This window comes from Lithobates pipiens, unplaced genomic scaffold, assembly GCF_037356315.1.
Source record: "Lithobates pipiens isolate NorthernLeopardFrog02 unplaced genomic scaffold, aLitPip1_a1.2 Scaffold_19, whole genome shotgun sequence".
NCBI lineage: Eukaryota > Metazoa > Chordata > Amphibia > Anura > Ranidae > Lithobates > Lithobates pipiens.
The window spans coordinates 62,855,851-62,912,211 of record NW_027507764.1 but is presented as its reverse complement, the minus strand read 5'-3'; the positions used below and the strand labels follow the sequence as shown (position 1 = coordinate 62,912,211).

The 56,361-nt window shown below is 47.5% G+C and overlaps 1 protein-coding gene and 1 pseudogene across 1 annotated transcript; both read left to right on the top strand.

Annotated features, from left to right (window-relative positions):
* The first annotated feature begins 12,297 nt into the window (after nucleotides 1–12,297).
* LOC143996016 (E3 ubiquitin-protein ligase UHRF1-like) lies at nucleotides 12,298–20,095 on the top strand. Its single transcript, XM_077490806.1, has one exon. The coding sequence runs from the start codon at nucleotides 12,476–12,478 to the stop codon at nucleotides 14,720–14,722; it is 2,247 nt and encodes a 748-aa protein (XP_077346932.1). The 5' UTR covers nucleotides 12,298–12,475; the 3' UTR covers nucleotides 14,723–20,095.
* Nucleotides 20,096–30,167: 10,072 nt separating this feature from the next.
* LOC143998013 (zinc finger BED domain-containing protein 4-like) lies at nucleotides 30,168–32,136 on the top strand (annotated as a pseudogene).
* The last annotated feature ends 24,225 nt before the right edge of the window (nucleotides 32,137–56,361 follow it).

The window sequence follows — 56,361 nt, the reverse complement described above, 5'->3', positions numbered from 1 at the left end:
CCACCTCACTACCTGCTCCCTGGACCCTGTCCCCTCACAATTACTGCTACCACCTTCCCACTCTATCCTTAACTCCCTAACCCACATCTTCAACCTCTCCCTCTCCTCCGGCACCTTTCCTTCCCTGCTCAAACATGCACTGGTTACCCCCATACTCAAAAAACTCTCACTAGACCCCACCTGTTTGAACAACTTAAGACCCATCTCCCTGCTCCCGTTTGCCCCCAAGCTCATCTAACGCCATGTCCATGACCAAATGAGTCGCTACCTCATGGACAACAACCTTCTTGACCCCTTACACTCTGGCTTCCGCCCACAACATTCTACTGAAACTGCCCTACTAAAACTCACCAATGACCTACTAACTGCTAAAACCAACGGTCACTACTCCATACTCATACTTTTAGACCTCTCTGCTGCCTTTGACACAGTTGACCACCTGCTCCTCCTCAGCAAATTACGCTCCCTTGGCCTCCGTGATTCTGCTTTATCCTGGTTTCCTTCCTACCTATCTCAGCGCACTTTCAGTGTCGCTTACAACTCCATCTCCTCTGCTCCCCTTCCTCTTTCTGTTGGGGTACCCCAAGGTTCTGTCCTTGGGCCCCTCCTATTCTCACTCTATACCTCTTCCCTGGGCCAGTTGATAAGCTCCCATGGTTTCCAATACCACCTCTACGCCGACGAAACCCAGATCTACCTCTCCATTCCTCAACTCACCCCCCTCAAACTCCTCACACATCTCCAACTTACTGAATGACATATCAGTATGGATGTCACACCACTTCCTTAAACTCAATCTTTCTAAAACAGATTGGGTTACTTGTCTGAACGTGGCCAAAGGTAATGCATTCACATTCAACACCTGCTCTATTTTTGAAAGCAATGATTTTTCATTTGAGACTGTGACCGACCAATTTACTCATTTATTTCATCTCTTTATTTAGCGATTTTTGATGCATCCCACTCCTGATGATTGGCTGAAATCGCCATGAAACGCGTAGAGTCCATACTCAGGGATGCCAAGTCAAGTTTGCTACAATCATGAATTTCTTTTATTCATTTATAGTTATATTTATTAGGATAACCATGTTCACCTGCTCTGTATGTCCATTAAATTTTTTAATTGTGATTGCTTGTACCAATTATGTCTATCCATTATATACATTAAATATGTCAATATGATTATTACTACAATTAATTATGCTTCTTGTTGCATGACCCATGTATTATATATTATGATACATTATATATACCTACTATTCAGTATCTGTATTTAATTTATTGGATTGATTAGCAACTCTTTATGGGTATACAGATTTTCCCCGCAGGGACAGTGACAATGAATAACATTTTAGGTATCCTAGACCATTTCAAACACATATCCATGCCTCATTTAAAGTCCCACAATCCACTTTCATTTTCTTTTATCAATATAGGGATGGAGGCATGCTTATGTTGCATTGGGGTCCAAACAGGTCACGTGCTTTTTATTATAAATGGACAACTTGTGTAAAAAAAATGCATATTAATTTTTTCCACATTTTCCAAAAATTTCTGGAAAAAAATTAACCATTTAAAAGACTCATTATGCCTCATAGATTATATGTTGGGGTGTTGGCTTTCCAAAATAGGGTCATTTTGTGGGCGTTTCCATTGTCCTGGTGCTCCAGGGCCTTCAAAAGTGTAATAGGTGGTTGAAAAATGAGATGTGTAATTGATGCTCCTAAAACCCTTGAAAATGCTATTTCAATGTTGAGTCTCTGTATGTGGCCAGGCTGTATAAAAGTCTCACACATGTAGTATTGCCGTACTCAGGAGGAGTAGCAGAATGTATTTTGGGGTGTCATTTTTGCTATGTACATGCTATGTGCTGGAAATATCTTATAAATGGACAACTTTGTGTAAAAAAAAAAAAAATGCGTTTTCATTTTTTTCCACATTTTCCAAAAACTTCTGAAAAAAAATGAACCATTCAAAAGACTCATTATGCCTCATAGATTATAAATTGGGGTGTTAGCTTTCCGAAATTGGGTCATTTTGTGGGCGTTTCCATTGTCCTGGTACTCCAGGGCCTTCAAAATTATAATAGTTAGTCAACAAGTTAGATGTGTCATATATGCTCCTAGAACACCTGTTGGTGCTCCCTGCATATTGGGCCTCTCTATGTGGCCAGGCTGTGAAAAAGTCCCACACATGTGGTATAGCCATACTTAGGAGCAGTAGCATAATGTATTTTGGGGCGTCATTTGTGGTATACACATGCCATGTGAGAGAAATAACCTATTACAATGACAATTTTGTGGAAAACAAAAATATCTTAATTTTGCAAAGAAGTGTGGGAAAAAAATTACAACATTAAGCGCCTCACCATGCATCTTACTAAATACCTTGGAATGTCTACTTTCTTGATCATACATCACGGGACACAGGAGCTTCATTACATAGTGGGTTATATAGGCACCTCTGGTGATTGGACACTGGTTAACCCCAATTAAGGAGAATTCCTCCCCTATATAACCACTCCCATATGGGAGGCACCTCAGTTTTTTCGCCAGTGTCTACAGTGGTTGGTCACGCAAAACTTTAGCTCTGTGCAGGTCCCTGCGGGGGCCTAAGGGCTACAACAAACTGGATCCATACCTCGGGCAAATATTTGACTCCCAAGATGGTATGGTACCCGGGCCTCGTCAGCCCAAGAAACGAGGTTTGGCCTGTAAGTCCTCTCCTATTGGAAGACTGGGCTCTGGGAAAACCAGACTTGGTGTACTGTTTATACAGAGCGCACGAAAGTTTCTGACAGAGTCTTTTACATGGTCCAGGTAGGAGGCTCTTCCGAGAAAGAGCCCCAGATAAACCTGAAGGTTGGCTAACACTGCCCGCCATGATGGGTGAAGGCTGGAATTTGTCTGTTTCAGCAATTCCTGCGGCGAGGACAGGTAAGGGAAGTTAATCCTATATATATATAATTATATGATGGATTTCTTCATTTTGAGTAGTTGTATGTCTTACCTGGTTTCCACCACTAGATGGAGTAAGAGCAGCCTGATGCATACTTACATTCCTTTCAGTACACACGCTCAGTGAAGCCTGGTTCTCCAGCTGTCTCACGTCTCCACTGCAGTCCCTGCCACATCAAGGTAAAACAGGGGTCCCATGTAGTCTGGGGGTCCCACGCAGCTCCAGTGGAGTTCTCCTTTCCCCCCCTGGATCCCACTGTCCTCGTGCACGTGCACGCGCGCGCCGGGCGCGTTCCCGGCCTAATGGAGGAGGGAGGAGTGTGGTTTTGAGCCGTGCACGTCAGTGTGCATGGCGCTGTACTGCGCAGGCGCCAGGCGGCAGATTTAAAAAGCCCAGAGCGTCAGGGGACTGTAAGTGAGAGACACAGGAGCTGTGGGCAGTAAGCATCCGAGGGGATTGGATCCAGGCAAACCTTAGACACCTACTCAGCATCAGGTTGGGCAGTTTAAGCATATATATTTATTGTGAGACTTTAAGCACAACAGTGATTGCACTTGTACTAGTACCTCTGCTTTGTAGCTTAGGACTATGTCTCCTCGTAAGAGGGTCTCAGGGGGAGGTAGCAAGGGCACTGGTAAATCACCGCCTAGGTCCAGGGGTTCTAAAAGTGCCTGTAAGTTACCATCCCCCCCTGCAAGACTGGAGCCAGCCTCTCAAGACGAGTCAGTGCCCCTGTCAGGTTTTGCAGCCTCTCCTAATATTCCAGCCCCGGTTTATGTCACTGAGGACTCCCTTAGGGCTACATTGGAGGGTTTTGAAGGGAGAATAATGAATTTTATTTCTGCTTCCCTGAAAGATAGCAGGAAAAGGGGTAGATCCCCTCCCTCTGCTGAAATTCCTCTCTTAGATGATTCTTCTGAAAATGAGGAGAGATCCCTGTCTTGGGACAGGGATAAGGAGCAGTCGGATGATTCAGAGGAAGAGGAGAGAGTCCCCTCCTCCCAGGCGCTCAGAAAACAGGTGCAGTATTATACTGAATTGGTGCGTACCACATTCAGAATACCTGCTGCTGAAGTCGCTACGTCCTCTGTTTCTTCCCTGGGAGTCAGGAAAGCCCCTTCCTCTGCTGTGTTGTCACCCGCTTGGTGGCGTCTCTTACACAGCCATGGAGCGGACTCTCCAGGTGACATTATCGGATGGCCACAGAAGACCGCCACAGAAGAGCATTTTTTTTTTTATTAGTGGGTAACCAGCTGCGCGGAAGAACACATCAGCGGGAGACGATGGCGGTGGCATCAACATCAAACTCTAGTAAATGTAATTTCGATGTGTGATTGTGCTACGTCCGATAGGCTAGTGGTCAGCACTTCTAACTTGAACAACTCAGGCTTTGAAGGACTCATGGGTTCAAATCCCACAGAGAGATACTAAAAGATTGAATTGGTAAAAGAAAGGCAAATGACTATTAGCCAGTTAGCCAAAGCAGCATATGCTGAAAATAGGTGAATGCCAATTAGCCAATGCACTTTAATTTGGTTGATTGTTTTATATTAACTCTTCAAATGCATGCAATGATATATAAGTATTCAATAATATTATGCTGTGAAATTCCAAACACCACACACTAGTTAACAAACAGATTACATATCTTTGTTTGCTTATTTTAATTTGCTTGTTCACTGAAAAGATAAACACAGCTGGTGGATGGTAGGTTGGCTGGTATTTGAACTTGTACCATGAGTGCTGTGGAGACATCTGAGTAGACCACTAAGCGATTGTGCTAATTACAAGACCTGCATAATAGTGTAATATGATTAGAGAATGAATATAAATAATTACAGCTTTATAGTCACCTAAATCAAAAAATAAAAAATAAAATACAACAAATAGGTAACCTAAATGTTTAATACATGTAACTTTACAGAATAGCAGACATTACTATGTAATAATCATTTATAAATGCATTTGTAAGCAAAAGAAGGAAAAAATATAGGAATACTAATTGCAACATCAATAGATGCACACAAAGTAGAACACACCTCACATAAAAATGTTTCTTTCACATACATGCATCATGGTTACAGTGCAGTGCTATATAATAACTTGGGAAAAAAATATGCATACGCGGAGGCGCTAATTAGCGCAGATTTTTGAACTTACTAATGCTTGTTCACAGCTACTAGCGCTCATATTCATGCGCACATTCGCCTTTTAAACTTTTACGTGGCTAAAATGCGCGCTATTATTTTCAATAGTGCCCAGTACTTCATGGTAGTAAATGACCCCCTATGTGTGGGGCACAGCTGTGTAGGGATGCAGGGTACTATGGGTTGGGGGCACGGTTCTGTGGAGGGGTGCAGGGTACTATGGGTTGGGGGCACGGTTCTGTGGAGGGGTGCAGGGTGCTATGGGTTGGGGGCACGGTTCTGCGGAGGGGTGCAGGGTGCTATGGGTTGGGGGCACCATTCTGCGGAGGGTTGCAGGGTGCTATGGGTTGGGGGCACGGTTCTGTGGAGGGGTGCAGGGTACTATGGGTAGGGGGCACGGTTCTGCGGAGGGGTGCAGGGTGCTATGGGTTTGGGGGCACGGTTCTGTGGAGGGGTGCAGGGTGCTATGGGTTGGGGGCACGGTTCTGCGGAGGGGTGCAAGCAGGGCAGTCTTTCATTTTGATTGGGCCCTGGGCAAACATTTTCTTGGACCCCCTCCCATTGCTATGGTTTAGGAGAGCGGTTCTGCGGAGGGGTGCAGGGTGATATGGGTTGGGGGCACGGTTCTGCGGAGGGGTGCAGGGTACTATGGGTTGGGGGTATGGTTCTGCGGAGGGGTGCAGGGTACTATGGGTTGGGGGTACGGTTCTGCGGAGGGGTGCAGGGTACTATGGGTTGGGGGCACGGTTCTGAGGAGGGGTGCAGGGTACTATGGGTTGGGGGCACGTTTCTGCGGAGGGGTGCAGGGTGATATGGGTTGGGGGCACGGTTTTGCGGAGGGGTGCAGGGTACTATGGGTTAGGGGCACGTTTCTGCGGAGGGGAGCAGGGTACTATGGGTTGGGGGCACAGTTCTGCGGAGGGGTGCAGTTTACTGTGGGTTTTGGGCACGGTTTTGCGGAGGGGTGCAGGGTACTATGGGTTGGGGGCATGGTTCTGCGGAGGGGTGCAGGGTACTATGGGTTGGGGGCACATTTCTGTGGAGGGGTGCAGGGTGATATGGGTTGGGGGCACGGTTTTGCGGAGAGGTGCAGGGTACTATGGGTTGGGGGGCACGTTTCTGCGAAGGGGTGCAGGGTACTATGGGTTGGGGGCACGGTTCTGCGGAGGGGTGCAGTTTACTGTGGGTTTGGGGCACGGTTCTGCGGAGGGGTGCAGGGTACTATGTGTTGGGGGCACGGTTCTGCGGAGGGATGCAGGGTACTATGGGTTGGGGGCCACGGTTCTGCGGAGGGGTACAGTTTACTGTGGGTTTTGGGCACGGTTCTGCGGAGGGGTGCAGGATACTATGGGTTAGGGGCATGGTTCTGCGGAGGGGTGCAGGGTATTATGGGTTGGGGGCACGTTTCTGCGGAGGGGTGCAGGGTGATATGGGTTGGGGGCACGGTTTTGCGGAGGGGTGCAGGATACTATGGGTTGGGGGCACGTTTCTGCGGAGGGGTGCAGGGTACTATGGGTTGGGGGCACGGTTCTGCGGAGGGGTGCAGTTTACTGTGGGTTTGGGGCATGGTTCTGCAGAGGGGTGCAGGGTACTATGGGTTGGGGGCACGGTTCTGCGGAGGGGTGCAGTTTACTGTGGGTTTGGGGCATGGTTCTGCAGAGGGGTGCAGGGTACTATGGGTTGGGGGCATGGTTCTGCGGAGGGGTGCAGGGTACTATGTGTTGGGGGCACGGTTCTGCAGAGGGGTGCAGGGTACTATGGGTTGGGGGCACGGCTCTGCGGAGGGGTGCAAGCAGGGCAGTCTTTCATTTTGTTTGGGCCCTGGGCAAACATTTTCTTGCCACCCTCCTCCCTCCATTCTGAGACATAGAAAAAAAATAACAGATAGACTCAAAATCAGTTTACTGCAGCAGATCACGCAGCGATTGCTGTGCTAGAGGTTACAGTTTATCCTTACCGCTCACTGGCTGGTTGCTAGAGGTTACAACACATAATTTCTGCTTGCCGTTTGGTTGCTAGAAGTTACTGCACATTATTAGCGCTCACTGATTGGTTGCTATAGGTTAATGCACAACATTACCACTCACTGAGCAGTGGAGCAATCCCAAATAATTGAGCAAGTAAAGCGGCACATTATTACACATACTACAGGAGAGGGTCAAAGAGTGTAAACATACTGCAGGAGCTTACCAGAGACTGCGGACATACTGCAGGAGCTTACCAGAGACTGCGGACATACTGCAGGAGATTACCAGAGACTGGGGACATACTGCACGAGATTACCAGAGACCGCGGACATACTGCATGAGACTACCAGACTGCGGACATACTGCACGAGATTACCAGAGACCGCGGACATACTGCACGAGACTACCAGACTGCGGACATACTGCACAGGATTAACAGGCTGCGGACCTACTGCACGGGATTACCAGGCTGCGGACATACTGCACGGGATTACCGGGTGACAGTTTTGCAGATTGCACAGAGGACAGAGGCTGTATTCGCACGCTAGCCAGCAGAGGGGGGGGCGGGGCCGGGAGCTCCACTGACGCTCTGACCCGGCCCATGTAGCCTGTATGCTTGGAACAGAGCAGCTGTAGTTAGAGCAGTGATCGGAGTGGGCGCGTCAGTGGAGCTCCCGGCCCCGCCCCTGAAACCTCTGTATTCCCCAGCCAGTATAGAGGGGCGGAGCCGGGAGCTCCACTGACACATCCACTCCAATCACTGCTCTAACTGACATGGGGCAGGGTCAGCGCGTCAGTGGAGCTCCCGGCCCCGCCCCCTCTCTGCTGTCTAGAAAACGGGAATACAGCCTCCAGTGTTGTCTATGTACTCTGCAAAGCCATCATTGGGGGCCCCAGTTCAAGGGTGGTGTGGGCTCCCCTACAAAGACTGAGCCCAGGGCAAGTGCCCCGTTTGCCCTGCGCTAAAGACGGCCCTGGGTGCAGGGTGCTATGGGTTGGTGGCACGGTTCTGCAGAAGGGTGCAGGGTACTATGGGTTGGGGGCACAGTTCTGCGGAGGGGTGCAGGGTGCTATGGGTTGGGGGCACGGTTCTGCGGAGGGGCGCAGGGGAGCTTTGGGTTGGGGGCATGGTTCTGCGGAGGGATGCAGGGTGCTATGGGTTGGGGGCACGGTTCTGCGGAGGGGTGCTGGGTGCTATGGGTTGGGGGCACAGTTCTGCGGAGGGGCGCGGGGTACTATGGGTTAGGGGCACGATTCTGTGGAGGGCGCAGGGTACTATGGGTTGGGGCACGGTTCTGTGGAGGGGCGCAGGGTACTATGGGTTGGGGGCACGGTTCTGCGGAGGGGTGCAGGGTACTATGGGTTGGGGGCACGGTTCTGCGGAGGGGTGCAGGGTGCTATGGGTTGGGGGCACGGTTCTGCGGAGGGGCGCAGGGTACTATGGGTTGGAGGCACGGTTCTGTGGAGGGGCGCAGGGTGCTATGGGTTGGGGGCACGGTTCTGCGGAGGGGTGCAGGGTACTATGGGTTGGGGGCACGGTTCTGCGGAGGGGTGCAGGGTGCTATGGGTTGGGGGCACGGTTCTGCGGAGGGGCGCAGGGTACAATGGGTTGGGGGCACAGTTCTGCGGAGGGGCGCAGGGTGCTATGGGTTGGGGGCACGGTTCTGCGGAGGGGTGCAGGGTGCTATGGGTTGGGGGCACGGTTCTACGGAGGGGCGCAGGGTGCTATGGGTTGGGGGCACGGTTCTGCAGAAGGGTGCAGGGTACTATGGGTTGGGGGCACGGTTCTGCGGAGGGGTGCAGGGTGCTATGGGTTGGGGGCACGGTTCTGCGGAGGGGCGCAGGGGAGCTTTGGGTTGGGGGCACGGTTCTGCGGAGGTGTGCAGGGTGCTATGGGTTGGGGCACGGTTCTGCGGAGGGGTGCTGGGTGCTATGGGTTGGGGGCACGGTTCTGCGGAGGGGCGCAGGGTACTATGGGTTAGGGGCACGGTTCTGCAGAGGGGCGCAGGGTACTATGGGTTGGGGGGACGGTTCTGCGGAGGGGCGCAGGGTACTACTGGTTAGGGGCACGGTTCTGCGGAGGGGCGCAGGGTACTATGGGTTGGAGGCACGGTTCTGTGGAGGGGTGCAGGGTACTATGGGTTGGGGGCACGGTTCTGCGGAGGGGTGCAGGGTACTATGGGTTGGGGGCACAGTTCTGCGGAGGGGTGCAGGGTGCTATGGGTTGGGGGCACGGTTCTGCGGAGGGGCGCAGGGTACTATGGGTTGGAGGCACGGTTCTGTGGAGGGGCGCAGGGTACTATGGGTTGGGGGCACGGTTCTGCGGAGGGGTGCAGGGTACTATGGGTTGGGGGCACGGTTCTGCGGAGGGGTGCAGGGTGCTATGGGTTGGGGGCACGGTTCTGCGGAGGGGCGCAGGGTACAATGGGTTGGGGGCATGGTTCTGCGGAGGGGCGCAGGGTGCTATGGGTTGGGGGCACGGTTCTGTGGAGGGGCGCAGGGTGCTATGGGTTGGGGGCACGGTTCTACGGAGGGGCGCAGGGTGCTATGGGTTGGGGGCACGGTTCTGCGGAGGGGCGCAGGGTACTCTGGGTTGGAGGCACGGTTCTGCGGAGGGGCGCAGGGTACTATGGGTTGGGGGCACGGTTCTGCGGAGGGGTGCAGGGTACTATGGGTTGTGGGGCACGGTTCTGCGGAGGGGTGCAGGGTGCTATGGGTTGGGGGCACGGTTCTGCGGAGGGGAGAAGGGTACAATGGGTTGGGGGCACGGTTCTGCGGAGGGACGCAGGGTGCTATGGGTTGGGGGCACGGTTCTGCGGAGGGGTGCAGGGTGCTAGGGTGCTATGGGTTGGGGGCACGGTTCTGCGGAGGGGTGCAGGGTGCTATGGGTTGGGGGCACGGTTCTGCGGAGGGGCGCAGGGTACTATGGGTTGGAGGCACGGTTCTGTGGAGGGGCGCAGGGTACTATGGGTTGGGGGCACGGTTCTGCGGAGGGGTGCAGGGTACTATGGGTTGGGGGCACGGTTCTGCGGAGGGGTGCAGGGTGCTATGGGTTGGGGGCACGGTTCTGCGGAGGGGCGCAGGGTACAATGGGTTGGGGGCATGGTTCTGCGGAGGGGCGCAGGGTGCTATGGGTTGGGGGCACGGTTCTGTGGAGGGGCGCAGGGTGCTATGGGTTGGGGGCACGGTTCTACGGAGGGGCGCAGGGTGCTATGGGTTGGGGGCACGGTTCTGCGGAGGGGCGCAGGGTACTCTGGGTTGGAGGCACGGTTCTGCGGAGGGGCGCAGGGTACTATGGGTTGGGGGCACGGTTCTGCGGAGGGGTGCAGGGTACTATGGGTTGTGGGGCACGGTTCTGCGGAGGGGTGCAGGGTGCTATGGGTTGGGGGCACGGTTCTGCGGAGGGGAGAAGGGTACAATGGGTTGGGGGCACGGTTCTGCGGAGGGACGCAGGGTGCTATGGGTTGGGGGCACGGTTCTGCGGAGGGGTGCAGGGTGCTAGGGTGCTATGGGTTGGGGGCACGGTTCTGCGGAGGGGTGCAGGGTGCTATGGGTTGGGGGCACGGTTCTGTGGAGCGGTGCAGGGTACTATGGGTTGGGGGCACGGTTCTGCGGAGGGGTGCAGGGTGCTATGGGTTGGGGGCACAGTTCTGCGGAGGGGCGCAGGGTACAATGGGTTGGGGGCACGGTTCTGCGGAGGGGCGCAGGGTGCTATGGGTTGGAGGCACGGTTCTGCGGAGGGTCGCAGGGTACTATGGGTTGGGGACACGGTTCTGCGGAGGGGCGCAGGGTACTATGGGTTGGGGGCACAGTTCTGCGGAGGGGTGCAGGGTACTATGGGTTGGGGGCACGGTTCTGCGGAGGGGCGCAGGGTACTATGGGTTGGGGACACGGTTCTGCGGAGGGATGCAGGGTACTATGGGTTGGGGGCACAGTTCTGCGGAGGGGTGCAGGGTACTATGGGTTGGGGGCACGGTTCTGCGGAGGGGTGCAGGGTACTATGGGTTGGGGACACGGTTCTGCGGAGGGGTGCAGGGTACTATGGGTTGGGGACACGGTTCTGCGGAGGGGCGCAGGGTACTATGGGTTGGGGGCACGGTTCTGCAGAGGGGTGCAGGGTGCTATGGGTTGGGGGCACGGTTCTGCGGAGGGGTGCAGGGTACAATGGGTTGGGGGCACGGTTCTGCGGAGGGGCGCAGGGTACTCTGGGATCGGGATTCTGGACAGACCTCCAAGATGCTGGACTTTCTTGAGCAGGACGTGCGGTCACCCCAGTGTGAATTGGGTGTACGCAGTACCATTATTTATGGGTATATGAGTGGTATTTGTGTGTGTTGTACATTCGTTTTTTTGCTCATTCTTTTTGTTGCTGGTAGGTCATGAACAGACTTGTATTTATACCATGTATTACCTCCTGATTCCTTTTATATTATTCACTAGAGCCCAGCCTCACATTCCACCCCCTCACATCCCATCCTGTGAGGGAACATATGGCGGGAAAATGATTCCGGCATAACATGACATCACCCAGTCAGGAAATCATGTATTATAATAGGTGGGTTTGGCTAGTGAGTGAGACTGCACGGGATTCCAGAAGATGAGAGGACTCCACAGCAGGCCATTGGTGATGTTGTATTATATATATCGGGAAATATTTACTGTGGAGCTTCTTATTTACATTCATTATATGAAACTATAGCGACAGATGTGAGATGCGAGGGAAGAGCTTTCAACTCCGCCTCTCTCCCTCCCAAGCCAATGGTTGTCCCGCCCCCTTCCAACCGAGCCTCGTGCTTCTCCGCCCCTTCGCCTCTTGAACTTTAGCCTGCAACGCCCCCTTCCTTCCTGAGTCACAAGTCCTCTCCGCCCCCTTCCTGGCTCTAAGTCCGAGCCTTCCCCGCCTCCCCCAATAGTCTATCCGCCCCCTTACTAGCTCTTCAACCTTAGCCTTCTCCACCCCCCTTCGCCAGCGTTATCCTTCTCCGCCCCCTCACAAGCCTGTTCCGCCCCCTTCCTGGCTCTGAAGCCTGGGCCTTCCCCGCCCCTCTTGGGTCTACTCCAACCCCTTTCCCACCTCCTCACGAGCCCGCCCCGCCCCCTTTCTCGCTCCTTTACTATAGTTCAGCCTTTCTCCGCCCCCCACCCCTCTCGCGAGCCTGTTCCGCCCTCTCCTCCCCTCCCCTCTCCCCAGCCTCCTCCAATCCGGGACGCGCTGAGGAAATTCCCGCCGAACTATAAACCGCGCGCTAAGCCCCAGCGCGGGAGATTCTTAACACGCCTCCGTGAGAGAGAAGAGAGAGACGCAGTGACTGTACCGCTCCCGGAACCGAGCAGCCGGGGGACACCGAAAGCGATAAGCCTTTAACTTACTTCCGTTACCGATCGCATCCCCCCTCCCCGATCATGTGGATCCAGGTGCGCACCATGGACGGCCGGCAGACCGAGCGGCTGGACGACCTCTCCAAGCTGACCAAGGTGGAGGAGCTGCGGCTGCGGATCCAGGAGGTGTTCGGGGTGGAGATGGAGCGGCAGCGGCTCTTCTACCGAGGGAAGCAGATGGAGGACGGCCATACACTCTTCGATTACAGCGTGAACCTGAACGACATCGTGCAGCTGATGGTGAGGCAGATCCCGGTGTGTGTCCCTGAGGAGGAGGGGAAGAATGAGGAGGAGGAGGAGAAGGATGATGTGGATGAGAAGGCTGAGGAGAAGATGGAGGAGATAGACCCGGAGGAAGATCCTCTGCCCTCCCCGGAGTTGGCCCCGTACAAGGTGGAGCAGCTGGTGGACGCCCGGGACCTGAGCATGGGCGCCTGGTTCGAGGCTGTGGTGGTGAAAGTGACCCGCAAGCCCGACTCCGAGGACTTCCTCTACCACATCCGGTACGAGGACTACCCCGAGAACGGGGTGGTGCAGATGGCGGAGAAGGACGTCCGCCCCCGGGCCAGGACCAAGCTGCCCTGGGAGGACCTGGCGGTGGGCCAGCTGGTCATGGTCAACTACAACCCGGACGAGCCGAAGGAGAAGGGCTACTGGTACGACGCCGAGATCCAGAGGAAGCGGGAGACCCGCACCGTCAGGGAGGTCTACGCCAAGGTCCAGCTGGGGGCGTTCAGCGACGTGCTGGACGACTGCCGCATCCGCTTCGTCAACGAGATCTTTAAAATTGAGGCGCCTGGTGCCGAGGAACTGACGGAGAGCCCCCCCAAGCGCCAGAACGGGCCGGAGTGCAAGCATTGCCGGGACAATCCCCGGGCCAAGTGCCGCATGTGCGCCTGCCACATCTGCGGGGGCAAGCAGGACCCGGGCAAGCAGCTGCTGTGCGACGAATGCGACATGGCCTTCCACATGTACTGCCTCGATCCCCCGCTCTCCGCTCTGCCCGACGAGGACTGGTATTGCCCCGAGTGCCGGATCGACACCAGCGAGGTGGTGCTGGCTGGAGAAAAGCTCAAAGAGAGCAAAAGGAAGTCCAAAATGCCATCCGCCTCTAGTTCGTGCAACAGAGACTGGGGCAAGGGCATGGCGTGCGTCGGCCGCTCCAAAGAATGTACCATCGTCCCGTCCAATCACTACGGCCCGATACCCGGCGTGCCCGTCGGCACCATGTGGAAGTTCAGAGTTCAGGTCAGCGAGGCCGGTGTGCACAGGCCGCACGTCGCCGGCATCCACGGCCGCAGCAACGACGGATCATATTCTCTGGTGTTGGCGGGAGGTTACGAGGACGACCTAGACAACGGGCACGAGTTCACCTACACCGGCAGCGGAGGCCGCGACCTCTCCGGTAACAAGCGCACCGCTGAGCAGTCGTGTGACCAGAAACTTACCAACATGAACCGAGCTCTCGCTTTAAACTGCAACGCCCCCATTAATGACAAACAGGGGTCTGTGGCCAAGGACTGGCGAGCCGGGAAGCCCGTTCGCGTTGTGCGCAACTCCAAAGGGAGGAAGCACAGCAAATACGCCCCGGAGGACGGCAACCGGTATGATGGGATTTACAAAGTGGTGAAGTACTGGCCTCAGAAGGGGAAGTCCGGGTTCCTCGTGTGGCGTTACCTGCTCAGGAGAGACGACGAGGAACCCGCCCCCTGGAGCAAGGAGGGAAAAGACCGTATTAAAAAGCTCGGCCTTACGCTGCAGTTTCCCCCGGGGTACCTGGAATCTGTTGCTAATAAAGAGAGGGAAAAGGAGAACGAGGCTGGAGCCAGCGAGTTCGAAACTCCCAAAGGCAAGAGGAAAAGGCAGTCTGAGAATGCTAAAGCTCTGGCGCCATCTGCTGGCAAGCCGAAGAAAACCAAAGTAGAATTATACAAACTGACAGCTGAGCAAAAAGCTCTGATTCAGAAGGATGATCTCAATGGCAAGTTGTGGAGTGAAGTCATGAGCTTTCTTAAAGAAGGACCGAAATTCATTAACAAAGTGGAAGAGTCTTTCCTGTGCATCTGCTGCCAAGAAGTTGTGTATGAGCCAGTTACCACTGAGTGCCTGCACAATATCTGCAAGACCTGCCTTGACCGTTCCTTTAAAGCCTCTGTGCATACTTGCCCTGCTTGCAGATATGATCTTGGCAAGAACTACAACCTGAGTGTCAACAAGGCCCTGCAAGCTGTTCTCAGCCAGCTATTCCCTGGCTATGAGAGGGGGAGATGAGAGAATTTTTTTTTATTGTTTTTTTTTTTTTTTACCCTTTGACTTGAACACAATGTGTTTTATCCAGACATTTTGTCTTGTTCATTCTGTACTATAGTTCTTTGGGATATTCTCTGTTCACAGCCTTATTACAGTAGAGCTCCTGGCCAAACTCCAAGTGGAGGGTTACAACCTCTGTCAGGTTTTTATTCCTGTCTCTGCTTATTGCGCAATTCCACGCTTTGGTAAAAGTGATCACCTGGTCTGAACTAGGGTAGATTTGCCCATCCAGGAGAGATGTAAAACCTGACAGCCTGCTTTAATTGTTTGGTCTAAGGCTGGTTTCATATGGTTGGCCCATAGCACAGTCGGCCAACTTGCGGTTTCCCATAGACTTTCTACTAGACTGTGTTTTCTGAAAGTGCACCAAAAGTCCTACATGCTGCATCTTTGTGCTTTCAGAAAACGCAAAACCTAATTGTCTGTCTATGGGGAAACTGCGGGTACACCGCGCTGCCATCAAATCGCAGGAGTGTGAAACTTGTCTAATTTATACTGAATGTAAACCCTAAATCGTCTTTTTGTTTGCCATCGTGCATCGTTGATTTACTAAAGGTAAATAGTCTGTGCACTGCATGTACACCCACACGTGCTGTTGCTCTAGATCGGGGGGGGGGGGGGTGGTGGACATGCAAGGAATAAACTGCATTTTTACTTGCACATGAGTAGATGATAGGAAACAGCAGAACGTCCCCTCATTTCAGAGCCCCCCCCCCAAATTTGGAGCAACTTCTAGTGAACTGTATTTGCCTTTAGTAAATCAACATCTGTAAGCAAATTTCTTAAGCAAATCATTTTATGCTGTGTGGGGCTGTTTGTTTGTTTTTTTCTTTCCTAGAAATCCTGCCGATAATGCCCCTTGCCGCAGACCAACAACGTTGGACCACTGTCCTTGCTTAGGCGCAGCATTGCAAGCCTGCCAATGAGTGATCCTTTAATACACCCTTTGTGGCTACTAGCCCTAAGGATAACTAAAGGCAGGCTGACAATGCTGCTGCTATTGTAAGTGGGAGGGAACCGCTTAACATGTCGGTCTGCAACTGGTAGTACCGTTGCTGGTAGTATGTCCAGGCGAGAAAGATAAAATGACTTTCCTGATATGACAAAGCTTCCAAAAACATTTAGGGTTTAAATTCACCTATTAGTAGGTTTGGCATGTACCATTGTATAAAGTTTTCTTCAGCAAATTCTTTTTAAGATTCTTGCCTGGAGATCCTGCCAGTAACGGTGCTTCCTGTTGCAGATCAAGCTGCTGCCTCTCAAGTGGCATCCTGCCATGAGTGTTCCTTATGTTGACTGTTGCGTTTGTCTATGGGGTCTCTGCAGCCCATATAGTAGCCACAACAGTCAATTAAAGGGGCAATTTTGGTTTACAATGCTAAAAGCTTGGCTCTGTTGGCCTGCAACAGGAAGTGTTGTTATTGGCAGGATCTCCAGGTAAGTGGGGGAAAAAATGAGTACAGCGAGGTATATCATCAGGTATATTCAGAATAGATTAGGGAGTACATATGCTTTTGTTCTTAGGAAACGTAGACTGTTGCCTAACCGTGTTTTTGTATATGCTGGTTGCTTGGCTGCTATACTGATTCATAGGGGGTTGATTTACTTAAACTAGAGTGCAAAATCTGGTGCAGCTCTGCATAGAAAACGACTCGGCTTCCAGGATTTTTGTCAAAGCTCCAGTTAAAATAAATTGCGCTAGAAGCTGATTGATTTCTATGCAGAGCTGCACTAGATGTTGCACACTCCAGTGTTAGTAAATCAATCCCATATTGTGTGTGGTCACTGAATTGGAACAAGAGTGACTTCTCCAGCCTAATGATTGTTCTAAATATGTGACCCCCTCCATTGAGGAAACAGTTGGGTAACCAGCAGGAATTTAGCAATATCCCTGTATTTCTTTATTGTAACCGTTTAGTCTTCCAGTTTGCCCTTAGCTTTGCAGTTTGCTCTGTTAGACTGTCTCAGTTCATTTTGCCAACACTTTGCTGCTCAGTCTCCTCTACCTCTGCATATATAGTGCCTCTAGTACTTCTCAACTGTAGATTGAGAGAAGTTTCGTTATAGAATTTCTAATTCATTAAATCTTGTGGTTGCATACTGTTAATGCGTTGATGGACAACCTGTCGCTCCCCAGCTTTTGTGGAACAAAGTCCCAACATGCAGTGGTCAGCCTAGTAGAGGTTTAGTCTTTGGCTGCTAGGGCATGCTGGGATGTTTAGTCCCACAGCTGCTGAAGAGCTACTGCTTGCTGGTCATTGCTGTAAATGCTTCCCCCGTGGGACACTGGTGTTCTCTCTTGAATTTGCACTGATGACCTTGTCACTAAAGGGTTCAGATTGCTCATAAATTTGTCATTTTGCATCCAGTAGTAGGTAAGGCTGTGCTAGACTTGTACAAGCAGGGATGAAATGCTCTACCTCAACATACAGGGAATGTCTTTATAAGGCTTAATGTTTTTTTTTTAGATTGGGATTTGATCATTCTGACTGCATAAGTGGTGTACTTTGTATGCTCGGTTGGAGATCTCTACTCTGGAGACTGCTGAAAACCAGAGTTGAGTAAATGTTTATAGAGAAAATTGAGTACTGTCCGTGATACTTTTTTTATTATTTGCACTAACATACAATTTTTCAGGACAAGTTTTCGGGGTATGTCCCCTTCTTCAAGGACCTTGAAGAAGGGGACATACCCTGAAAGCTTGTCCTGAAAAGTTGTATGTTAGTGCAAATAAAAAAAGTATCACGGACAGCACTCAATTTTCTCTGTCACAATTGCACTAATACGGCTACAATCACATTAATTGTAAATGTTTATCCAACCGAAATTTCCTCTTAGGCCTTGTTCATGCTGGAGTTTTACCAAAACTAGAGATTGCAAAATCTGGTGCAGCTGTACATGGTAGCCAATCCTCTTCTAACTCCAGCTTGTTCACTTAAGATGGCCATACACCTATAGATTATCTGCTGATTTTCTATGGTTAGATGGAAAAAGTGCAACAGATTTCTCCATGTTCACTAAACTGTGGGAATGGAGGAATCTCCCCACTTTTTCCATCTAACCATAAAAAATCTGCAGCTAATCTATGGGTGTATGGTCAGCTTTAGACTGGCCATACACCTATAGATTATCTGCAGATTTTCTATGGTCAGATGGAATAAGTGGAACAGACTCCTCCATCTAAGCTGAGCTGAAGAATCTCCCACTGTCCCAAGCTTCCATATCTTGCTAGTCTTTTTCGTTGGCTCTCACAATACCTGAACATTTTGATTTGGTGCAGGCATTGTTTAGGTTGAGAGCCAGCGGGGCCGACTAGCCAGATACTGAAGCTTGGCCCAGTGGGAGATTCCTCCATCCACACAATTTACCATACATGGAGAAATCTGTTGCAGTTTTTCCATCGAACCATAGAAAATCTGCGGATAATCTATAGGTGTATGGCCAGTTTTAGGCTTTTGCCAGAAAACCTGGAAGCAGATTTTCTTCTTTCTGGCGCTCCATTAGAATGATTCACCTTCACTTCCTGTCCTGACCTTTTTATACCAAGATCGCTGTTCAGCAATAACCAATTTCTTTGGCTACATCCCCTGCCAACTGTTGCCTCTGTTGCAGACAGCCGCTTAAGGGAAATTATTGGGAGGATAGGGAGTGAGGGTGAAACCATCTAATGGTGCTCCAGCAGGCAATAAAAAACCAACAGAGGTTCTTATTCCTCCCAAAGATAGCCAAAACTAGGAAAAAAACATGTTTGGCTTGGCATACAGCTTAATTTGCAAATTTGACCAATCTAATCAGTAAGTCCCAAATTTTTACTTTGCCTGAATATGTACATGCAGGCTTGTCTGAACTTTAAAAAATGTCTGAAGGCGTTCTTGAATAATTCTTCATGTTCCAAATAAATCTGCATGTGATATTCAGGTGCATAGAAGAGTTGTGGCTGCTGGAGGTGGGGTAGGATCTAGGCATGTTCTCTTCATACAGCCAGTTAAAGCTGTCGGGTTCCCCCCTCCCATTTTGGGGCCAAGGTGTCCTGTTCAGGATATTGTTCAAGAGGACCTGTTAATGTGCCCCAAATGTGCACTTGATTCCCTATCTCAAACTTTTTATGCTTAGTGGGTGTCATTCGGTTTCTTAAGTTCTTTTTGTGACCTAAAGCATAATTCCTTTAAAATGTCCGTTCCTCCCTCTTAATGCCTTTGCTGACCAACCCGTGTAGGAAAGGTGAATTAAGCCCGCTCCAGTCATGTAATCCGTGTCGGGCAGCTGCGGGGGAGAGCGTTCAACAGCCGGGAGTTATGGGGCGGTGACATCAGCCATTGGCTCCCATGTTCTAGTCTGTTGGTGCTCCCCTTCTCCCCTGCAGCTGCTGTTCCCTAACAGGAAGGCTAGATCACAGGACTGGCCTGACAATAGGTAAATGGATACATCTTTTTTTTGCATAGGTGTCGTTTAGGCTGAAATTCTGCTTTAAAGGTTATCTAAAACCAAAACGTTTCATTTTTAGATGGTGGTAAGGAGTTGGTACCCCTGTCAAGTTTTTATTGTGGTCTGTATCCCCATTCAAAAGATTCTATTTCGTCCTGGTGACCACCATTGCTGAGAACAAGTGGCAAAATAAACCAAAATTTTTTGTTGCCACCAGAGCAGAGTAAGAGGAGAATTCTTCCAGTGGGGGGGGACACCTGTCCCTGTCACCATTATCTAAAGGGGGTTTGCCCTCCTCTTCGCATGCAATAAAGAGACAGGGGTTTTTAACATTTCCTGCTTTACCCAAAATGGAAAGTTTTGGCGTTATACTTCAGCTGAACCTACTAAAGAGAAATGTCCCCTTGACTGTTCGCACACTATGGGGACGATTTACTAAAACTGGAGAGTGGAAAACCTGGTGCAGCTGTGCAGGCTAGCCAATCGGCTTCCAGGTTTTATTGTCTGTTTTAATTGAACAAGTTGAAGTTAGATGCTGATTGGCTACCCTGCACAACTGTACCAGATTTTACACACTCTGGGTTTAGTGAACCCCCCTCGGTTTTTGGACATTAGTGGGCACTTCTGCTCTGTATTCGTTGCGTGGCTCTAAAGTCAGCATTTCCTGTCAGTCGTTCCTAAATATGGGTTTTATTCAGATTTTTGCATTGTTTCCAAAATATTCTGTATGCTTTTTTTATTGGCATTTATTTTAGTTTGTGATCTTATCAAATGTTTATTGAAGTGTTGCTCGTGCCATGCATTGTAGTTAATTCATATGTATGTTTTGTCCAATTATTGGGTCGATTGGAATGTTTAGTTTTATACATCCAATCCTATAAAATAAATGGTTGCTGGTTTAGACTTTTACCCATTTCTGTTTTGTCATCTTTGTAGTTGAAGCAAAAAAAGGGGTTTCTGCCTTGGAGTTCATGAATGCACTAAAGTCAATATTTAAGGGGGAGATCCATATCCACTCCCTGCTGTACGCTGCAGTGTTTACTTCACATGACAGCCTGTATTTTACATCCCATTTATAAAATGTAGACCAATGTGGAGCCTGCAATGTCCCAGAGTTCTCATAACTTGAAGTATTTACCTTAAAACAATAAACTTAATATTGCAACCTGCTGATCAGATGTGGTAGCTACATTCGTTTTTTAGGGATGCACCGAAATTTCGGCCGCCGAAACATATCGGCCGAAAATGCCCTTTTCGGCAATTTGCCAAAAGGAGAAAATGGGGCGGGCGAGGAGCCCCCCCCCTGGTGCCGCCCATCATGGGAGATCTATAACGCAGGAGAGCTGCCTCCGCCGTCTGGTTCAGTAGAGCGCCGGGAACATCACAGCTTTAATTTCAATAGCTGTGTGTTCCCCCGTCGCATACAGCCCCTCCCCCTTGTCCGGGGAACTGTGATAGACAGATTACCCTTCCAGATTGGACGGGTGATCTGTCTATAACAGTTCCTCGGACAAGGGGGAGGGGCTGTATGCGACGGGGGAACACACAGCTATTGAAATTAAAGCTGTGATGTTCCCGGCGCTCTATTGAACCAGACGGTGGCGGCAGCTCTCCTCTCCCTCCGCTGCATCACTGGCTGCAAAGGGGACAACACACTTATCTCTTTTACCATGTCGCCAGTCTCTGACCATCTCCTGTATAAAAATATTTTTTAAAAACGGTCATTTTCGGTTTCTGTGCTGTTTCGGTTTTCGGCCTAGTGTATTTTTCATTTTCGGTTTCGGCACCAAAAAACCCATTCGGTGCATCCCTATTGTTTTTGTTTTGTCCCTTTACCGTTCTATTTTCACCTGATCTGGCCAGTAACCACCTGGATTAGAGCGCTCCCCACTCTGGATGAAGGGGCATTGGGGTAAATTTGAACAGCAGGATTTTCAGTCTGGTGGGAGGGGAATGTTAGATGTATTGGCAGATCTAGATACTCTAGTGCATTTAAAGCCAAACTCCAGCTCACACTGCAGCTATTTGTTCTTTTTTCCATTTTGGTATAGTTTTTACATAAATAAAAGCTGATTATTGTAAGCACCCCCACCAACAACTGCTATATTAGCAGGAGAGCTTGTTCTGCTGAAAAAACACTCGGTAGCTGGTTCACCAGGTGAAAATAAAGGGAAGAGGGCCTTAAAAATAAAACAAATGCATCCGCCACATCTAAAGATTGGTAAGCTGCCAAATGTGTTTTTTTTTTTTTTTTTTTGGGTTTAATATTGCTTTAAGGCTCGGTTCACATAGATGTGGTACAGCGACTCGCATTGCTGTGCACATCACATGTGATGTCATGATTTGCACTATTCGTTTGGCTCAAATTGCACAGCACCCGCACAAAAAGGTGCAGGACCCTTCCTTTCTCTAGCATCAGATTGGTGCAATTAGATTCTGTCAATCGCACTGTATTTTACAAACCGGTTTGGGGCGTCATTTAACTTCACATTGACACCTGCTGCGATTCACATGTATGCCATGCAATTTCAATGCGGTACAGGAAACGCACAGGACTTGCTTCATTTCCTGCACCGCATAAGTGAGCTGAACCTAATGCTTGAAATTTTAAGTTCACGTTTTTACAGAGAATCTGTAAGGTGACCTTTACACTGGACCTCCTCCCCACCCCCCACCAGGTCCAGCTGTACTGTAGTCCTGCTCTCAGGGACTCGAACAAATCTTCACTGGTCTGGGTATTTGAAATCCTCCTGGCTTTCTCTCCTCAGGGCTGACAGGCCGGGTTAGATGGATTCTGTTTGGTCAGTGCTGTCCATGTGAGGGGGCTGCCCAATTGGAATTCCTCTTGTCTGTACAGCCTGAGCTTAAGCCTTGGGGATTTCAAATCCCCGGACCAGTAAAGCAGCATTGGGGGGGGGGGGGGGGGGATCACGCAGGATCACGGGACCGTGGGACGAAGGCGTCCAGTGTAAGGTGAACTTGACTATGATGTAAGAATGCACAACACCCCAAAATGCACAGTCTATTCAGTTGCCTGCGCTAAGGAATAGATTGCTCCATGATGCAAATAACTTGCGCTTGGGGGTGATCATCTCTCCCCAACTTCAGGTAATTGCTCAATATGTGATTATACAGACAGCTGTGACTGCTTCTCATTGCTTTGTATGGGTTCTGCATCTGCAACTCCAGGCATACATGCCGTGATTTATTTTCCAGTGCTATATATGTTCAAACATGGCTCTCGGACTAGAGTCGTCTGCCAATGCTGTGCAACTAAAATCTGTTTTGGCGCAATCTGTTTTGGCGCAATTTGTTAGTGAGCTGGTAAGTGTGCTAGGAAAACTTCTCATATCACACATGCAGCTTTACAGAAGAAAAGAAAACCTACACGGTACCAAAAAATAAATAAATTTAGGTTAAATAACTTTACCTTGCCTCCGTTCTGCCCCTTTCTAAGGATGAGTACACCTAGGAAATACTGAGTATCCCAATCTTTACAAGTACACAATGCACTGTACTGGGATGGTATACTTGGCATTTTCAGTACGATATGTACCCCTGAAGGGCTCTTATCTATTAAGCAGGCCTTGCATTTTACTGCCAGTTTTGGTACATACTGAATACTGACTATCACTTTGTTAAAGGAAAGCTGCTACTAGATTTATTTCACTTCGGTGGGTTTCCAGCCATGTACAGCGTGTTAACCCTTTCACTGACATTCCCTGTGCTCCACTGTGTACACTCAGGTGGCCAGACCGTTTTTGCTATTTTTTTCCTTTGCTCTTTTATTTTTCACTTGGAGCCCTTTCACATTGACAGCGCAGCTGCATTAGTGATAAAGTGCCACATTCTTTAGCGGCCCTTTACCATCTTTGAGGTGCTTTTAACCATGTAAATTGCACACTCACATCAGTCCCTACCCTCAAGGAGCCCACAATCAAAGGTCCCCATTCATATACTAGGGTCAATTTTGGACAGAAGCCAACTAACCTACCTGCGTGTCTTTGTAGTGTGGGAGGAAACCGGAGTACCCGGAGGAAACCCACGCAGGCACGGGGAGAACATGCAAACTCCAGGCAGGTAGTGTCGTGGTTGGGAGTATGAATCCACTGACCCTTCTTACTGCTAGGTGAGAGTGCTAACCACTACACCACTGTGCCACCCTCTCTAGCAGCCGAATAGTGTTAAAAGCGCCACTGCCAAAGTGCTTTGCAGGTGCTTCAGTGACACTGCCCATTGATTACAATGGGCAGGGGTGCTTAAGGAGCGGTGTATACACCGCTCCTTAAGCTCCCTGAAGATGCTGCTTGCAGGACTTTAAGCAGCGCCCTGTTCCAGTATGAAAGCCCTTTGTAACTTTTTTTAAATTGCCACTTTTTGCAACATGGTGAGAACCTGAATAGATGCAAAAGAGTAAATATCCAAATTTCTCAATCCTGGTTTTCATTTTTTTTTTTTTATTTATTTTTTTTCCTTACAGCTTTCAGAATTTGTGAAAGACCCCCAAAACCATATATCATTTCAGAAAATATTACCTCTAGAATAAAAAGGTGCTACTGATTTTATTATTTATTTAGACCCTGCGGTATTTGCGCAAATGTTTATCAAACCAATATATTTGCAAAAATGCACTAAAACCATTAGCAGATAAAATGCAGCTAATTTTTCAAAATCCCCACCAATTCCTTACTAAATATAAAAGTTTAACCTGTATGAAGTTAATAAATACATATTTGTAAATTTTAAATTGTGCCTTTTTTGAAAATGGTGAAAATCAAACATACCTAAAATCTGGAGGTTTTCATTTCTCACTTACAGCTTTCAAAGTTTGTAAAAGACCCCCCAACTGTATTTTCGGAAAGTACCGCATTTATCAGCGTATAACACACCCCCCCCCCCCCCCCCCCTTAAAATCAGGGGAAAATGGTTAAAATTTAACGTACACAAAAATGTAAATGTACAAGTTTCTCTAAAAATCTGAAGTTTTTTAAATTATTTTTTTTCCCTTTTTACAGTATTCAGAATTGCGCTAAAATCATGGCCCACAAAAACACAACATAACTTACAAAATTCCTGCTAAATTGCTACTAAAACATCGTTCACATATTGCATACAAGTGTACGCCCATGGAGGCCCATGTTTACCCACACAGAGATGCACCGGTTTTCTGTGCATCCCTGTACAGGAAGTCCCATTTATGTCAATTGGGATGCAATGGCTGCACAGGCAAAGCTGTGGTTCCCAATCTGACATCCGTGTGGGTACATGACCCTGAACACAGTGTGAGCGCAGGGACATACATGGATGTAAAATTGGGAGCAACGGCTCCGTTCATGCAGTTGATGCATTCCTAATGATATCAATGGGAAGGCCTGCGCCTGCACGGAGATGCATGGGACACCTGTGCATCCCTGTAAAGGAACGCTGTATGTGTATGCCCTGTGTGAACATGGACTTGGGTCCCTTTCACACAAGCACACCAATTGGGTCTGCCTGTCCGTTTTTTTTATTTTTTTTTTTTTTTTTTTTTTTTTTACAGGCGAGCCCAATCGGACCACCTGTTCTTTATGGAGAGGCTGATGTAAATGGACATGCCCATTTACACCCGTCTGCATCCAGTGCAGTCTGCTGTAAACAGATGGACATGCATTCCATTCCACATCCATCTGGCAGATTGGATGGCATCCGATTGAACAGGACAGACGGTCCCTTTCCATCTGACCACCCCATAGAGCACAGCGGGCTGTGTCCATGTCCTCTGCATCAACGGAGTGGACAAGGACCTGCCGCCCGCCTGCTCAGCAGTGATCAGCAGGTGGATCTGCTTGACGCAGTCCTCCATGTGAAATGGGTCTTGGCAGGAGAGTGACAGTCCATTGGGGGCGCTGGCCCGCTGCAGTTTGAATGAGATTTATTTATTTTTTCAAGCCACATGATTAGAGCCTGAGGCTCTAATTGGCTTGAAAAAGGTTTAGCTTGGACTGATGCAAAGGGTACACCACACCCTCATGGATATCATGCAAGTCTTGAAACGTAAGTGGGCTAATTGGTTGCTTAATCAGATATAACCTGTGTTTCGAGGGCTTCGGTTTTGGTTTCACCATTTGAGTTCATTAGACGATTGGGTAACTCCGGAAGACCCAGTATTCAATTATTTTGGAAGATTCCTGTCTAGCGCATACCTTCTATGTAATCATTCAACTTATTTTGCAACAATGTTGCTTTACTCGGTTTCTTTTCATTCCAAATTGCGGAATTTTATTTCTTAATGATCTTTGGAGAGCTGTTTACCTGTACAATCATATGTTGGTTTTTGAATGTACACTCTTCTCTCCATGCATTTATATTTTTGTACTTGCTCAAATACATTAATAAAAACATTTGTAAAAGAGAGGTTGGGCTCGGGGTGCAGAGCATTGCACCCCGAACCCACCCACTTGTGACAATAGCGAATTAATATTTGCTATTGTCTTCTGGCTTCTCCACCTGGCCAATCAGGACTGATCAGGTTGAGGTCCAGAGCTGAGGAAGCTGTGTAGGGGGTCAGTGTGTGTGTGGGGGGGGGGGGGGGGGGGGGCGGCGGCTGTCATCGGCTGAGTGTAGGCGGACCTGGGTTGTCACCCCACCCCCCCAAAAAAATTGGCACCAGCTACCACTGGGTCTTACTATGTTTGTTTTTGCGGGGGGTGGCGGTGGTGTCTTTGACATATCAGAGGTTTAAACAGACCCTCCTATATCTTTTTCTGTCAAAAAAAGGGACTGAAGATGGTCCCCTTCACTGTAGCCATTTACTAGATTGAATAAGGTATCTGTACTGTATAGAGATTCCTAATTCGTTCATAAAATGACAGTCTTGACACTTGCGGTTACTCTATATCAGTGGGGGCATATAGTAGCGATCACTGCATATGCCCTCTAGTATGAGGGGCTTGGTAAACACGAGTTTATCAAGCCCCAACTTCACCCGCTCTGCCCTGCCACCTGCCCCCCTTCCATGATCCCCAACCTGGCAGCTCGACGGGAGGGGAAGGAGGGATGTGCTCTGAGCAGGGATGGATTGGGGGTGCGGGGGCAGTTGGTGATCTGGTGAGGGGGTTGCATCTGGGCTCCCCTCCCCCCCAAAGTCCCATGCAGCACCAGAAGCCAGTGGGAGTGGAAGAGGAGGGATGCCAACTAATGATGGCTGCAGGGGGTCTGGTTTGGGGGGGGGGGGGATAATCATTGCTGGGGGTGGAGATAGGGGAGGAGTGGGGAGGTTTAGTTGAATCTTGGAGGCGGAGAGACGGGTCATAGGAATGTGGCGGTGGGATCATTATTTAGGTTAACACTGATCAGCCGGATGTAATTCACTGATCAGAGTTATAGAATTGTTCAGCAGAGTCTGCTTAACAGTTCTGCTATAAGTTTATGATCATTGAAGTGTCCATGAGCTTATAGAAGAGGGGGTCATGAGGTCCATACACTGTACAGACTTGGCCTGTAGGTCTGTATGGCATACCGACCTGGCAGTGAAAGGGTTAAAGTATCATTTTTACATTGTCCCTTCTATTTCTATATGTGAATGATGTAATTTTATTAACCTCTTCCCGTCCGACCTATAGCCGAATGACGGCTATAGAGCAGGTGCTTTCGTCCGGGAGGCCGTCCCTGGGCGTCCTGGTGTTTACTTCCGCAATGCGCACCGCCGTGGGCGCGCATCGGGGAAGTTCTGTTTGCCGTGTCCCCCGGAGACAGGCAAATACAGATCGCTGTAAACGGCCAATCACAGCGGCCGTTTACAGCGCGATCGGCGTGTCCAATGTGAGATGATCTCATATGTAAACATATAAGATCATCTCTCAGGGCCGCTCTCCCTCCTCACACAGACAGCGTGTGAGAGGGGAGAAATGAACAGCTGCAGCGGCCGTAAGTGGGGGAAAATAAATAAAAGAAAAAAGTGCCATCCTACCCCAGTGCCATCTGTCATCAGTGCCACATAGTGCCATCTGTCAGTGCCATGTATCAGTGCCATTTGTCGTCAGTGTCACGTGCCATCTGTTGTCAGTGATGCCACTTATCAGTGCCATCTGTCATCAGTGCCATCTGTCATCAGTGTCACGTGTCATTGGTGCCACGTATTAGTGCCATGTGTCATCGGTGCCACGTGTCATCAGTGCCACATATTAGTGCCATCTGTCACCAGTGCCACGTATAAGTGTCGTCATTGACACGTATCAATGCCATCTGTCACGTGTCATTGTCCTGGTGCTCCAGGGCCTTCAAAAGTGCAATAGGTAGTCAACAAGTTAGATGTGTAATTTATGCTCCTAGAACACCTGATGGCGCTCCCTGCATGTTGGGCCTCTCTATGTGGCCAGGCTGTGAAAAAGTCCCACACGTGGTATTGTAATACTCAGGAGGAGTAGCAGGATTTCTTTGGGGGTGTCACTTGTGGTATACACATGCCATGTGAGAGAAATTACAGAAATTACAATGACAATTTTGTGGAAAAAAAAATGAAAAATCTTAATTTTTAAAAAAATGACAACATCAAAAAGCTCACCATGCCACTTACCAAATACCTTGGAATGTCTACTTTCCAAAAATGGGTCATTTGTGGGGTATTTGTACTTTCCTGACTTGTTTGGGTCACAAGAAGCGAGATAGGCCACCAGTACATCAAATGTGATCAATTTTGTGCGATTCGCACCACAGTTTGTAGACTCTCTAACTTTCACAAAGACCAAATAATATCCACTAATTTGGGTTATTTTTACCAAAGATATGTAGCAGTATAAATTGTGGCCAAAATTTATGAAGAAAAATTAATAATTTGCATAATTTTGTCACAGAAACAAAGAAATATGCATTTTTTTTCAAAATTTTCAGTCTTTTTTCATTTATAGCGCAAAAAATAAAAACCCCAGAGGTGATCAAATACCACCAAAAGAAAGCTCTATTTGTGGGAAAAAAAGGACAAAAAATTCATTTGGGTACAGTGTTGCATGACTGAGTAATTGTCATTCAAAGTGTGAGAGCACCGAAAGCTGAAAATTGGTCTGGGCAGGAAGGGTGTTTAAGTGCCCAGTAAGCAAGTGGTTAATGAAACTCCTTGATATACAGCTGTCACATGACAGCTGTATAGGGTTGTACACGTATAATATACTTTCTTTCAAATATAGAAAGCATATTATAGTGCACTGCTGTGCTGCTGACCGATTCTGCAGCTGTCGTTTCTCAGTGTAGGGAGGGACAGTTTGGTGTTTGGAGCAGGGACAGCCTGCAATTCACTAGCTACTAGCTAGCTACTATTAGGTCCAAAAAGGTCCTTTTTAAGGACTGGTATAGGTGTACTATTTGGGGTGTTCTCTATTAGAGGTTGACCGATATATCGGCCGATATTTGGCCGTTTTTATGAAATCGGCATCGGCCGATTATTGTGCATACCATGCCGATTTGCGGGTAACACTATACCCGGCCGCCTGCAGTACAGACCTGTGTCCCCGCTGCAGCAGCATGTAAAATTAATCCTCGATCCTTCACCCGTGCGGCTGGCCACTATAGAGTGGAAGGAGAAAGTTTCACTGGCACCGCACTACCCCGCCCCTCCCTTCCCCAGGCAGTAGCAGAGGAACGTCATTAGCATATCACAAGCCTCCGCAGGAGATCGTAGCCAGCACTAGCTAAGATCCTCTTCCTTCCCTGCGGAGGCGGAGCCTGCTTCTATCTCACTATGTGATTGGCTGGTCAGCTCATCAGGGCTAGGTGCATGCTATCGGGTCACGTGCGTGCAGATAGATGCCAGCGTGTATGCACGGTAAGTCACAAAAATGGAGTATGCTACTGTGCCTCCTTGCAGACTTTATTTAATATCCTTTTAAAGTGAAACCTGGCATTTAGAAAATGGATGATCCTCCTCCACAGCCACCTCTCTGTACCCCCCCCCCCCCCACAGCCGCCTCTCTGTACCTCCCTCCACAGCCGCCTCTCTGTACCCCCCCTCCTCCACAGTCACCTCTCTGTATCACCCCCTCCTCCACAGTCACCTCTCTGTATCACCCCCTCCTCCACAGTCACCTCTCTGTATCACCCCCTCCTCCACAGCCACCTCTCTGTACCACCCCCTCCTCCACAGCCACCTCTCTGTACCACCCCCTCCTCCACAGCCGCCTCTCTGTACCCCCCCCTCCTCCACAGCCTCCTCTCTGTACCCCCCCTCCTCCACAGCCGCCTCTCTGTACCCCCCCTCCTCCACAGTCGCCTCTCTGTACCCCCCCTCCTCCAAAGTCGCCTCTCTGTACCCCCCCTCCTCCACAGTCGCCTCTCTGTACCCCCCCTCCTCCACAGTCGCCTCTCTGTACCCCCCCTCCTCCACAGTCGCCTCTCTGTACCCCCCCTCCTCCACAGCCGCCTCTCTGTACCCCCACCTCCACAGCCGCCTCTCTGTACCCCAGTGGAGGTGCATCCATAAGGGGCACACAGGCGCTGGCGCCTCTCTCCTGTCACATCTCTATCACAATAAGTTCATGCATGGCATTTTTTTTTTGAAGCACCCGATTAGAGCCATAGGCTCTAATAGGCATCCAAAAAAAGGTGCTGAGCGCTCGCTGTTCACTCAGCGCTGTATTAGGAAACCGAATCATTCACTTTCCTAACCCTGAACCGCCTCTCAGCCAATCAGATGCTCGGGTCTGTTACCTGTCACCTAATTGGCTGAAACGACAGTCACTTTGATTGGACGCCTATACAGAGGACAGGAGAAGACATTGAGGATTGTGGAGCACACCGCCGCTGTGACCCACTGCCTTACCGAGACAAGGTAAGTGCAGGGCGGTTGGGGGATGCACACTGGCAGCATTTGATGGGGCACAGTGGCTGCGTTTGGGGTTTTTTTTTTCAGTTTGCGCCCCCAAAAAATGTTTGAGCACCAGCCGCCACTGCTGTGCCCTCCTTTAAAATGACTAAGATTGTAATTTTAAATTTTTTAATAATTAGTTTGATGATGGCTGAAAAGAAATCAAACCCAGTATGGCAGTATTTCAGTGAGCCAACATCAGGGAAGGGCAAGTGCAATATCTGCCAGAAATTGCTGAGCATGGGAGCAGAAAAAGGAAAGGCTAAAAATACCACAAATATGTGGAATCATCTGAAAGTCCACCACCTCCAAGCTTATAAAGACGCACAGAGGGAGAAAGAAGATGCAGCTTCTTCTTCTGCCAACTTTCAGCCCACTGTAGTACAGATGTTTGATTCTAAAAGAAAATGGCAAAATACTGATCCCCGGTCCAAGAAAATTGATACCCTAATCACAGAAATGATTGCCACAGACAACCAGCCCTTTACAGTTGTTGCAGATATTGGCTTCCAGTGCTTGCTGGCAACCATAGAACCAAGATATTCAATCAAAAGTGAAAAATACTACCGCACAGACATGCTGGACAGTGTGTACAAGAAGGTTACACAGCAGATTAAGACACTAATTACAACAGAAAATGCTGGACCCTATTTGTGCTTCACAACAGACTGTTGGTCTGGTGAAGCAGAATCACTTATGAGCCTAACATGTCATTTTATAGACAGTAACTGGGAAAGGAAACAGGTAATTCTAAATGTCAAGGCCATGTCTGGCTCCCATACTGGGGACTATATCAGGGAGATGTTCCTTAGCATGCTTAATGATTGGGGCATCAACCAAGACAGAGTGGTGCTTGTGCTGCGAGACAGTGGTGCCAACATGATTAAAGGCCTCAGACTGGCAGATATACCAGACTTAAGCTGCAGTGCACACACATTACAGCTTGTGGTGAAAGAGGGCATCAGCAGTCAGCGAGTAGTGGGGGACATCATTGCCAAATTAAAGACTTGTGCTACACACTTTAGCCACTCTGTGCTTGCAAAGCAGCGTCTTGGAGCCATCCAAAAAGATCTTGGCCTCCCCCAGCACAGCATCATTCAGGATGTTCCCACCCGCTGGAACTCCACATTACATATTTTGCAGAGGATGCTGGAGCAGAAGCGTGCCCTGAATCTCTATGTAGCAGAGCATGGCAAGTTTACCACACCTCCAGCAGAACAATGGGATATCATCTCAAATTTGATAGATACACTGGGCCCTATTGAGGAAATGACTTTGGATATCAGCAAGGCAGAGGCCTCCATCTCCTGCATCATCCCATGCATTGCTGTACTGAAGATGGTGCTTCAGGCAGAGGGTCACACCACAAGGGGATCAAAACACTTCGGGAAACCATGTGGCAAAGCTTGGAGAGACGATTCACAAAGATTGAAGATACCAAATGTTTGGTGCTGGCAACACTGCTTGATCCTCGGTACAAGGCTCATGTATTTGCAGGGGACACACTGAGCAAAGCAAAAACTTGGCTGCAAGAAGAGAATGATATTGTGTCCGAACAAAAAAGAGCCACCAGTGGAGATGAATGACCAGAACCAAAACGGACCAGGACAAGGGTAGAAGAGAAGGAGGAATCCAGTCCCTCTGGTCTTCTGGAGAAAATGTATGCGAACATTTTGGGGGCTCATGGAACTCCTGCTGAAGAGAGTGATGAGCACTTAATTTCTGAGCAGTTGGAAAAGTACCTCCGAGAGCCACTGATAGACAGACGGACTGGTCTGCCACTGGAATGGTGGAAACAGAATGCATCCTGCCTGTGTCACCTTGCACCACTGGTAAGAAAATTTCTCTGTCCACCTGCCTCTTCTGTTCCCAGTGAAAGAGTGTTCAGTGAGATTGGGATCATTTATGACAAGAAGAGGAGCAGGCTCACAGGAGAAAATGCAGAGAGACTGTGTTTCCTGAACTACAACCTGAAGCTCTTAAATTGGGAGTACCAAGAGAACTTTTAGGTGATGGATGTGAGTGAAGAAAAGAATCGGTAACTGGAACTGAAGCAAAAAGCCTAAAACGAAAGAAAATTTGCACTTTTCTATTGTTTACTATCTATTCTGTTGATTACGTTGATTTCTTTCAAACGTTTTGATTACCTCACCTGTTTTTGTGTATTTTTAAGATACATAGTTATGTTTTTATCTAACTGACATACATGTGCACTGACTGGAGGCTTGTGTACTTCTGTTTAATAAATGGTTAATTTAACCACTTAAGGACCAGGCCTCTTTTTCAGATTTGGTGTTTTCATGTTTAAAACTGTTTTTTTTGCTAGAAAATTACTTAGAACTCCCAAACATTTTATATTGTTTTTTTTCTAACACCCTAGAGAATAAAATGGCGGTCATTGAAATACTTTTTTTTACACCGTATTTGCGCAGCGGTCTTACAAGCGCACTTTTTTTTGAAAAAATGCATTTTTTTGAATAAAAAAATAAGACAACAGTAAAATTAGCACAATTTTTTTTTATATTGTGAAAGATAATGGTATGCCAAGTAAATTGATACCCAACATGTCACGCTTCAAAATTGCGCCCGCTCGTGGAATGGCGTCAAACTTTTAGCCTCAAAAATCTCCATAAGCGACATTTAAAAAATTCTACAGGTTACATTTTTTGCGTTACAGAGGGGGTCTAGGGCTAGAATTATTGCTCTCGCTCTACCGATCGCGGCGATACCTCACATGTGTGGTTTGACCACCGTTTTCATATGCGGGCGCTACTCACGTATGCGCCCGCTTCTGTGCGCAAGCTCGTCGTGACGGGGTGTTTTTAAAAAATTTTTTTTTTTTCTTCTTATTTATTTTAATTGATTTTATTTATTTTTACACTGTTTTTTAAAAAAAAATAAAATGGATCACTTTTATTCCTATTACAAGGAATGTAAACATCCCTTGTAATAGAAAAAAGCATGACAGGTCCTCTTAAATATGAGATCTGGGGTCAAAAAGTCCTCAGATCTCATATTTGGGCTAAAATGCAAAAAAATAAATAAAAAAAAAGAAAATCTGACATTTAAAAAAAAATATACCTTTAAGAGGTATGGGCGGAAGTGACGTTTTGACGTCGCTTCCGCCCTGCTATGGTATAGAGACGAGTGGGGGCCATCTTAGCCTCACTTGTCTCTATGCCCAGCAGATGGAAGGACCCGATCGCCTCCGCCGCTACCGACGGCTCCGGTAAGCGGCGGAAGGTGCGGGAGGGCGGCGGGAGGGGGGGGGAGCACCTCTCCCGCCGCGAGATCACCGCATACGTGAGTAGCGCCCGCATATGAAAACGGTGGTCAAACCACACATGTGAGGTATCGCCGCGATCGGTAGAGCGAGAGCAATAATTCTAGCCCTAGACCTCCTCTGTAACGCAAAAAATGCAACCTGTAGAATTTTTTAAATGTCGCTTATGGAGATTTTTGAGGCTAAAAGTTTGACGCCATTCCACGAGCGGGCGCAATTTTGAAGCGTGACATGTTGGGTATCAATTTACTTGGCATACCATTATCTTTCACAATATAAAAAAAAATTGTGCTAATTTTACTGTTGTCTTATTTTTTTATTCAAAAAAGTGCATTTTTTAAAAAAAAAAGTGCGCTTGTAAGACCGCTGTGCAAATACGGTGTAAAAAAAAAGTATTTCAATGACCGCCATTTTATTCTCTAGGGTGTTAGAAAAAAAACAATATAAAATGTTTGGGAGTTCTAAGTAATCCGCCGCGGAGACCACCATTATCGTACAGAGGACCGCCGCCTGAAGAGATGGACACCTCGGTTGTGGCAGCAGCTGCTGCCGTTACCGAGATATCCCTCTTCAAAAAAATCACGTACATCCCCGGTGGGCGGTCCGCAAGTGGTTAAGCAATTTTCTGTATCCCTTCTTTATTATTTAACTAAACTGTTAGATTTAATGAAATAAAGGAAGGAAAAATAAAAAATCGGCTGCAAAAATCGGCATCATATATCGGCCATCGGCTGCCCCGATTTTCTAAATATCGGCATTGGCATCGGCCAAAGAAAAACCCATATCGGTCGACCTCTACTCTCTATCTCGGTGCTAGTGTCAGTGCTCTCTATGTCGGTGCTGGTGTCAGTGCTCTCTATCTCGGTGATGGTGTCAGTGCTCAGTCTCTATCAAGGTGCTGGTGTCAGTGCTCAGTCTCTATTGCGGTGCTGGGTTCAGACAGTGAGGGAGATAGCAGCGGAGAAGCCAATCAGCAGGCAGTGCCAGCACCATGGCTGAGTATCAGCACTGGACTGGCACCTCCGGACCACCGCAGTGGAGCCCTGCATAGGTGGGGGTGAGGGCCGGGCAGAGGAAGGGGCTCAAGCACAGGTTGGCACACTGGCACAGGACTGCGCTGCCCTGACTGTGGCACTGATCCTCTCCTGCACCCCCTTCATAGCCTGCCCTGACCTTGCCTCTCCTCCATGGCCTTCATGCGCTCCTGAATTGTCAAAATTTCACAGATAAAAAAGAATGCTTGTCATTGTCGATCCCAGATTCACTTAATACTTTTGTTACGTCCGTGTCCATGTTGTGGGACTATGTGTGCACAGCTAGTAAGTATTTTGTGGCTGAAAATATGACCTGGAGGTCTTTAAGGTTCGCCTGCCATTAAAGTGAATGGGGTTCGCAAACTTTTGGCCGGGTTCGCATTTGCGAAACGTCCCGTCGGAAGTTCGTCCATCGCTATTAATAACTTCTATAAAAAAAAAAAAAATCTATCGGTAATAACTAGAAGTTCGACTAATTTTTCAAAAGTGTGTTTGTTTTATTTAACCATTTTTTACACTTTCTTTGTGAAATGGTAGGGGTACTTTTGTACCCCCTTACCATTTCAAACAGGGGGGGGGCCGGGATCTGGGGGTCCCCTTGTTAAAGGGGGCTTCCAGATTCTGATAAGCCCCCCGCCCGCAGACCTCCACAACCACCGGCCAGGGTTGTGGGGATGAGGCCCTTGTCCTCATCAACATGGGGACAAGGTGCTTTGAGGGGTCACAGACCCCCAAAGCATCCTCCCAATGTTGAGGGCATGTGGCCTGGTACGGTTCAGGAGGGAGGGGGGCCACTCTCTCGTCCCCCCCTCTTTTCCTGCGGCCTGCCAGGTTGCGTGCTCGGATAAAGGGTCTGGTATGGATTTTTAGGGGGAACCCCACGTCAATTTTTTTTTAAATTTGACGCGGGGTTCCCCTTAATATCCATACCAGACCTGAAGGGTCTGGTAATTGAATTTGGGGGACCCCCACGCTTTTTTTTTTTAATTTTTTTTTTTTTTTATCAATGACTTTCAATGAGTGTTCTCTGTATTACGGGAGCCGACAATTCATTATAGCTGCGAGTGATTTTAAAGGACTTTTTTTCCTGCATAAATTACACTTTGTACAGGGACAGTTCTAAGCACGGGAAACATGCGCCCCTTCACAGGCATACTATAGACACCCCCCCCCTACGAAATTTAAAGGAATATTACACTTTTATTGTTTCACTTTAATCATTATTAAAATCACTGCTCCCGAAAAAACGGCCGTTTTTAAAACTTTTTTTTGCATTGATCCATGTCCCCTGGGGCAGGACCCAGGTCCCCAAACACTTTTTAGGACAGTAACTTGCAAATTAGCCTTTAAAATGAGCACTTTAGATTTTGAACGTTGGAGTCCCATAGACTTTAATAGGGTTCTAAAGTATGCTATATACTAGCTCCGTCGAATCTTCTTTATACATTCGACAGACACCATAAGCCTTCAAAGACAGATTCGACCGTGATTCATGTGGATTTTCGGACGAATGCAATTTTTGAACGAAAAACGAAATAAATAAAAACGAATTTCGGGAGTAACTAAATAAATTAAGTTTTCAGACGAAAACGAAATTCCGAAACGAAATATTTTACTCTGCACATGTCTACTGTTTGACGTACTTAGTCCGTCATACAATCCGTCGTACTTTCCACTGAACGGACTTGACCACACACGGATGCACAAACAGTCCGTCGAAAGCTTGCGCAATGACGTGTACAGCACGTACGATGGGACTAGAAATAGGAAGTCCAAGACACAGCAAAGCACCCTTCCGCCGTGTAAATCCTTTCTGGGCATGCGCCATTCTTAGTCAGTCGAACTAGCATACCGACGACCGTATTGTCCGCTGAAACCAAAGTACGACGGACAGATTTTTGGAAAATCCGAAATTCTTAGTACTCCGGACTGCACGCTGAAAAAGTCCGCTGAAGCCCACACACGAGCGGATTGTCCGCTGAAATGTGTTTCAACGGACTAAGTACGTCAAACAGTTCGACCGTGTGTACATGGCATTATTTATGCTATTGTGTAACCGGTACTTTCTCAGAATCTGTGCTACATTTTCCACCATGTCAGCAAATATCTCCACACCCCAAGCATACTAACTTGCACAATGCTTTGTCTGACCACCAGAGGGAGGGAATATACGGTGGACGATGTTAAAACCGAAGCATGGGTGTGATTATTGCATAGTTCTATTAGGATAGCTTAAACCAAGGTAAGTATGCATAGCTCTTACCTCCTGGGACCAATGTGGAAGGTCACAATCACTGTAGTAGTAGTAGTAGTAGTAGTAGGTGCTGCTACAGTGATCATGCAATCTCCTGGGTTGAGGGCCAAGTGGCAACCCTTCTGTATTTAGACCTTGCTCAGCCCTGACACTATTCACAGAATGCCTTGTATTTTTTCAGTAATGGGCAGCATTCTCTGATTAAATGAGTTAAAGCAGTAATGTCACAATCTCTATCTCATCCAATCAGAGAATGCCCTGTACATATTGAAGAAAAATTATGAGGTGGTTTTGTGCAACCCTTCACCCCCCCCCCCCCCAAACAATTCCCCGTGGTCCCTATCCAGAAGAGAAGCCGGCGCAGGACCTGGAATATTACATGCTGATTTACTACATTGATTGTTGCCTTCCCTAGCGAGCCATCAGGTATGAGCAGGGCTGGACGGGCCTGCCGGGAAATTTCCCAGCAGGCCGCCTGCCCTGGGGCCGCTTTGAGCGGTGGCTGCAGCGCTCCCCTCCCTCTGTCCTCCGGCTCTTGTATGTCACGCAGCTGGGTCTGTGTGTGCAAGGTCCAAACCCTCTAGACCGGCTGTTTTTTATTCCCAGTCCAGCCCTGGGTATGAGGGATGCATATTAACATTGGTCCAAGCAGGAACATACTCAAAAGGGGACGTTCTGCTTGTTTGCATCCGCCCTTTTTTTTGTTTTGTTTTTGTTTTTTCAGTGTTGCACAAGGTTGTTCTGCGGTCCAAAGCTTCTATACTCCCTAATGTGATCTTTTCCTTCCGTTTTTACAAGTGTATTGCTCTTCCTTCACCATGTCCTGCTCTGAAAGATCCAAAGGCAATTTCTCTCTATTGTCTTGATACCTGTAGGTAGAGTATGCAACAGTGGCAGCCCCGTCAGTAAGGACCGCCACTACACACTCCGACGTTTTCCTGGCAAGTTAAAAAATTCTGTTCTGTAGGTTCCTTGTGGATAGAGTAGGGAGGGTTAAAATGGTTTGAAACCCCTGTTGGGTGTTGTGTGTGTGTTGTTTCCCCCCCCCCCCCTTTCATCTTCCAGGGCAGCTACTTGAGAGATGATTGGCTACAGGGGACACAATTTTAAAGGGCCCCTCCCCAGGGCCGTCTTTAATATGGTTTGGGCCATGGGCAAACATTTTTTTTGGGCCCCCCCCCCTCCAATGCAATTTTGCTCTTCACCCGAACATCTCAAAAAACAGACACACACATACACATGGAATTATCTAAAAAATCATGTCATGTCACCATTACATTGCAGACATTTTCACATTATAGTGCCCCTTTACACATCACAGCACCCTCATTACATTGCATCCATTGTCACATCACACATTCACATGTAGGTGTTTTGGCAGCCCATACATTTGATTGGGCTGCCATGCCTGTGTTTCCTGCAGAAAAAGAGACGCATGCAGCATTTTAAAATTGCAGTGGCCTTGAAATCCATTCTGCTTTTGCACCATGCGACTTACCTTCAGTTCCTGCACACACAAATGCACTGCGTTTTTAAAAGCGTGGCCTAACCATCTAAAATGCAGCAAGTTTACAGGTGCAGGAACTGCATGTAAGTCACATGGTGCAAAAGCAGAATGGACACAGTGCTGTATTTCATTGCTTGATGGGCATAGGTGTGTGCAGCCTATTAAATGATGCAAGAACCTTTTTTTTTGTGCAGGAAACGCAGGCATGGCAGCCCATTCAAATGAATAGGCTGCTGTGCCTGTGCAAATGTGGGCAACCAAAACACATACATGTGAACTAGCCAGGCCCAAAATAAGCCCATCAAGCAGTTAAAGCGGGAGTCCACCGGGACTCCGTGTTTTTTTTTTTTTTTTTAAAAGCCAGCAGCTACAAATACTGCAGCTGCTGACTTTTAAATAGTGACACTTACCTGTCCAGCGCGCCCGCGATGTCGGCACCCGAAGCCGATCGCTCGCTCGGCTGCCGGGTCCCGCCGCCATCTTGGGTATGGGAATCAGGAAATGGAGCCTTTCGGCTTCATTTCCCGGTTCCCTACTGCGCATGCGCGAGCCGCGCGGCGCAATCCGGACGGTCCCCGCTGCCTCTGGGAGCTGTGTGTTTCCCAGCAGGCAGCGGGGCACTTGCTGAAGGGGGCGGGCGCTTGCGGAACGGGGCGTAACGTATGCCCCGTTCCGCAGAGAGCTAGCCCGGAAGTGGGTGCAGTTACCTGGATTATCCAGGTAACTGCACCCCCCTCCCCCCTGAAAGGTGCCGATTGTGGCGCCGGAGGGGGGGGGGGATTCCGATGAGCGGAGGTCCATTTTAGGGTGGACCTCCGCTTTAAGACCCCTTTCACACTAATGCCGCGTACACACGACCGGACTTTCCGAATGAGTGGACTTGGCCACACACAATCACACCAAAGTCTGACAGATTCGAACGTGATGACGTACGCCCGGACTAGAATAAGGAAGTAACACGAATGGATTTCTCAGTCCGGCGGAGGCTGGTGGAAAAATTTAAAACATGTTTTATTTCTAAAGTCCGCTGGATTTTTGGCAAGCAAAGGTCCGATGGAGCCCACACAAGATTGAATTGTCCGACGGACTCGTTCCGTCTGACCTTTGCTGTCAAAAAGTCTGGTCGTGTGTACGCAGCATGAGGCTCTTTGCAGGCACTATAGCGCTAAAAATAGCGCCTGCAAAGCGCAATGAAACAGCAGCCCCTTTCAATCCAGTGTGAAACCCCCGAGGGCTTTCACACTGGGGCGGTGCGCTGGCAGGACGTCAGAAAAAGTCCTGTCAGCAGCTTCTTTAGGACGCATAAAGCGGCGCTGCCCTTTGAAATCAATGGGCAGCACTGGCAAAGCGCAGCTGGGGCAGTGCTTTGCAGGCGCTTTTAACCCTTTTTCAGCTACTAGCGGGGGTTAAAAGCGCCCCACTAGCGGTCGAAAAGCAACGGTGAATCACCACTAAAAATAGTGGCGTTTTACCGCCGACGCCCAGGCACTTTCAGTGTGAAAGCAGCCTAAATACAGTATGCCATGTGCTGTAAATAATGCCATGTACTCTCCTCTGAGGCCTCACTCAGCCTGGACTGCAGGTCTGGTCAGTGTTTTTAAACTTTCAGGCATGGGACAACATGGCATAGGGGGAGCCAGGGGAGGAGAAAAGACCTTACCCTGTCCTGGAAAGCTCAGCACTAATACTCAGCTCAATTCTCCACACTGCTTAGTTGTTTCACTTGACCAGCAGGCAGGCACCAGGCTTCAGTGCACTCCACTCCATACTGCAGTCCACTCCTCCTCCGATTCTCCACTCCGAGTCTGATCAGGTACACTGCACGCAGAGCAAGGGGTGGGGCCAGAGCGGCAGTGGAGCTCAAGGCCCCGCCCCTCAAATGAAAAAATACAGCACTGGCACTGTGGGCGCCGTGCGTGCCGCTGACAACATAACAGTCTCAGACTGTCTGCCAGTTTGTCTGTTTTTAGCGCTGATTTGCGGGTTTAACGGGCAGCTCTGCTTTGGGCCCCAGACGGTGGCAGGGCCCTGGGCAGCTGCCCCGTTTGCCCTGCGCTAAAGATGGCCCTGCCCCTCCCTTTCCTCTGACCCTCAGTTTTGTCCTCTGACCCTCAGTTTTGTGTTTCCAGACCCTTCAGGAGTGCACATCGAAACATTTTTTTATTTATTTTTTCATTGAACTGTGGTTGGCGGACCCACACTTGTGGTATATGGCTAGACTAAAGCCTCGTACACACTATCAGATTTTCGGCAGACAAAGCGTCAGACGTTTGACCCAAGGGCATGTGCCAGGAACTTGTCTTGCATACTAACGGTACACAATTGTTGGCCAACAAACACGAATGTGGTGACATACTACGAGGAATTTCAGCTCTTGAGCGCCACTCTTTGGGCACCTTCTGCTAATGTCGTGTCTGGTTAGCAATGATTCCGAGCATGCGTGTTTGTACTTTCAACTTTTGTGTGGTGGATTTGTGTACAGATGATATGAAAATCTGACAACAAGCCATCTACCGAAAATTTACTAGCCTGCCATCCAACTTTTTTTGGTGGAAAGTTGGACAACAATTCTCTGATGGAGCGTACAGAAGGCCAGCAGTCTGTCATCACACAAATCCCTGCCAAAAGTCTGTGCGTGCGAGGCCTTAGTGGTGGCTTTTTTCTTTTTCTAAAAGGGTTCCTTCTTTTTCCATTTGTTGTGGGTTACTTGCCGTTTTTACTTTAAAACGGTGACTCTCACTCCCCTGCGTCCTTGGTTCTGGAATACGTCCTGCCAGGGTGGACTTAGGTGAGGAGGATTGGGTGAGTGTCGGGGACAGCCGGTGATGCGGCAGTGACACAACAAAGTGAGGAACTGGCGGCAGCAGGTAAGCAGATGCTCACTAACAGGCACTGCAATGATGGATCTGAAATGACAGGTGATCTTTAAAGGTAAGGACTCCTCCTTGCAGGTAGTTAGAATCTTTAATATTTACTAACAAAATGAAGGTTTACTATTTAGAATAAGATGTCAGGTTAGTAAAACGGCGATATCGTAACCGACTCAATCATACAGTTTGTAGTGTACATAGATTTGCAAAACAATTGGATAAAGGAATATTCCTGAACTTTGTTTTGGTTACTGTGAAGTTGTATGAATGCATCAATGCAGTGCATGTTATCTCAGCTTGCAGTGCTTGGATTCATTAAAAGAGTTTACCAAAAATATAAATATTGCAGAATATACAGCATCATGCTACATAACTAGGATCCATTTCATGCTGAATAAATTAAATTGTGTCTTAAATCAAACTATCTTAAGATACATTTTTACTCCCAAAAGCATTTTATTAAAATAAATGAAATCTTTTATCTTTTTGTTAATAAAAAAAAAAATATATTATCTATCTATCCTCACTCTTTTTCTAAAACTGAGCTTGTTATATTTCCTTCTTTCACTCTGACCTCTCCTTCACCCTCCCATATCCAATCACTGGCTAAATCCTGCTGTCTTCACCTCCGCAACATCTCCAGAATTCGATCCTTCGTGACTGAAACCAAAAAGCAACTTATTCACTCCTTGATTATTTCCTGCCTTGACTACTGCAACTCTCTCATTAATGGCCTACCCTTAAGCAGGCTATCCCCCCTTCAGTCTATTATGAATGCTGCTACTAGCTACTAACATACAAGGCCATCCACAACATTGTCCCCAGCTACATCACCAACCTCATCTGGAGATATCGCCCAAATCGTCCCCTGCGCTCCTCCCAGGACCTCCTGCTTTCTAGCTCCCTCGTTACCTCCTCTCACGCTTGGATTCAAGACTTCTCCAGAGCCTCTCCCATCCTCTGGAACTCCCTGCCCCAGTCTGTCCTAACAGCCCCTACCCTGTCCACCTTTAGAAGATTCCTGAAAACTCATTTATTCAGGGAAGCCTATCCCACACCCACCTAACAACTACTGTCCCCGAGCCACCCCCATCAAATCATTCTCTGCAGCTATTACCTTTTGTACCACCACCCCCTCCCTTTAGAATGTAAGCTCTACGAGCAGGGCCCTCCTGTACCTTTTGTATTGTACTGTAATTGTGTTGTCCCCTCTATACATTGTAAAGCGCTGTGTAAACTGTTGGCGCTATATAAATCGTGTATAATAATAATAATAATTTATATCCACCCTGGCTTTCACTGTCTATTACTGTCACAAGGGATGTTACATTCCTTGTGACAGCAATAAGTGATCAGAAAGGGATAGTGTAAAAATATGTTTAAAGCGCCCCACCCCTCACGCCAAAGAAAACACCCACATGTGAGGTAGCGACGTGATCATTGGAGCAAGAGAAATAATTCTAGTGCAAGACCCCCTCTGTAACTTTAAACAGGTAACCGTAAATTTTTTTTAAAGCGTCGCCTATGGAGATTTTGAAGAACCATAGTTTGTCGCCATTCCACGAGTGTGCGCAATTTTAAAGCATGACTGTTGTATCTATTTACTCTGTGCAACATAATCTTTCACACATAAAAAAACCCCAAAAAAACTAAAAGGTAAAGTTAGCCCAGTTGTTTTGTTTCAAAATTGCGTTTTTTCAAAGATTGCTGTGCAAAAATGTGACATAAAATATTGCAATGACCACCATTTATTCTCTAGGGTCTGTCCTAAAAATGTTTGGAGGTTCTAAGTAATTTTCTAGCAACAAAAAAAACTGATATTAACTTTGTAAAAATAACAAATGTCAGAAAGGGTCTGGTCTTGTAGTTAAAGTGGAGCTCCACCCGATTTAAACATATAATTTAAAATGCATATACTAACTTTTAGCTATCCAGAACGTTTTTTTTTTTTTTTTACAGTTCCTTTTTTTTCTGCTGACATGCTGGACTTACGGTGTATGTGATTGCGGATATGGGCGGGGATATTGCGGCTATTTTGCAATATCCCCTATCCGCACTCCTGGGAGCTTGTGTCATAGTTCCCAGGAGTCAGTGCGGCGGCCTGAGCTGTTGTCTGCGTTTTGAATTGAAGTCACTGCGCATGTGCGAGATCGAAAGAACAGCGCACAGTGCATGCTGGCTCTAAAGTGACACATTATCCCGGAAGAGGATGCCTGTGAGCTTCACGTGCCCACAGGCAAGATGAAAACCGCAGAGCAGATGCTATATAACTTTATTTATATAGCTAAAATTGATATGGTAAAGACTTATAAAATGGGACAAGTGAGTACTAATTATGATTAATTTAATCAATGTCATTGCATTTAAAAAAAAAAAAACGATTTAGACAGTGGAGCTCCGCTTTAAGACATTTCTTTTTTTTTTTGTGTACAAGGACAGTGATTGTCAGCACGTAATGTGGAGAATTTGCATGGATTTATGGGGTTTTTCCCCAAACATCCATAATGTCTCTTGCCAGCCAATAAGATTCAAACCTGAACTGTAAAAATAATGAAGTTGACAGCTTGCTGTTGGGTAGCACAGGTGGGAATTATTTCAGACTTTTTACAACATCGCATGGAAATGCTGTGCTTGGTGAATATACAATATGTAAAGTGCTGTGTAAAGTGTTGGCACTGTATTAATACCTATAATTTCCTAAGCTATGCTTCTTGACTGTAAATATAGTCGACTGTAGGAAACTAAGATCCATATTGGATCAATTTTTTTTTATTAACATATACAAATCACATACACCCTACTGGATGAAAACTGATCAAAGTTCATCTCCTGGGTGTCCTGTTGATCTAAAAGTTATACATTAACTGGTGCAGTACAGCTACTGTAAAATGGCTTTCTGTTTCCATCAGGCAATCAATTCGAAGAGCTGCTGTGTCCACTATTAAATTTGAGGCCCTCTTTATTTTAAAAGGGTATTACATGAGAGTGGAAGAAAAACAGTTGATTTTAATAAAGAATGTTTGCTCAAAAGAAAACCTGTCACTATAAAAAAGGTTGAAAGCCAACCATACCTCCCGAAATAAGACAGGACTAACTTCCTGTTCCTTCTGCCTGTGTCTCCAGACTCTAGTCCTGCTGAAGTCCAAAGGGAAACTGACACTTCAGACCTGTTAGATCTTCTGTGGTCCCTGCAGCTCTTGCTTGTCCACCTCCACATTGCTACTGTATACTGTGATGGGTGGTGGTCAGAGGAAAGAACCAAAGAGAACTGTGGGGGGGGACACAGAAAATCAACACTCCTGGAAGTGTTGATTTGCCAAATCATCTTTCAGGAAAGCACCTGAGAGATCATGGCTCCTGCCCCAACAGGAAAAACCTCATCCAGTGCTTTAACAGGAGGCCTCCACCCAGCTTCCTTCAGTTTTTTGTGTTTCCGCCATCCAGTAGGAACACCTCTGGTGGGAGTCATGGCCTCTCAGTGCTATCCTGAGAGACGAGAGGATTTCGCACGTTTTAGTTTATTTTTTTATTTTTTCTAGAGACTGTGATCCTTCCACTTGCCTCTTTCTGGATGGTCTTCCTAGGCTTTCTCTCCCCCTTCTCTGCAGAGCCTGTGCTGCCCAGTTTTTTTTTATTTTCAGATGGGTGGTGGTGCATTGTGGAATAGCGGCGGGTAAGGATCAGAAGCTGCCATTGTTCTGGTGGCCAGGGAGAGCCCTCGGCCACGTCCAGTGCAGTGCACAGGAATAGGTGGCACTTTTGGGTCAGGCAGGCAGCGTAAAAGGGAGCTCTCCTTGCACAACCGTATGTACACAGGCCTAGAAGACTCCAAAGGCTGCACTTTTCCAGTCCATTCAATCAAGGAGTCATTCTTTTCACAGACCCATAAAAGACTCCAGCTTGAGGAAAATCCTGACTCCATCTGGAACAAATTTCCAAAACTAGATTCTGCCTTCTTGCAGATTTCAAAGTCAAACGACCTTGCCTTTGAAGATATAGGCATGCTAAAGGAGCCCATGGATAAGAGCGTGGATCTACTTCTTAAAAGAGCCTGACTGTCAATTATGAACAATCTGAAGCCAGCGATGGCAACAACATGCGTTGCCAGGAATTTGGATCACTGGGTTATTTAGATGTAATCTCATATTACAGCGGATTCCCCGAAACAGGTGATTCTGGATTCCTTTGCAACCTTATCGACAGCAGTGGCATACATTGCTGATGCTTCAGCAGAGTCCATACGTATGCCGGCTAGGTCTGCGGTGTTGGCCAACTCTGCTAGAAGGGTTCTATGGCTAAAGACCTGGCCCAGAGGTGCAGCATCAAAGAACAGGTTGTGTCATCCCTTCATTGCAGGGGATTTGCTGTTTGGATAAGCACTAGAATCCATCGACCATATGGACGATTTTTAAGAGATTTTTCCCGTCAAGAAAAAGAAGATTCAGACGTGTCCTCAGAGGGGTCAGCAAGAACATAAAATGCATGGGAGAAAAAGGAAGCCTTGGTCCTTTCAGAAGCCCAAAGGTAGGAGTGGGGTGCTCTCCAATCCTCCTGCAACTTCCGGAAAGTTGCAGTGACTCCTTCCTTCCTTCCTTCCTTCCTTCCTTCCTGTTGGAGGAAGACTCCAGGAGTTTCTTCCACGGTGGAGAAGCATTACACCAAACCAATTTTATTTTAAACATGCTGTCCCAGGGTTATGTGATCAAATTCACTCCTCGAAAAAGATTTTTGGCGACTAACACGCCAAGGGATCCAACCAAGGCTCTATCGCTATGAAGTCCCTAATTCAGGAACTGAGATCTGAGTCATTGTTCCAGTCCCTCCAAAGAAGTTCTTCCAGGGTTTCTACTCGCATGTGTCCCTCGTTCAGAAACCCTCAGGAAAGTTCCCCCCCCCCCCATTCTGAATCTCAAAGTGCTAGATCGTTCGGTAGAGTACAGAAGATCTCAAATGGATTCCATCTTCATTCAAATACCTCCTGAACCAGGGTGCTACATGGCATCAATAGACTTACAGGATGCCTACCTCCACATACCTATTGCTGCCAGGTTCCAAAAATATCTGAGCTTGGCATTGAACATGGGGAAGAAAATGCTATACCTGCAGTTCAGGGTGCTCCTATTTGGCCTGTCATTGGCCCCAAGTGTGTTTACGAAGGTGATGACCGAAGCATTGGCACCTCTGTGTCTAGAAGGAATCTCCATGATCCTTATCTGGACGATCTTTTTTTTTCCGTTCAAACCAGAGAGATGCTTTAGAAAAACTTGGCTAGAGCTTGTGCTCACCTAGACTTCATAAGTTGGATCTTCCCAAACCTGATTCCCTCGCAGGAGGTGTTGTTTTTGGGTATCGTATCAACTCAGTGGAACAAAGAATTTTTCTTCCAGAGGAAATGGCGAAAAAGCTGGTGGAAGTCATATCTCTGTTGCATCCCAGTCAGCTCCTGCCCATCAGAAAGATCATGTCAGCTTTGGGAACCCTGACCTTATCCATACCTGCAATTCAGTGGGCAATACTTCACTGCAGAATTTCCTGTTGAGAGCTTGGGATAACCAGCAGGATTTGCTGGACACTCTAGTGAAGATCTACACCTTGGTAAAGAGTCTTTGGTGGTGGAAGAACCATACAAGGTTTTCAGCAGGTCTGTTCTGATCCTTCCCCCTGTTGAAAAACGTCTGTTTGGTTCAGTCCACCTACCCTCATCTATCCATCAGAATGCATGTTCTTCCACTGTGGAGACACTTATAAGTTAGTGTTGGGTACCACTGATACCAGGGTCCCGTGCGAGGCTCTGTGGCTTACGCATGCATTTTCAAATGCGTACAGACTAAACCCCTGCTTTTAAAGCATACTGTTAGACAGGTTTAATTGGTTGTCTGTCTGTGAGCTGGTTGGTAAGTAAGCTTGTTTTTTTTCCCTTGGACTTATCCTCGGTCCTGTTTATATCATCTTTAGCCTTCCAATGTTGCTTACGCCGATGGCCAGCTATAGATGGGGGCAGTGGCTTTTTTTTTTTTTTTTTTTGTATCACTGTTCTGGTCCTTCCCGGTGCAAGTAAGCCTAAACAATGCCAGGTCCTGGAGCTGGGAGGCTCACCTGAGTGATTTGATGAGCTCAGGGCTCGTGGTCCACAGAAGAAGCGGTAAGATCCTCAAATTGGAGGGAACTGAAAGCAATAAAAATGGCCTTGCTGACATTTGCTGAGGAAGTTCAGGGTCTTCATGTACAGATCCTGTCGGACAACGCCACATAAACAGATGGGGATGCACCAGAAGCAGAGTCCTTCAAGATCTAGCAGGATGTATTCTGAGATGGGCATAGCTCCATATTCTATCTTTATCCACGGTCCAACTAAGAGGGGCTTTAAACAAGGTAGCGGATTTCCTCAGCTTAAACCAAGTATACAAAGCAGAGTGGCAATTGAACCCGGAAATCTTCCATTTGATTGTCAAGAAATGGGGTCAGCCAAAAGTGGATCTCTTTGTGACTCGGGAGAATGCACAGGTGCCTTTCTTCTCTCTGAACAGAACCGAGCCAACCTTGGGGTTAGATGCTCTGGCGCACTGTTGGAAGTTTCACCTCTTTACGCTTTCCCCCCTTTTCAGCTTATTCCTTGGGTCATAATAAAAATCCAGAAAGAGCTTGGCCCAAGAGAGCTTGGTTTTCATCCCTTCAGATGCAGCTCAAACCGTATTGGCACCTGCCACTGAGACAAGACCTGTAGATACAGGGCCCTCTATTTTCACCAGGCGGTAGCGAAGCCTCAACTCACAGCCTGGATTCTGAAGAGCAACTTTCGAGGAAGAAGGGACTTTTGGTAGGTTAGTTGCTACTCTCCTATCTAGAAGAAAGCGTGTTACCAGAGCAATTTATTCCAAAGTCTGGAAAGTTTTTAACTCCTGGTGCACTATGTCCGGCCGGTCTCCAAAGGATATTTCTTCTGTCCTGGAATTCCTGCAAGATGGAGCAGATAAAGGTTTGGCAGTCAGTACTCTCAAAGTTCAGGTTGCCGCTGGGAGTATGTTTGGAAATCTCATTGCAACCCTTAGTGAGTAGATTCTTCAGGGCCCTCACCTGGTCCAGACCGACAGTGGTCAGATGCTTCACAAAGTGGGACTTAACAGTTCTACAGGTCCTGACCAGGGAACCTTTTGAATCTATTATTATTATACAGGATTTATATAGTGCCGACAGTTTACGCGGTGCTTTACAACATTGGGGTAGACAATACAATACAATTCAAGACAAGGGGAATCAGAGGGCCCTGCTCGTTAGAGCTTACAATCTAAATCTATGGATTTAGCCTCACTGAAACTGATTACATTCAACCAGTTTTTTTAGTTGCTATATAATAGATGAATAGATGAAACCACGACAGAAAAAGCCAGGAGACACGAGAGAAAACCTGGGGACACGAGAAACTAGAGAGAAACCTGGAAAAACGAGAGAAACCTGGAAAAACGAGAGAAACCTGGAAAATTGCGTGAGAAACGCAACATTCCATGAGAAACTTACCGACATAAGAACTAACCTCATGAGAAACGTGAGTTAGAACAAAATGTGAGCGGTGAATGAACAAGCCAATTAAAAACGATCACCTCAATCTGTTAAACCCATAGGCGTGATGGGTAACCTGCAGTGGAAGAACATGGACAACCCAGCTGTGTGAAACCACCAGAAAACATAAGACAACCCGCCCGTCACATAACAACCCCCTGGTATCTGACAAGTATAAGGACGTGGGTGCTGAAATGACAGGACCAATAGTGCATGAATGCGAACCTAATGACAATACCACCCTAGTGTATGCAGAAGTGAGCCCGAGCAACCTGCAGCACCAAGACAGGACATTAAAAAACAAACACTCAGGGCTAAGGAACCCACAGACTGTGGTGGGTAGTAGTAAAGGTGTAATGGTGAACGTATGATGTATGGACTGCAGGCGAGAAGATTGTGGGACGACGATCAATTACCAATGAAAACCTCAGCCTGTATGGACCTGTAGACGTGACAGATCCTGGATGTAAGCACCAACTAATGAAAATGCAGTGAATGAAGGGCAAGGACATGAAAGGCACATGACATGAAAACGTGCGAGACATGGGAATATGCGAGAAACGGGGGAAAACGCGAGAAACGTGGGAATACGTAAGAAACAAACCATACCTTGCACGAGAAACCATAAATTGCATGTATGACGATATACAATCCATATAAAATGACACTACAGTCCTATGGAACTGTAGACGTGACAGATCCCGGACGTGAGCACTAGCTAATGGAACAGCAGCGAACTAAAGACATGTGACACGAAACATGAGCGACATGGGACCCGTGAGCAAACATGGAAACCGCGAGCAACATGGGGAAAAAAACCGCGAGCAAACACGGGACACGTGAGGGGACACGCAAGAAACATGGGACATGCAAGAACCACGATACACATGAGAAAAGTAAGAAAACATGAATTGGCGTGAGAAGCGAGGAAAAAATGAAAACTAAAGCTGCATGAGAAACCGCAACCCACATGAAAAAAACGCAAGCTGCATAAGAACTGCAAATCGAAAGCGAACTACAAATAGCCAAACTGCGAATCTCACGAGAAACCGTGCACTGCATGAGAAAACGTGAATCGCATGAGAAACCGTAAATTGCACGAGAAACCGACGATGCAACAAAAACCCCAGGCAGGCATGGTCACTCCAACCACACAAACAGGTACACACATGCTGGACAGACACCGAGCCAAACCCTCCTGGCAGTGACTCAATCCCTCACCCCTGGCGGTACGAGGTAAATACAACCCACCAATCAATGAGGCCCTGCCGTTCTGCCCCAAACATGTAGATCTCCCTGCCAGACCAATCCACCCAACAAAAACCACCCCTCACATCCCATGTGCACCAAACACATCCAAAGCATGACCTTTTTTTTATTTTTATTTTTTTTACCAAAAAGGTTATGTTAAGACATGAAAATGTTTTTGGCTTTAAAGCTGCTGACAAAAAACATAATATATTTATATTTTTGACATATGTCACAAATTTCCTGGATAATCCAAAGCACAATTTAACCTTCTGCCTTGCCGTTGTTTGAATTAAAGATTTTTTTCTTTCAACTAAACCTCTGCTTTTATGCTGCAGTCACAACTGAGCGTAGCATTTTCAAGCAGAAAATCGTGCAAATTTACCGCGATTTTGCGGCGGTTTTTGTGGCGTTTTTTACCGCGATTTGCCACGATTTTGTGCAGGGCAAAAGGTCACCAATGTTAAAAGAAGAAAAACGCCCAAATCTGCTTAATTTGAGCGACAAAAAAGGGTTCGGAACTTGTTTGAGCTTCAGGCGTTCGGCTTCAGGCGACATGGAGTGGAGATGTGTACCATCTCCATTGAGAATAATAGATTTTTTCCCCTCTAGCGTTTTGTAGCTTCAGGCTTCAATCTACAAAACGCTCAGGTGTGAATGGGGTCTAAGTGTTGTGGAGACCATAGATTTTAATCTCCAGGAGGTCTCGATATGTACTTTCTAATATGCCATCCACTTGCACAACCTTACTCTTGCAGCCACACCACCACCCAGAGACAGCCGCAGGGTGAAGCAGGGAGGGGGGGCATGAGAAGCGGCTCCCTCAGGAACAGGACCCGCCAGGCAGTCGACCCCCCCCCCCCAGCAGAAAACACCGGGAGAAGCAGGCGGCTGAATCCTCCCCCCGGCAGAACACCCAGAGAAAAGGAGGCGGGCGGGAGAAATGGCTCCCTCGTGGACACAGAAGCTGCCAGGCAGACCAACCCCCCCCTCCCCCGGCAGAATGCTGGGAGAAGCGGGCCCCTCGTGGAGATGGATCAGGCGCCCGAAAACCACCCTCTACGGTGGAAACCCCGGAAGAAGCGGGGGCGGCCGAGATCTCCTCCCAACGAGTGGAGCTGGCGGGGGCCGAAACACCCCCCCCCCCCCAAGAGCCAGCGTCCAACGAGGAGGAGGCAGAGGAGAGCAGGCTTTGTGCAGACTAAACCCCTGTTTTTAACGCATACTGCCCTTGTACACACGGTCGGAGAATCTGTCGGAATGAGTCTTATCGGACCGCGTCGTCAGATAATCCGACTGTGTGTGGTATGCATCGGACTGATTCCGTCCGAATCTCCGTCCGATCCAAATTTCCAACATGTTGGAAAGATTTCCCGACCAACTGGGCCGGACGAACCTAATCCGATCATGTGTACAGCATTTTCATCGGACCAAGTTCCACGCATGCTCACATTCAAATTCCGACACGGAAGTGCTCGTTCAGGTAAAACTACTGCTCGTAAGCGATATAGCACATTCGTCACGCTGCAATGTTAAAAAATCAGTCATCAAGCGCATTCTCTTGTTCTTTACAATGCTGCAAGAACTAACTTCTTTTGATGCTCATAGTCACACACACTTCTCCCGAACGGATTTCATTACTCTTTTTTTTAACAATTTCAGTACTACAATTTTATTTTGCGTCACATCTACACAATGTTTGATTTATTTTTTTATATTTTTGGGATGTTTTTTTTGGGGGGGGGGGGGGCTTCCCTAAAAATATCCTTTAAAGACACTTTGCTCATTTATCCTTATTTTATTTTTTATTTTGTGTAAACTTACAACAACATTATTTTATTTTTGCAATTTTGTTTTTCTTTTTTAATCTACAGGAGGTTGTTTAGTGTTAACACCCCTTGTTATTTATTTCACTTTGTTTTTGGAAATGTACCTGCCTGCTCACAAATAAACTGGCCTTTTGGAAGGAAAACACATACACAAGTATTTCATCCAAACAAAAAATACCTTTATTTCGGTGTCAGTAACAGATAAAGAGGGAGGCAGCAATGTTGAAACTGGGGAGATTTGTGAAGCCTTTGGCCCCCAGGGCACACAGCAAATATTTCAAAGCAAAAAGTGGTGGCCTGAGGAGTACATATCTGAGGGAGAGAAGTCTGGTCCTGAAGTCCATGAAACCCGGAACAGCAGCAGATGACATCTATGTTCCCAGGCTGTGGTACTACAACAGGATGAATCTTCTGGCAGACCAGACTGAACCCAGGTCATCACTCTCTGGTCTTCCTTCCACGCTTTCTTCCAGGCTGTGGCTGTGGTGCTGGAGGTGTGGCAGAAGGAGGAGGAGGAGGAGCAGGGGCATGGGCCAAATGACACAAGTGTGATTCTCGTGTCATTTGGCCCAACAGACCCATGTTGAGGGTGTGGATAATAATCTCCTCACACAAGATCTGTTGCCCCTGCTCCATTTTCTCCAGCTTGCACACAATCAAGGCAGCCAAGGCCTCTTGGTGTGTTGTTTTTGCTTGTAGTGCCGCAGAAGTCTCACCAATCAGCCTCAAGGCCGACTCCTCCACATTCCCCCCCTTTCTCGCCCTTCTGCGTGGAAGGCGGAGGGGAGGGACCTGGCATTCGGTGAGGCTCCTTTGGCTGCCCACCGCCTGGCTGCCGCTTACCCCCACCTCCTCCTGGCTGCCACTTTCCACAGCCACCTCCTGGCTGCTGCATTCCACACCCTCCTGGTCCTGGCTGAGTTCTTCCTGTGTATGAAAAAGGGATATCGTTTGAGTTTTTGGTTCATCAAACACACACAATTTTTACATCAACACTGTTGCAAATTGTTAACCAATAGAAAAGACTATCATTCTGAGCCCAGCATTTTTCTTTCTTGTCGTAAAGGTTTTGGCCACTACTGTCTATTGATATGTGAAACACTTTCTAAAATCAGCAATTAGTGAGCAAAAATCAAGTTAACATCATTCATTTTGACTCCCCAAATATGTACAACAATACTATACCTGGCTCAAGCTGGGCTCCTCCAGTTCTTCCTGAGTGGAAGGCCCAGGTTGGGCGTCGGAAGACTCAGCGGGTGTGGAATGGAGCATAGGACGCGTGGAAGGAAGAGTAGAGAGGGATTGTCTGGCCTCAGCCTGGTCTGACAGAAAACTCATCCTGTCATAATACCACAGGGTGGGAACATAAACCTGAGCTGCTGAATTTCCTGATTTCATCGACTTCAGCACCTTATTCCTCTCCTTCAGATATGTACTCCTGAGGTTCCCAATCTTCTTTTTGATATATTTCTCATCTGCCCTGGGGACCACCGGCTTCACAAACTCAACCAGTTCCATTATTGCTGCCAGCCTCTTTGCTCTGCTACTGTATAAAGGATGGGTGTTTTGCCACAGGACTGGCAGGTCTCGATATTTATCGATAAATAGAGGGAGGAAGCTGTAATCATTAAAGCCGCCCATGTCTGCAAGACACAACACAAGACAAACACTAATGTCAGGCTAAACTCCACTAATGCAGGCCTCAATCTAGAAGCAGTGTAGCCTAGTGATGTGCCAAGTTCAAAATTGTACCTTTGTTGGCGCGTTCGTTGCCTCAGCCTCTCCCTCTGTTCACAGATCATACGGACGACACACGCGTGTTACGTTTTATATACAGTGCGCATGCGTGCAACTCCGCCCAACCCTGGCGTTGTTTCCAGATTATTCCCCGCCCCTTCGCTTCCGGCGCAGTGGGCAGAGCACACAGGTGCGCAATAATAATTACACAAAACGAGGAGGAGGGTGAGGAAAGGCCGGAGCTTGAAACGTCCCGATCCAGGAAGACAAGATTTCAGGCCCCAAATATGTCTTTTGGAGAGATGTTGGAGATGGTCGACATATTGAACAGGACCGACTATGATGTGAAATATGGACCTTACCCAAACCCAAATATCAGAAAGGCCAAGATCATGAATCAAGTTGTGAAGTGTCTTCTGCCTAATTTTGGGTTACACCGATCCATGGATCAACTGAGAAAACGCTGGTCAGACCTGAAACTGAGGGAGTACGAGCAGTACATAAGGATCAAGCGTGTTCTGGACAAAAGTAAGTAGTTGTGTGTTCATATGATTATTCTTGCTTGCACACATGCTCCATGTGCTTTGAGTTCATGTTGTGCATTTTAAAATGGCCACTTTCAAGTTCATGGTTTCATTCGTTCGTAGGAAACATCGTTATGCAGATAAGTATTCAAGCTGAACACAGTGTCCCCAATAATGTTCTGACCTTGAAGCTCGGCCAAAATAAACAATTGAACAACACTTCCAAACAATGTTTCATATTGTTAATTATGCCCTCTGTGTGATAATTATTGAATTTTTACAAATCTCATAGGGGAGAGAAGACTCGGCAAGTATGAGGACACCAGGGACCCCACCCCTCACAAAGAAGGACAACTTCCAAAAGAACAAACAGAGGAGCAGGAGGAGGAGGAAGGAGAGATCGTGCAGGATGTGCAAATTGTCACCACAACAGGTGAGTGTCGGAGAACACAGTTTCCGGTAAGCTCATCAATGTATGTCACCATATTTAAATTACATGTTTTTTTTCTTTTGTTTTATAGGTGATGTGGAAGACTATTTCCGTTTTACCAGTGAAAGTGCCCAGATCAGGGAGATAATGGGGTGCAATGGGTATTGGGAACATATCCTGCAAAACATCAATGATGTTAATTTAAATTGGAAAAACATCATTGATGTTTTGGGGAGAGTGAGAAACACCCCAAACTAGATAGGGTCTTAGTTTTGGAATTTGAAGAACAAAATGTGGTAGTTCTCCAAATTCGACATTTGGAAGATGCACAGAGTGTGTAAACATGCATTATCTCCCATCATGGGGGATCAATGTATGTGTTTGGTGTTTAGTGTCTGAGATGAAGGGGTTGCAGCCCCAAAGCATGTACATTGATCCCCCATGATGGGAGCTAGCACATGTTGACACACTGTGTGCATCTTCCAAATTTTGATTTTTCAGGGGTGACACCCCATGTGATGAAGGCAAGATCAGGCCAGTTTGTACATACTCATGTCTGATATTGTCTTCACTTTTCAAAGTGGAACTTTGTCTGTTCCTGTGTTCTATATTTTACAGTTAGATATATGCCTGTTTACACCCAAACAATAATTAAAACAATTTTTCCATTAAATAGATTTTGAAAAAACAAATTTTCTTGGTTGGTTGTACAAACCTTTTCAAAACGCACATGTGAATGTGGTTGGATTAAACAGTTCAATTAGCAACAATGTTTGGCTTTTTTGTTCATGGCACCAAAAATGTATTTGGAGTAGAATTTAAGTTTATACTGAGAAGGAGTGTGATTTACTAAAGGCAACTCCACTTTGCACTCCCAGGGCAGTTGCAGGTGTACTTTTGCAGTGCACTTGTAGTGCATAGTGGATGTGCCTTTACTAAAAAAAACACCCACAGTGATGTGTAAATTTGGTCAATCATGCCATTTTCCTGCCATGGTTCTGAAAATGAGCACGATTTGGGTCACTAATGCACTACATACATTAGTTACCAAAAAAGAAGGTGTGTGTGTAGCAGACCCACAACATAATAACATTATCTGAAGAAGAGACTGTCCCCTCATCTCGCACAGAACTTGGGTTTGCACTGTTGGTGAAAAAGGCACAACTTTATCAAACATAATTATACCTAGGAGACACATAAAACCAAGCCAAGCAGTAAATGAAGGAGTTTCATATAAAAATTTAATTTTAAAATGCTGCTCAGACATTGTCGGGCATATCAATGGCCCCCCTACCCCCTACCCACAAAGTAGTCCATGTATTGTGTTCTAACCTCACGGGCGCTTTTGGGGGGGCAAGCCAGGATGAGCATGTTAAAGAACACAGCACGCCAGCACTATATGATTGAGTTTGTATTCCGCCATGTGAATAGGCGTAAGAAAAAGGCGGAATCGGCTGGCCAGTATACCAAAAGTGTTCTCCACCACTCTTCGGGCTCTGGACAGGCGGAAATTAAAAATCCTCTGGTCTGGGGTGAGGGTCCTCTGGGGGAAAGGCCGCATCAGATGGTTCGTCAGGGCAAATGCTTCATCTGCGACAAAGACGAACGGGAGTCCTTCCTGATTCTCCGCTGGGGGTGGCAAGCCCAGACTGCCACTCTGGAGACGCCAGTAGAACTCCGTCCGTGAGAACACTCCACCATCCGACATCCGTCCATTTTGGCCCACGTCCACATACAAAAACTCATATATCGCAGACACCACCGGCAACATCACGATACTATGAAACCCCTTATAGTTAAAATAGTATGACCCCGAGTTGGGTGGTGGGACGATGCGAACATGCTTCCCATCTATTGCTCCTCCACAATTGGGAAAGTCCCAACGACTGGCAAAGTGGGAGGCCACAGTCTGCCATTCCTGTGGCGTTGAAGGACACTGTGGATTGAAACAAGAACAAAAATTTGTAGTTTGACCAATCAACATTCCAAGCAGATTACACACAAACATTTTGGGACAAAATTCATTAAACATTTTGTGAACTGAGTATTTAAAGCCTAAAGTCTAATG

What these genes read in the sequence shown, in the direction of transcription:
- LOC143996016 (XM_077490806.1), top strand. Translation starts at nt 12,476, where the DNA reads ATGTGGATCCAGGTGCGCACCATGGACGGCCGGCAGACCGAGCGGCTG.